At 49.4% G+C, this 72089-nt stretch overlaps 1 protein-coding gene and 2 non-coding genes across 3 annotated transcripts; all 3 read left to right on the top strand.

The window, feature by feature from the left end:
* Nucleotides 1-24045: 24045 nt before the first annotated feature.
* On the top strand, nucleotides 24046-27017 carry LOC100274517 (uncharacterized). Its single transcript, NM_001148874.1, has 3 exons — nucleotides 24046-24636; nucleotides 25903-26458; nucleotides 26607-27017. Exon 2 carries the CDS (start codon nucleotides 26007-26009, stop codon nucleotides 26433-26435), a length of 429 nt encoding a protein of 142 aa, NP_001142346.1. The 5' UTR covers nucleotides 24046-24636; nucleotides 25903-26006; the 3' UTR covers nucleotides 26436-26458; nucleotides 26607-27017.
* Nucleotides 27018-27124: 107 nt separating this feature from the next.
* Nucleotides 27125-27264, top strand: LOC111591243 (small nucleolar RNA snoR134). The gene has a single exon (XR_004857478.1). It is a non-coding gene; the product is annotated as a small nucleolar RNA snoR134 (small nucleolar RNA).
* A 51-nt stretch (nucleotides 27265-27315) lies between these two features.
* On the top strand, nucleotides 27316-27402 carry LOC111591241 (small nucleolar RNA U36a). Its single transcript, XR_004857476.1, has one exon. It is a non-coding gene; the product is annotated as a small nucleolar RNA U36a (small nucleolar RNA).
* The last annotated feature ends 44687 nt before the right edge of the window (nucleotides 27403-72089 follow it).

Consider the following 72089-nt stretch of genomic DNA (forward strand, 5'->3'; position numbering starts at 1 on the left):
CAGAGAACCCTCTTGTAACCACGCTCATATACTCACCAGGACGTAGGGTGTTACGCACTTCTAAGCGGCCCGAACCTGCAAATCTTGTCCATTGTCCCTCGTGCGAACGGCACGAACCATTTTGCTACAGTCGTCGACACCGTCCTACTCCTAAAAACACCTTGAGGGGCAACCCCGGGTGTGCGGTCGGACCCAAAACGCCGACAAAACCCGTTATCCGCGGGTTGATGGCACCCGCGGGTACACCCGTGGGCACAGTAATATAATAAATATTTATTAAACTGATAGCACATAATAATAAATATTTATTAAACTGATAAAAACATGTACCGATCTTAGCCAAAAGTTCTACGAGTTCCCTGGCGCCTGAAGTCTTCTTTTATATCATTTGATTGGCTTCGCTCGCTCAAAGCTTTCGGGGTGGCACTAAATTGAGATACATGTGCTCTACAGTCTACACAGACACACGCCCGGGTATGCGGGTGTCGGGGACCATAATTAGGGGTACCCCAAGACTCCTAATCTCAGCTGGTAACCCCCATCAGTACAAAGCTGCAAAGGCCTGATGGACGCAATTAAGGTCAAGGCTCAGTCCACTCGAGGGACACGATCTCGCCTCGCCCGAGCCCAGCCTCGGGCAAAGGCAGCCGACCCCGGAGGATTCACGTCTCGCCCGAGGGCCCCCTCAAGCGACGGACACACCTTCGGCTCGCCTGAGGCCCAGTCTTTGCGGAGAAGCAACCTTGGCCAGATCGCCACGCCAACCGACCGTATCGCAGGAGCATTTAATGCAAGGATCGACTGACACCTTATCCTGACGCGCGCTCCTCAGTCGATAGAGCCGAAGTGACCACAATCACTTCGCCGCTCCACTAACCGACCTGACAAGAAAACAGCACCGCCTGCGCCGCTCCGACTGCTGTGCCACTCGACAGAGTGAGGCTGACAGCACCTAAGTCCAGCCTCGGGCGCCATGGGAAGCTCCGCCTCGCCCGACCCAAGGCTCGGACTCAGCCTCGACCCCGGAAGACGGACTCCGCCTCGCCCGACCCAGGGCTCGGACTTAGCCTCGGCCTCGGAAGACGGTCTCCGCCTCGCTCGACCCCAGGGCTCGGACTCAGCTTCGACCCCCAAAGACGGACTCCACCTCACCCGACCCAGGGCTCGGACTCAGCCTCGGCCTCGGAAGATGATCTCCGCCTCGCCCGACCCCAGGTGTTGGAGCGAAGGCAAAGACGCCACCCTTCGCTCGAGGCCTTCGCTGCAGCCGCTGGTCCGCCGGAGGCAAAGCGGGCAGGGACACCCTTCGCAGGACTCGGCGCTTTGACGAAGGCCTGCGGCGACGACCTCACACGGCGCGGCCTCGTTCAGCCCCAAGGCCCACGTGTGATCCGGCCCATTGTAACGGGCCCCGCGTGGCCGCCTCTGTATTACGGGCCTGACTTGTAAAGGCAAACTTGTAATTACAGCTTGTAACCCTGCTTTATGGGAATATTCCGGGGATAAACTAGGCGTCTGAGGGCACATGCGTCCTTAACACAAGACGCTGGGCTCTCAGACACCTATAAATACCCCCGCACAGTGCCCGTGAGAGGCTAGATCAACAGAGCTATTGCCCCCGTGCACGTAACCCTGTTGTCGCCATTGTTCACCCCCGTTGGCCCACTTGCAGCAGAGAGCAAGTTCCAACATTTGGCGCCCACCGTTCGTGCTACGACAAAACCACCCGCGATGGCACCCAAGAGAGCTAACCCCAAGGCTGACGAGGCTGCGAAGGCAGCACTGCTGGCCGCAAGAAAGGGCAAGGCCCTCGCCCTCACCCAATCCACCCACCAAGAGCCCATTGAGGACAATGTTCCCCACACCGGCGAAGACGACACCTTCCGCACCTGCGGAACCGAAGGACAGTCGCAGCCGCCCCCAGGCTTCGCCCCACTGGAAGGCGCCGACCTCACCGAGGATGGTGAGGCCCTCGGCGTCTCAACAGAAGAACAGCTGCAGCTGCGCGCCCTGCGCCTCAGGAACCGCAATCTCCAGAGGCAGAAAGAGATACTGGAGGCCAAGCGCCAACGTGTTTCCGCATTAGCCAAAGTGCGGCAAATGATACGCGACGAGGAGCAGAAAGCCCAAGACCTCGAGCGCGAGATCGCGCTGATGCAGCGCGAAGGCCACCTCGGTTTGCAGCAAGAACCACCCCTCCAACAACGCGCTCAGCCGGAGGACATGCGCGAAGGCTACCTCGGCCGACAGCACGGCCAACCCCTGCAGCACCGGGCGCAGCCGGAGAACCCGCGTTTCCCCCAGCATGACTACGCCCCCCAGCACGGCGCGCCATTCCAAGGGATCAACTACCTCGACGAGCGAAGTCCCCTGGCGCCACACCTGCAAGTGACGCCTTGGCCAGCCAACTTTCGAGCGGGGGCATACCCCAAGTACAACGGCAGCACCGATCCGGCGCAATACATCATGAGTTACCAAGTCGCCGTTGCATCAGCCGGAGGGGACGACGCCACAATGGCAAAGTCTTTCATCATCGCCCTAGAGGGCCCAGCACTCACCTGGTTCACCAGATTGCCCCCGCTGTCCATTGATTCGTGGCGAAGTCTCAGGGACAAGTTCCTCCTCAACTTCCAAGGGTACCGTCCAGACACCGACGCTTTGGCCGAGCTCTCGCTTTGCAAACAGCTGGAAAAGGAGACTCTGCGGGAGTATTACCGCAAGTTCTTAACACTCAAGTCACAGCTGCCCTCTGTCGACGATCAGATCGCTATCCACTACGCCATCAATGGCCTTCGGGCCGGCGTCCTCTACAGCCATTGTATCAGGGATCCACCCAAGAGCTTGCAGGAGCTATATCAGCTCTTCGAAAAATATGCCAAATCCGAAGAGCTCCACCAGCGCAAGGTCGAGTCGCAACGGAAACCCAACAGTCAGACTCCGCAGTCCAGCCGCACGTGGACAAGGACTTCGCAGCCAGACTCCAGTCGAGACAGCCGCAGTCAGCAGCAAGTCCACAACATCGTCAACCAACAGCCTGCTGCTGACCCCCCTCGCCGCCAGGAATATCCCCCCCAAGGCCGCGGAAATGGAACGCGCGGCAGGGGTCGAGGGCGGGCGCAGCAGCCGCCGCGCCGGTTCTATTGCCTTTTCCACGGCGAAGACTGCGCCCACCAGACCAAAGACTGCCCCGAGACGAAGGCCACCAGAGATAGAATGGCGAGGGCGCAGCCGGCCGACAATCCCAGAATTGTCGCGCATAACTACCAGCCACCCCCTCCACCATACGTCCACGCCCCCGCTCCGCATCCACCGCACCACGCTTACCAACATCATCAGGAAGTACAAATCGTACCTCCTCCACCCCCACCACCACACCAGCAACACCAAAACATTCCCCATCCCCCAAAGCAAGAAGACTTCGCCGATCAACCTTATCGCGGAGTCATTCACATGATAACAGGGGGGTCAAGCACCGACTTCGACACCAAGCGGCAGAAGCGGGACCACTACCGCAGCATCAACCATGTCGCCGTCACTGGCCCAGTCGTGCAGACGAAGTGGTCCCACATACCGCTAACCTTCGACGCGCGAGACGTCGACCTGCGCAGCGCCCCCCACATCGACGCAATGGTCATCAACTGCAGCGTGGCAGGTTGGGACTTACACAAAGTCCTTGTCGACAACGGCAGTCAGGCGGACATCATCTTCCTCCACGCCTTCGACCGCATGGGTATAAGCCACAGCTTGCTGAAGCCTTCGGACAACCCGTTGTATGGTTTCGGCGGCAAGGGCACCTTTCCAGTTGGCAAGATAGAGTTGCCCCTCTCCTTCGGTGTAGCACCCAATGCCCGAAGTGAGCAAATAACCTTCGACATTGTCGACATGGTATATCCATACAACGCCATCATGGGCCGAGGCTCCATCAACAAATTCGAAGCCGCCATCCACGGGTTGTACCTATGTATGAAGATACCAGGCCCGCTGGGCGCCATCACAATCTACGGCAACCAGCAGACGGCGCGCAACATAGAGCGGGACTTCGTGCCCGGTCAGAGAAATGTACACTGTCTCACGACCCAGCGCGAAGTCCCTGCGCCGGCTAGCCCAACCGACAAGCAGCACGACAAGGCACAGTTGCAGTGCCAAGACGGGACCAAGACTGTCCCCCTCGATCAGGCCACGCCCAAGCAGACTGTAACTATCAGCGAAGACCTCACGTCACTTGAAGAAGAGAAACTTCTCTGCTGCCTGGCCAAGAATAAAGATGTCTTCGCCTGGTCTGCCCTCGATCTGGTCGGAGTCAGCCGAGCCATAATCGAACACAGCCTGGGGATTGACCCTTCGGTGCGACCCAAAAAGCAGAAGCTTCGCAAGATGTCAGATGAAAAGACAGAAGCCGCCAAGGCGGAGGTGCATCGCCTCCTGGAGGCTAAATTCATCGAGCCGGTGGCTTACCCCACGTGGCTCTCCAATGTTGTGATGGTGCAGAAGAAAAGCGGAAAATGGCGCATGTGCATAGACTTCACCAGTCTCAATAAGTCCTGCCCAAAGGACAATTTCCCGTTGCCACGGATCGACAAAATAGTCGATAGCGCGGCCGGATGCGAGGTCATGTCCCTCCTCGACTGCTTCTCCGGCTATCACCAGATATACATGAAGGAGGAAGACAAGGCCAGCACCAGCTTTATAACACCCTTCGGCACTTATTGCTTTGTCAGAATGCCGGAGGGTCTCAAGAATGCCGGGTCCACCTTCTCCAGACTCACCAAAACGGTGCTCGAAGGGCAGGTCGGCAGAAATGTATTCACATATGTGGACGACATCGTCGTCGCCAGCAAAAATAAGGAGGACCACCTCGCCGACCTGGCGGAAACATTCGCGAGCATGCGAGATGCACGACTCCGCCTAAACCCGGAAAAGTGCGTTTTCGGTGTCCGCCAGGGCAAGATATTGGGCTACCTGGTGTCCCGCCGAGGCATCGAGGCCAACCCAACCAAGATCCAGGCCATCGTCGATATGTCGCCTCCGCAGTCCGCCAGGGACGTCCAGCGCCTGACAGGCAGGATGGCCGCCCTCAATAGATTCATCTCCAGGTCCGCCGAGCGAAGTCTCCCCTTCCTCAAAACCCTCCGCGCGCGCGAAGGACTTCGCTTGGGGACCGGAGCAAGCAGCGGCCTTCGCCTCATTAAAACAGTACCTGGCGGAGCTGGCCATCCTCACAAGCCCAGACTCCTCGCTCCCCTTATTGCTCTATGTCGCGGCTTCGCCGCACGCGGTCAGCGCGGCACTAGTGCAGGAGCAGACAGTCGAAGGCGCAGTCAGACAGTGCCCTGTTTATTATGTCTCCGAAGTCCTGACACCATCCAAATGCAACATGACAGAGCTGGAGAAGATTGCTTACGCAGTTGTTATGTCCTCGCGCAAGCTGCGCCATTATTTTGAAGCATTCAAGGTCCGAGTCACCTCGGACAGGGGACTCGGCGAACTATTCAGGAACCCGGAGGCATCAGTGAGAATCGCCAAGTGGGCAGCCGAGCTCTCCGGCTACCACATCAGCTTCGAGCCCAGGACAGCCATCAAATCGCAAGTCCTGGCAGACTTCGTCGTCGACTGGACTGGGCCAGTAACACAGCCGGACCCATCCACAGAAAAGGTCTGGACTATCCATTGCGACGGTGCATGGTGTCATGCGGGGCCAGGCGTCGCTGCAGTCATCACCTCACCAGCCGGAGTCAAACACAGATATGCAGCACGCCTCAGCTTCGCTCTGGAATCCGACAAATGTACAAACAACATAGCAGAGTATGAAGCAGTCATCCTCGGCCTCCGCAAGCTAAGGGCCCTCGGAGTCACCACCTGTATCATCAAAACAGACTCCAAGATAGTCGCCGGTCAGGTCGAAAAAGACTATGCAGCAAAAGACCCCGCGCTCATGCAATACCTCGCGGCTATCCGAAGTCTCGAGAGGCAGTTCAAGGGATTCACCCTACAGCATGTGGACAGGGCCAAGAATGAGGAGGCCGATGCATTAGCCAAGGCCGCCGCCAGGGGCGAGCCCCTGCCCTCCGACGTATTCTTTCACACCATCGGCACGCCAGCCGTCCGGAGCCCCGAAGGGCTCCAAATAACAAATGATAGCGAGGGCCACCGTATAGTCCACCTAATCATGACCGAAGACTGGCGGGCCCCAATAACCCTGTTTCTACAGGGATACTATCACCCAACCGACGTCAGTGAGGCGAAGCGCCTCGAGCATCGGAGCCGGGACTTCGCGCTAATCGAGGGCCAATTATACAAGAAGGGGGTCAGTCAGCCAATGCTTAAATGCGTCACCGAAACCGAAGGCATCCAAATCTTGCGCGAGGTCCACAGTGGAACTTGCGGCTCGCACGCGGGGCCAAGGGCCCTGGCTGCTAAGGTGATCCGACAAGGGTTTTACTGGCCTGCAATGATCTGCGCCGCAAATCGAGTCGCAAGGTCCTGCGAAGCCTGCCAGAAGTTCTCTCCTCGGTCAGGCAACCCCTCGCAATACACAAAGCTGGTCGCCCATACATGGCCTCTTCAGCGCTGGGGCCTGGACATCGTCGGGCCCTTGCCCACCGCTCAGGGGAACCTCAAGTTCGCCTTCGTAGCCGTCGAATACTTCACCAAGTGGATTGAAGCGAGGGCTGTGTCCACAATCACATCAAAGACTGCCCAAAAATTCTTTTGGCAGAACATTGTTTGCCGCTTCGGAGTACCGTCCGAGCTAACAGTTGACAACGGCAAGCAGTTTGACAATCAAGATTTCAAGGATTTCTGTTTTTCCATTGGCACCAAGCTTGCCTTCGCTTCAGTCTATCATCCGCAGTCCAACGGAGTCGTGGAGCGTGCCAATGGGAAAATCTTCACAGCCATCAAGAAGATGCTCCTCGACGAGAAAAAGGGCAGATGGACCGACTTGCTACCGGAGGCAGTCTGGGCGCTGAACACAACCGAGTGCAGGGCGACCGGGTTCACTCCTTTCCGCCTTCTATACGGATCAGAGGCAATGACCCCGCAAGAAATAAAACACGGGTCTCCGCGCACAGCTCCGTCAGCCACCCCTGACGTGGATGAGCCAACCTCCAAAGATCTCATTGACGGAGACCGGGTCTTCGCCCTGCAGGCCTTAAACAAATACCAAGCCCAGACCAAAGCATGGCGCGACCGCGCAGTCATCCCAAAGGAGTTCAGCGCGGGGGACCTCGTACTCATCCGAACAGCTCGGACGGAGTCCAAGGGCAAGCTGGAGCCCAAGTGGGAGGGCCCCTTCATAGTCAAGACAAAAGCTTCCCCCAGCGCTTACAGGCTCGCAACGCCAGATGGCGAGGACCTGGAGCACTCCTGGAACATTGACAACCTTCGTAAATTTTTTGTTTAATTCCTAGGGCTGAGTTCGCCCTTGTAATTCACCGCAAACAATCTTGTACCGGCCCGCACTCTTTTCCTCCCGGGGGGTGAGGTTTTTAACGAGGCGGAGCCATGTAATATATGTGAGAAAAATCCCCCGCAAAAGCATGTGTCGAAAAAAGACCGCGACAACGGTCTTCGGCATTCGACCAATTCGAAGTCACCGCGAGGCTAAGCGCTAGCCACCCTCGCGTGCGACCAATCCGCGCAGAAGTCGCCTAAGGGTGCAGCCGGACTTAGCACAACAAGTGCGCAAAAATCAAAGTCTATCGCGAAGACTATCCGTGCAGAAGTCGCCTAAGGGTGCAGCCGGACTTAGAACAACAAGTGCGCAAAAATCAAAGTCTATCGCGAAGACTATCCGCGCAGAAGTCGCCTAAGGGTGCAGCCGGACTTAGCACAACAAGTGCGCAAAAATCAAAGTCTATCGCGAAGACTATCCGCGCAGAAGTCGCCTAAGGGTGCAGCCGGACTTAGCACAACAAGTGCGCAAAAATCAAAGTCTATCGCGAAGACTATCCGCGCAGAAGTCGCCTAAGGGTGCAGCCGGACTTAGCACAACAAGTGCGCAAAAATCAAAGTCTATCGCGAAGACTATCCGCACAGAAGTCGCCTAAGGGTGCAGCCGGACTTAGCACAACAAGTGCGCAAAAATCAAAGTCTATCGCGAAGACTATCCGCGCAGAAGTCGCCTAAGGGTGCAGCCGGACTTAGCACAACAAGTGCGCAAGAATCGAAGTCTATCGCGAAGACTAACCGCGCAGAAGTCGCCCAAGGGTGCAGCCGGACTTAGCTCCACAAGTGCGCAAAAATCAAAGTCTATCGCGAAGGCTTTTCGCGCAGAAGTCGCCTAAAAGGCGCAGCCGGAGCCTACCGCAAAAACCGCCCAAGGGCGCAGCCGACCCAGTATGGCAAAAGCAGAAGCAACAGCAAGACCAATTATAATCACACTGGCACAGCACAATCAATCACACCAGTCAAAGTACACAGCGCCCTCGCAGGCACAAGCACGCGAGGGCACACTACTCCATTTTACAAACCCTTGCACATACACAAGCGAGGGCACCACGCCCTACATCGGCTCAACCTTAGGAATAATCCCCATCTCTCTATAATTAAATAACATTATCCTAAGCTCCTCACCAGCAAAAAGGCTTCGCAGCTCCCCTTCCCCCACACCCGAGACGGCCGGCAAAGACAGCAGCTCCTGCCGACCAACCCTACTAACGCGAAGCCGAGCCCCTTCCTCCGCACTAATCCTACGCTTCGCAACCGCCCTTCGTCGTCGGTGCCCGGTGCTAGGACCGGGCACGCCTGGCGCGTCCGCAGCATGTAGCGCAGCCTCCGCCGCAGCCTCGTCCAGGGCCGCAAAATAGTCCAAGTCCTCCTCCGACGACTCCTCGGTCCATTCAGCCGAGCTCCCAGAGTCAGTAAAATCAAAAAACTCAGAAACAGACCCACCACATTCATTTCCACCTTCCGCGGTCGAAGCCGCCAAAAAACCAGTAGTAGCGGTTGCGTGCGCAGGCCCAAAATCTTGAACCTGCGCAGCAACCAAAATTCAGTACATCATCCAAAAATCCCTCAACCCTAAACACCACCTACGCCACCTGCGAAGGCCCTGCCGCTGCGGGAGCCTCCGCCGCCGCCTCCGCCGTTGTCTCCGCTGGATCTTCAGCGCCCGGCACAGCAGCTGCGGGGGCATCAGACGCGCCTTCGGCCACCCTTGGGAGTAGGCCTTCGCCGGCCGCAGCAGGTACAAGGGCGCCTGGTGCATCTTCCGCGGTCACCGGGGCGACTCCAGTGGCGGCCTCCGCAGGGGTGGTCTCCGGCTCAGGCGGCGCGCTGTTCAGCGCCCCAAAATCGTCCACCCGCTCGCCGCGCTCCGCCTAAGACAAAACGTACAAAAATTCAGCAAACACACGCACAAACCGCATCCAGCAAGCACCGAGTAAACGACAACGTTACCTGAGCCCTTGCAGCCTCGGCCCGCGCCCGGACCACCTCTCGACCGTATGAACCCCACATCCGGTCATAGAGGGCCCCGGCGGACTCCTTCACCACGGGGTCTTCGACCTCAAAGATATCTCGCCCAAAATCTTCATCCACCTGGTCGAGGGCCTCAAAGTGCCGGCAGCCTTCGCGAGAGAGCGCGTTCATCGCTGCCTCGCAGGTGACCAGGGAGGTGAACGACATCAACCCCGCCAAGACAGTGGGGAGCTCCTGCAGTTCCTCCTGCACCCACTCCAGACAGCGAAGTCCGGCCTCTCGCTCCGGCACCTCGAAGTCGCTCGTCCGCACACCCAGCTCGCGATATGAAGTCATGAGCTGCGTGCGCGTCCGTTCGGCCTTCGCTCGCGCCGCGGCCTCGGCCCCCTCCGCACGGCTCTCGAAGGCAGCAAGCCGCCGCTGCAGCTCCCCGGCGAGCTCCTTGGCGACATTGCCCTCCGCCCGCGCCAGCCTGGCCTCCGCCTGCGCAGACTGCTCCTTGGCGATGGCTTCGCTGGCCTCCCTTCTCTCCTCCATCAGCTGGCGCCGGAGGTCTGCCTTCTCCTTCTCAAGGGCGGCCACCTTCTCCGCCAGCTTGCGGCACTTGCTGTCGGAGGCCGACTTCTCACGGACAGCGTCCGCGTGTTGCGTCCGAAGTCTCTCGACCTCGGCAGACAACGTCGCCGTAAGGGCCCCCGACGCAGTACGGCTGGTGAAGTCAGCCACCTGCAGAACACACATAAGGCCCGTGTTAAAAAAAAAAAAAAGCTCGGCAGACCTGACTCAGCGCCTCCATTGCTCCTTTCAGCCGGCGGGTCGCCGCGTCCGCCTCGTCTCTGACCAACGCGAGGGCAGTCACCTCGCCTCCAGCGCCAAGGGTCTCTACCCCCGCCTTCGGCGCTGGCGCAGCCGTCGCGACCGCCGCGCCAGGCACAACTAGAGCGAGCGGGCCCTCGTCCAACCCTGCAACGCATCAACAGATTAAAAAAAAATGTGTATACATATAGACTCACCCCCAAGATAATCCTCCACATCAATCTCAGTGCCGAAGTCGGCAACGCGTTTGCCGGGCGGCGGTAGCGATCGGGCCGCCTTCGCAGCCTCCGCCACTCCGCTGGCGGACGGCACCACCTTCGACAGCTTGGGGCCTCCGGCGCCCACCGTCGCCTCCGGCGCCTTGCCAGGCGCGGAGGCACCCGCCTTCGCCGGCAATGGCGGCTTGCCTCCGCCGGAGGCCTCAGCCTTCGATGCTCCCCGCTGCCTTTTCGGCCGGGCTTCATGAACCCTCACGGTCGCCTGGCGTTTCCGCGCCGCCGCTTGGCGATCCTTGTCCATCACTGCCCACACAACATGACCGATATTTCGCCCATAAGGAAAAACTTTCCACCGACGAGCCATACGAGATGTAAAACAGTCCTCTTCATCCCAGGGGATAGGAATGTTTTTAGGCCAGCAACCCCCGGTAACCCTCAGCATCCGAGCCGAAGACTCCCGGAGCTCGGGCGAAGACATCCTCTCCCCCGGGGCCGCACACGTCCTCATTAACTCTCTAGCGAAACTATCAGACACCCCAAGCCCTCCCATCGCAGTACCTAATTTTCTCTTTTTCGAAGAGGTGGCGGCCGCCAGCGCAGGGTCGCCTCCGGCCTCCACCGCCGGTTTCTTCCCGCGGCGGTCTGCTTCGTCCTGACCAGGGTAGCCGTCGTACGGCAGTTGATTTAATTCAAAGACCCTGTTCAAGCGATCGTTTGACCCACGGATATCAAAACTGCGCTGGCCTTCCGTCTTCGGCACGTAGCGCCCCACGAGTCGCACCGCCAAGTCTTCTGCATCACGCACGAAGGCGGCCGGGTCACGGTTCCGCAAACTCAGTGCGAAGGCAGGACTTCGCACCTCCCTTCCTCCGTGAAAGGGCATCTGGCGAGGGCATACTTCGCCCAGCGCCCAGCCGTGCGCCAAGGGCCAGACCCCGTACGCCGCAAACTCTTCAACCAAATCACGCCCGCTGCTCTGACCGGCGGCGTACCGAAGGGCCCCTTCGTCTGTATCCTCTTCTGCCACTTCGAAAGGCGGATACGCAGAGTAATAGTGAGAACACATTTCGGACACGGGGAGCCCTTGATGGCCTTCGACAGTAGCCTCAGCAACATAAAACCAAAACTCATTCCAACTGCCCCACTTATTGCGGGCGCACGGGACCAACTCCACTACTGGCATCGTGGTCTTGCCGGTCTTCGGCGTGAAAGTGCACGACCCGAACTGCGCAACTCCGCCCTCAACCACCCTTTTCTGCCAATGCAAGCAATAATTCTTCGCGAAAACTTCAACCGACGGCTGCCCGCCGTACGAAGTCGTCGCCCAGACATACTTCGCCAGCGCCACTATGGCGTTCGGCGTAAGCTGATGTATTTGAACACTGAATCTGCGCAGGACTTCGCTGACAAACCGGTGCGCAGGCAGGCAGAGTCCGGCGGCGAAGAATGCCTCGAAAACAACCAACTCGCCCTCCGGCTCGGGGACTTCCTCCGTCCCCGGAGCACGAGCGACTCCGCCGCCAAAGTAGCCCAACCGCTGCATATCTTCAATACGGCCTGACGTCATCCGTGACACACCGAATTCAACAGAGTCGCCGGCGCGCAACTCTTCCACCATCGCGTTACTCAACGTCTCCTCAGACGAGGCGGCGGCCGGCGGCGTGGCGGTGGCGGAAGAAGAAGAGGATGGCATGGCTACGTACCGTCGGCGGCGGCGGGCGGTTTGCTTCACTCGAGCCAGAACGACGGCGAGCAAAGGGAGCAGCGGAGGAAAAGGAGCAGCAAGACGGCGGGCGGCTAGGGTTTTACGGAGCGCGGAAAGCAGAATTCAAACAGCGCCGCCCCCGCCCCCTTTTATAGGCAGGGCGCGGCTCCTCGGGAAACCCACAACCCGACAGGCCGCGACGCTTCGGGAAACCCGCAATCCAACAGTACGCCGTCCATCAACGGTCACATCAAAAACCCCCGCGGAACCACTTCGAGCGAGGGCAGCGTCTCCGCCATCTAGCGACGTCTTCGGCACCAGGTGACTTTGTCGAACTGGTCCCTCGGAGGGCAAATGTTGGAGCGAAGGCAAAGACGCCACCCTTCGCTCGAGGCCTTCGCTGCAGCCGCTGGTCCGCCGGAGGCAAAGCGGGCAGGGACACCCTTCGCAGGACTCGGCGCTTTGACGAAGGCCTGCGGCGACGACCTCACACGGCGCGGCCTCGTTCAGCCCCAAGGCCCACGTGTGATCCGGCCCATTGTAACGGGCCCCGCGTGGCCGCCTCTGTATTACGGGCCTGACTTGTAAAGGCAAACTTGTAATTACAGCTTGTAACCCTGCTTTATGGGAATATTCCGGGGATAAACTAGGCGTCTGAGGGCACATGCGTCCTTAACACAAGACGCTGGGCTCTCAGACACCTATAAATACCCCCGCACAGTGCCCGTGAGAGGCTAGATCAACAGAGCTATTGCCCCCGTGCACGTAACCCTGTTGTCGCCATTGTTCACCCCCGTTGGCCCACTTGCAGCAGAGAGCAAGTTCCAACACCAGGGCTCGGACTCAGCCTTGACATCGGAAGACGAACTCCGCCTCGCCTGACCCCAGGGCTCAGACTCGACCTCGACCTCGGAGGAGCCTTCGCCTCGCCCGACCTCGGACTCGGACCCGCCACGTCACAAGGAAGGCCATCATTAACCTACTCCTAGCTAGCTCAGGCTACGGGGAACAAGACCGGCGTCCCATCTGGCTCGCCTCGGTAAACAAGTAATGATGGCGCCCCGCGTGCTCCATGACGACGGCAGCTCTCAGCCCCTTACGGAAGCAAGGAGACGTCAGCAAGGATCTGACAGCCCCGACAGCTGTACTTCCACAAGGCTCAAGCGCTCCTCCGACGGCCACGACATCACATGAACAGGGTGCCAAAACCTCTCCGACTGCCACGACGGCATGTACTTAGGGCTCTAGCTCCTCTCTGCTAGACACGTTAGCACACTGCTACACCCCCCATTGTACACCTGGGCCCTCTCCTTACGCTTATAAAAGGAAGGCCCAGGGCTCTCGTACGAGAAGGTTGGCCGCACGGGAGAACGGGCTGCCGGACAGTCTCTCTCTCTCCCTCGCAGACGCTTGTAACCCTCTACTGCAAGCGCACCTGACCTGGGCACAGGACAACACGAAGGCCGCGAGATTCCCCTTTTGCATTGTCTCTTCCCCCCTTCGTGCTCCGTCTCGCGCCGACCCATCTGGGCTGGGACACGCGGCGACAATTTACTCGTCGGTCCAGGGACCCCCCGGGGTCGAAACACCGACAACGGGTTTGCGGGCACGGGTACAACATTTTCATACCCACGAGAAAAAACTCGTCGGGTTGAGGATCAAACCCGTACCCACGGGTACAAACTTAAAAGTCGCCTAGAGGGAGGGTGAATAGGCGGAATCTGAAATTTACAAACTTTAAGCACAACTACAAGCCGGGGTTAGCGTTAGAAATATAAACGAGTCCGGAAGAGAGGGCGAAAACAAATCAACCAAATAAATAGAGTGGATGACACAGTGATTTGTTTTGCCGAGGTTCGGTTCTTGCAAACATAATCCCCGTTGAGGTGGTCACAAAGACCGGGTCTCTTTCAACCCTTTCCCTCTCTCAAACGGTCACCTAGACCGAGTGAGCTTCTCTTCTCAATCAATCGGGACACTAAGTCCCCACAAGGACCACCACACAATTGATGTCTCTTGCCTTGATTACAATTGAGTGGGAACAAGAAAGAAAGAAGAAGAAAAGCGATCCAAGTGCAAGAACTCAAAAGAACACAAATATCACTCTCTCACTAGTCACTATTTGATTGGAATGATCTTTGGACTTGGGAGAGGATTTGATCTCTTGTTTGTGTCTTGGAGTGAAGTCTAGAGCTCTTGTATTGAATGGATGCCTTGAAGCGTTGGTGGTTGGGGGTATTTATAGCCCCAACCACCAAAGTGGCCGTTGGGAGGGGCTGCTATCGTATGGCGCACCGGACAGTCCGGTGCGCCACCGGACACTGTTCGGTGCGCCAGGCACGTCACCCAACCGTTAGGGTTCGACCGTTGGAGCTCTGACAAGTGGGGCCACCGGATAGTCCGGTGGTGCACCGGACAGCCACTGTTCACTGTCCGGTGTGCCTTCTGGCGCTGCTCTGACTTCTGCGCGCGCAGACGCGCACTGTTCACGTTCACTGTAGCCTTTTGCAGACGACCGTTGGCACAGATAGCCGTTGCTCCGCTGGCTCACCGGACAGTCCGGTGTAACACCGGACAGTCCGGTGAATTATAGCGGAGTGGCTTCCCCAAATTCCCGAAGCTGAGCAGTTCAGAGTCGTTCCTCATTGGTGCACTGGACACTGTCCGGTGCGCCAGACCAGGGCAACCTTCGGTTGTCTTTTGGTCTTTTTATTTGAACCATTTCTTGGACTTTATATTGGTTTATGTTGAACCTTTGGCACCTGTAGAACTCATAATCTAGAGCAAACTAGTTAGTCCAATAATTTGTGTTGGGCAATTCAACCACCAAAATTCATATAGGAAAATGTTTGACCCTATTTCCCTTTCAATCTCCCCCTTTTTGGTGATTGATGACAACACAAATCAAAGCAAATATAAAAGTGCAGAATTGAACTAGTTTTCATAAGGTAAGTGCAAAGGTTGCTTGGAATGAAACCAATATGATTACTTCTACTAGATATGCATGGATTGTTTTCTTCTTATTTAAAATTTTGGACCATGCTTGCACCACTAGTTTTGTTTTTGCAAATCCTTTGTAAAAATCTTTTGAACAATCTTTTGCAAATAGTCAAAGGTACATGAATAAGATTTAAAGAAGCATTTTCAAGATCTGAAATTTTCTCCCCCTGTTTCAAATGCTTTTCCTTTGACTTAACCATAACTCCCCCTCAATGAAATTCTCCTCTTAGTGTTCAAGAGGGTTTTATAAATTTTTAAAGATACTCCCCCTTTTTGAACACAATAAGATACCAATTTGAAAACTTTATTTTTTAGATTCGGTGGTGGTGCGGTGGTGCGGTTCTTTTGCTTTGGTCTAATACTTTCTCCCCCTTTGGCATGAATCGCCAAAAACGAATACTTGTGAGTGAAATACAAGACCTTTTACTTTCTCCCCAATGGCAAACAAATAGATATGAGTGAAGATTATACCAAAGTGGAGAACGATGCGGAATGCCGGCAAAGAGTAGATAATACCGATGGAGTTGAGTGGAAGCGTCGTTTTTGCCGAATACTCCATTTCTCTTTCAATTCTATGACTAAGCATGGGAATACACTTGAAAACACATTAGTCATAGACATAAAGAGATATGATCAAAGATATATAAATGGGCTATGTGTGCAAGGTATCAATCAAAATTCCGAGAATCAAGAATGTTTAGCTCATTCCTAAGTTTGGTAAAGGTTTTCTCATCTAAAGGCGTGGTAAAGATATCGGCCAATTGATCTTTGGTGTTAATATAGGCTATCTCGATATCCCCCCTTTGTTGGTGATCTCTCAAAAAGTGATACCGAATGGCTATGTGCTTAGTGCGGCTGTGTTCAACGGGATTATCCGCCATGCAGATTGCACTCTCATTATCACATAGGGGAGTGACTTTGCTAAATTTGTAGCCATAGTCCCTAAGGGTTTGCCTCATCCAAAGTAATTGCGCGCAACAATGGCCTGCGTCAATATACTTGGCTTCGGCGGTAGAAAGAGCTACTGAGTTTTGTTTCTTTGAAGCCCAAGACACCAGAGATCTCCCTAGAAATTGACAAGTCCCTGATGTGCTCTTCCTATCAATTTTGCACCCTGCCCAATCAGCATCTGAATATCCTAATAAATCAAAAGAGGATCCCTTGAGGTACCAAAGACCAAACTTAGGTGTATGAACCAAATATCTCAAGATTCTCTTCACGGCCTAAGGTGAACTTCCTTAGGATCGGCTTGGAATCTTGCACACATGCATACGGAAAGCATAATATCCGGTCGAGGTGCACATAAGTAGAGTAAAGAACCTATCATCGACCGGTATACCTTTTGATCTACGGATTTACCTCCCGTGTCGAGGTTGAGATGCCCATTGGTTCCCATGGGTGTCTTGATGGGCTTGGCATCCTTCATATATCCCAAACTTGGTGAGTATGTCTTGAATGTACTTCATTTGGCTGATGAAGGTGCCCTCTTGGAGTTGCTTCACTTGAAATCCTAGAAAATACTTCAACTCCCCCATCATAGACATCTCGAATTTTTGAATCATGATCCTACTAAACTCTTCACAAATGGATTTGTTAGTAGACCCAAATATGATATCATCAACGTAAATTTGGCATACAAACAAATCATTTTCAATTGTTTTAGTAAAGAGAGTAGGATCGGCTTTACCGACTTTGAAGCCATTAGTGATAAGAAAATCTCTTAGGCATTCATACCATGCTCTTGGGGCTTGCTTGAGCCCATAAAGCGCCTTAGAGAGTTTATAGACATGGTTAGGATACTCACTATCTTCAAAGCCTAGAGGTTGCTCAACATAGACCTCTTCCTTGATTGGTCCATTGAGGAAGGCACTCTTCACGTCCATTTGATAGAGCTTAAAGCCATGGTAAGTAGCATAGGCAAGTAATATACGAATTGACTCAAGCCTAGCTACGGGTGCATAGGTTTCACCAAAATCCAAACCTTCGACTTGTGAATATCCCTTGGCCACAAGTCGTGCCTTGTTCCTTGTCACCACACCATGCTCATCTTGCTTGTTGCGGAAGACCCACTTGGTTCATACAACATTTTGGTTAGGACGTGGAACTAAGTGCCATACCTCATTCCTCGTGAAGTTGTTGAGCTCCTCTTGCATCGCCAACACCCAATCCGAATCTTTAAGTGCGTCCTCTACCCTATGTGGCTCAATAGAGGAAACAAAAGAGTAATGTTCACAAAAAAGAGTGACTCGAGATCGAGTGGTTACCCCCTTATGAATATCGCCGAGGATGGTGTTCACAGGGTGATCTCTTTGAATCGCTTGGTGGACTCTTGGGTGTGGCGGCCTTGGATCTTGTTCATCTTCCTTGTCTTGATTATTGGCATCTCCCCCTTGATCAATGTCCTCCTCTTGAGGTGGCTCATCTCCTTGATCTTCATTTTCATCATCTTGAGCTTGATCCTCATCTTGGGTTGGTGGAGATGCTTGCATGGAGGAAGATGGTTGATCTTGTGCTTGTGGAGGCTTTTCGGATTCCTTAAGACACACATCCCCAATGGACATGTTCCTTAGCGCGATGCATGGAGCCTCTTCATCATCTAGCTCATCAAGATCAACTTGCTCTACTTGAGAGCCGTTAGTCTCATCAAACACAATGTCGCAAGAAACTTCAACTAGTCCAGTGGACTTGTTAAAGACTGTATATGCCCTTGTGTTTGAATCATAACCAAGTAAAAAGCCTTCTACAGCCTTAGGAGCAAATTTTGATTTTCTACCTCTTTTAACAAGAATAAAGCATTTGCTACCAAAGACTCTAAAATATGAAACATTGGGCTTTTTACTGGTGAGGAGTTCATAAGATGTCTTCTTGAGGATTCGGTGAAGATATAACCGGTTGATGGCGTAGCAAGCAGTGTTGACCGCCTCGGCCCAAAACCGATCCGAAGTCTTGTACTCATCAAGCATGGTCCTTGCCATGTCCAATAGAGTTCTATCCTTCCTCACCACTACACCATTTTGTTGTGGTGTGTAGGGAGAAGAGAACTCATGCTTGATGCCTTCCTCCTCAAGAAAGCTTTCAATTTGAGAGTTCTTGAACTCCGTTCCGTTGTCGCTTCTTATTTTCTTGATCATCAAGCCGAACTCATTTTGAGTCCGTCTCAAGAATCCTTTCAAAGTCTCTTGGGTTTGAGATTTTCCTGCAAAAAGAATACCCAAGTGAAGCGAGAATAATCATCCACAATAACTAGACAGTACTTACTCCCACCGATGCTTATGTAAGCTATCGGGCCGAATAGATCCATGTGGAGCAGCTCAAGCGGCCTATCAGTCGTCATGATGTTCTTATGTGGATGATGAACACCGACTTGCTTCCCTGCTTGACATGCGCTACAAATCCTGTCTTTCTCAAAATAAACATTTGTTAGTCCCAAAATGTGCTCTCCCTTTAGAAGCTTATGAAGATTCTTCATCCCAACGTGGGCTAGTCGGTGATGCCAGAGCCAACCCATGTTAGTCTTAGCAATTAAGCAAGTGTCGAGTTCAGCTCTATTGAAATCAACTAAGTATAGCTGACCCTTTAACACTCCCTTAAAAGCTATTGAATCATCACTTCTTCTAAAGACAGTAACACCTACATCCGTAAAAAGACAGTTGTAACCCATTTTACATAATTGTGAAACTGAAAGCAAGTTATAATCTAAAGAATCTACAAGAAAAACATTGGAAATAGAATGGTCAGGTGATATAGCAATTTTACCAAGTCCTTTGACCAAACCTTGATTTCCATCCCCGAATGTGATCGCTCTTTGGGGATCTTGGTTTTTCTCATAGGAGGAGAACATCCTTTTCTCCCCGGTCATGTGGTTTGTGCACCCACTATCGATGATCCAACTTGAGCCCTCGAATGCATAAACCTACAAAACAAATTTAGGTCTTGTTCTTAGGTACCCAAACGGTCTTGGGTCCTTTTACATTAGAAACAAGCACCTTGGGTACCCAAACACAAGTCTTTGACCTCTTGTGTTTGCCCCCAACATATTTGGCAACTACTTTGCCTGATTTGTTAGTAAGCACATAGGAAGCATCAAAAGTCTTAAATGAAATGTTGTGATCATTTGATGCAATAGGAGATTTCTTCTTAGGCATTTTAACATGGGTAGAACGCCTAGAGCTAGAAGCCTCATTCTTATAAATAAAAGCATGGTGAGAAATAGAATGAGTCTTCTTAGCATGAATTCTCCTAATCTTATCCTCAGGATAACCAGCAGGATATAAAATTTAGCCCTCGTTATCCTGAGGCATGGGAGCCTTGCCCTTAACAAAATTCGACAATCTTTTAGGAGGGGCATTAAGCGTGACATTGTCTCCCTGTTGGAAGCCAATGCCATCCTTAATGCCAGGGCGTCTTCCACTATAAAGCATACTACGAGCAAATTTAAATTTCTCATTTTTCAGTTCATGCTCGGCAATTTTAGCATCTAGTTTAGCTATATGATCATTTTGTTGTTTAATCATAGCAAGGTGATCATGAATAGCATCAACATTAACATCTCTACATCTAGTGCAAATAGAGACATGATCAACCGTAGATGTAGAGGGTTTGCAATGATTTAATTTAACAATCTTAGCATGTAAAATAGCATTCTCATCTCTAAGATTGGAAATAGAAACATTGCAAACATCTAATTCCTTAGCCCTAGCAATTGATTTATCATTCTCAAACTTAAGGCTAGCAAGAGATTCATTCAACATGTCAATCTTAGCAATTAAACTAGCATTATCATTTCTAAGATTAACAATTGAATCATCACAAACATTTGATTTCTCAACCTTAGCAATTAATTTGGCATTTTCATTTCTAAGGCTAGAAATAGTGTCATGGCAAGTGCTAAGCTCACTAGTTAATTTTTCATTTTTCTCTACCTCCTGAGCATAAGCATTTTTAGTCTTAACATGCTTTTTGTTTTCCTTAATAAGGAAGTCCTCTTGGCTATCCAAGAGTTCATCCTTCTCATGAATAGCACTAATCAATTCATTCAATTTCTCTTTTTATTGCATGTTAAGATTGGCAAAAAGAGTAAGCAAGTCATCCTCATCATCACTAGAATTATCCTCATCACTAGAAGTTGCATACTTAGGGGAGGATCTAGATTTTACCTTCTTCTTCTTGCCGTCTTTTGCCATGAGGCACTTGTGGCCGACGTTGGGGAAGAGAAGACCTTTGTTGATGGCGATGTTGGCGGCGTCCTTGTCGTCGGAGGAGTCAGTGGAGCTCTCGTCGGAGTCCCACTCCCGGCAAACATGGGCATCGCCGCCCTTCTTCTTGTAATAACTCTTCTTCTTCTCCTTCTTCTTCCCCCTCTTGTCGTTATCCCTGTCACTATCACTAGACAAAGGACATTTAGCGATAAAATGACCGGGCTTACCACATTTGTAGCAAACCTTCTTGGAGCGGGGCTTGTATTCCTTCCCCCTCCTTTGCTTGAGGATTTGGCGGAAGCTCTTTATGATGAGCGCCATTTCCTTGTTGTCGAGCTTGGAGGCGTCAATGAGAAGCCTACTTGATGCAGACTCTTCTTTCTTCTCCTCCACCGCCTTGAATGCGACGGGTTGTGCCTCGGGTGTGGAGGAGGCGCCTTGCTCGATGATTTTCTTGGAGCCTTTGATCATCAATTCAAAGCTCACAAATTTTCCTATCACTTCCTTGAGAGACATTAGTTTATATCTTGGATCACCACGAATTAATTGAACCTGAGTAGGGTTAAGAAAAATAAGTGATCTAAGAATAACCTTGACCATTTCATGGTCATCCCATTTGGTGCTCCCGAGGTTGCGCACTTGATTTACCAAGGTCTTTAGCCGGTTGTACATGGCTTGCGGGTCTTCTCCTTGGTTGAGCATAAAACGACCGAGCTCCCCCTCGATCGTTTCCCTCTTGGTGATCTTGGTCACCTCGTCTCCATCGTGCGCGGTCTTGAGCACGTCCCAAATTTTCTTGGCGCTCTTCAACCCTTGCACCTTATTATACTCCTCTCGACTTAGAGAGGCAAGGAGTATAGTAGTGGCTTGGGAGTTGAAGTGCCGAATTTGGGCAACCTCGTCCGAGTCATAATCTTTATCCCCCGGCGACGGTACCTGCACTCCAAACTCAACAACGTCCCAAATACTAGCGTGGAGTGAGGTTAGGTGATGCCTCATTTTATCACTCCACATGTTATAATCTTCACCCTAAAAAACGGGTGGTTTGACTAGTGGGACGGAAAGTAAGGGAGTACGTTTTGAAATGCGAGGATAGCGTAGGGGGATCTTACTAAACTTCTTGCGCTCATGGCGCTTAGAAGTGACGGACGGCGCGTCGGAGCCGGAGGTGGATGGCGATGAAGAATCGGTCTCATAGTAGACCACTTTCTTCATCTTCTTCTTCTTGTCGCCACTCCGCTGCGACTTGTTGTGGGAGGGTGATTCTCCCTTTCCTTTGGAGCCGGACTCCCTTGATGGAGCCTTCCCGTGGCTTGTAGCGGGCTTCTCGTCGGTCATGACCTCCTTCTTGGCGTGATCTCCCGACATCACTTCGAGCGGGTAAGCTCTAATGAAGTACCAGGCTCTGATACCAATTGAAAGTCGCCTAGAGGGGAGGTGAATAGGCGGAATCTGAAATTAACAAACTTTAAGCACAACTACAAGTCGGGGTTAGCGTTAGAAATATAAACGAGTCCAAAAGAGAGGGCGAAAACAAATCAACCAAAGAAATAGAGTGGATGACACGGTGATTTGTTTTACCGAGATTCGGTTCTTGCAAACCCAATCCCCGTTGAGGTGGTCACAAAGACCGGGTCTCTTTCAACCCTTTCCCTCTCTCAAACGGTCACCTAGACCGAGTGAGCTTCTCTTCTCAATCAATCGGGACACTAAGTCCCCACAAGGACCACAACACAATTGGTGTCTCTTGCCTTGATTACAATTGAGTGGGAACAAGAAAGAAAGAAGAAGAAAAGCGATCCAAGCGCAAGAACTCAAAAGAACACAAATATCACTCTCTCACTAGTCACTATTTGATTGGAATGATCTTTGGACTTGGGAGAGGATTTGATCTCTTGTTTGTGTCTTGGAGTGAAGTTTAGAACTCTTGTATTGAATGGATGCCTTGAAGTGTTGGTGGTTGGCGGTATTTATAGCCCCAACCACCAAAGTGACCGTTGGGAGGGGCTGCTATCGTATGGCGCACCGGACACTGTCCGGTGCGCCAGCCACGTCACCCAACCGTTAGGGTTCGACCGTTGGAGCTCTGACAAGTGGGGCCACCGTACAGTCCGGTGGTGCACCGGACAGTTACTGTTCACTGTCCGGTGCGCCTTCTGGCGCTGCTCCGACTTCTGCGCGCGCAGGCGCGCACTGTTCACGTTCACTGTAGCCTTTTGCAGACGACCGTTGGCGCAGATAGTCGTTGCTCCGCTGGCTCACCGGACAGTTCGGTGTAACACCGGATAGTCCGATGAATTATAGCGGAGTGGCTTCCCCAAATTCTCGAAGCTGAGCAGTTCAAAGCCGTTCCTCCCTGGTGCACCAGACACTGTCCGGTGGCACACCTGACAGTCCGGTGCGCGAGACCAGGGCAGCCTTCGGTTGTCTTTTGCTCTTTTTATTTGAACCCTTTCTTGGACTTTATATTGGTTTATGTTGAACCTTTGGCACCTGTAGAACTCATAATCTAGAGCAAACTAGTTAGTCCAATAATTTGTGTTGGGCAATTCAACCACCAAAATTCATATAGGAAAAGGTTTGACCCTATGTCCCTTTCAAAACTCACACCTAAACACGCACCCTATAAGGTTTTTACCCACGGGCACGCGGGTAAAATGTGCCCGTTGCCATCCCTACCCTCTACTAAACTTCAAAGAAGAGCCTATTTTATAGAAAAATATAACGAGAATTACATTGTAATAGAATACATGTATTCTGAATTACAAAAAAACTAGATAACGCTTGTGACACTTTATAACAAATTTATCCATAGTTTTTTTACGAAATTATATTGTAATAGAATACATAAATAAATATATGTATTAATTGTTATAGATACATCTCAGAAGAGCAGCGGTCAAGCTGCTAGTTGGGTTCAGCTTAGATGGTGTAATGCTTGGCTGCTCAGTAATATATATTATTTAGGTCTATTACTGAGCTAAAATTATTTAGCACCTCCCCTAAGAATTTTGGACCCTGTGCAATCGCACTTGCATAAAGCCCAACCCTGCGTAGTGTCTCAAGTTTCTAGCTTAACCTTCCAATTAGACTCTGTTTCAAACCCCTCAAACTAATAATTAGCAGTTAAAATTAGCTGATAGATTTAGAACAGGTCGGCTAATAGACCAACTAATTGTTAGTTATATCTAGCTATTAATTGTTAGCTCCTTCAACTTAGCTAACAACTTATTAGCTGACTAACAATTAGCTCTAGAGGTTTGGAATATGAACTTATTAGCATGTGTTTATAAGATATTTAACAAAGTACGAAGACTTTGGCATATTTAGGTTATTTTGACACTATTATTTTGGAACCAAGCTAACACTTTTCTTCCAAAATGGATGCATGCATGTTTATAATATCTCTACTATACTTAAAGCACCAGTTTCAATGGTTGTCCTGCGTCATCTATTTACAAAAAAGTCCCTACATTTCTTCCAAATTAACTCACGTAAAATGTTTAAAAGCGATGTAGGAGGTGGGTTATGTTAAAAAGAGGTGCAGAAGGTGGAGTTTGAACCCACACCTCTCTACTAACTATTAAGGGTACAATGTAGACTGCCCCCACCGATTCCCCTACCCCGCGGATCACGCGCACGCCCGTTCCCCTCCCTACGCGCGCGAATCACGCGCCCGCCGCACAGGCCCGCCGCCATCGCCGATTCCCCTACCCCGCGGATCACGCGCACGCCCCCACCCCCCCAACCGCAATTCCCCTCCCTACGTGCGCGGATCACGCGCCCGTCGCCTTGCCCCTACGAATCCTGCCGCAAAACCCACCTACCGGCGCCACTACAGCACACCCGCCGCCATGCCGCTCCCTACGCCCGCAACGATCGCCTCCCTACGCGCGGGTGACCGGCAGCACCTCGTCTCTCTCGATGTGCCAATGGCGCCGCCTCCATCCTACCCAGTCTCCACCTCTGTCACCGCGTTCGTCAAGGAGGAGGACGCCCCAACCCCTTTGGTGGCCTCCCCGATGGCGCCGCCTCTGTCCTACCCGACCTCGAGTTCATTGAGATCCAGAAGGAGCAGGCGCAAACTTCTCCATGCACGGGAGGTCAAGCGGAGTATGCGCGAACTTCTTTGTGTTGTCGCCCGAGGCTGACTCCAGCATCTCCTTCCTGGCCAGATCCATGGAGGCATCGCAAGCCCAGATCCCGCTGTCGTTAGGAGCTAATGGTTGGTGCTCGTGTGGCACGGCAACGCGACGACGGAGCAAATCGGAGAGCCTCGGTCCGCCCTCCAATATGAGTTCATCTCCTTCCTGCTACTCCATTGCCTCTTTTGGACTCAATTCACTAAAATCTCCTTCTGTAATTACTATTGGCCGGAGTGGTACATTATTTGTGAATTCCTGATAATAAAAATCTCAGACAGAAGTCACAAGCAAGAAACATAAAAGAGTCCCCCACGCATAAAAATATGGAAATGACATGGCATCGAGTCCATGCTCCACTAAGTTTCCATCGGTATATAAAAGCATGAGCATCCATGCTCAGTACACATTCACACCCATATCATGCATATATGGATTATGAGAAAGTACATCGTTTGGTATTGTTTGTATAGGGTGCTCTGTTAAGTTCATGTCAGTAAAAGCGTAGGAGTTGTCTCATTTTGAGCAGAACAATTAATTTGTTATTAGGCACGAGTCTTTGTTTAGGGTTATGTCTCATGAAGTTTGGTACAATTCTAAATGTTGTAAAACACAATAAATCATTTTCTAAATGAGATATGTTTTTATTGCCGATGCGACTGTGATGCATGTTGTTCATTGATTTGGTAATGGTTAGAGCTTGCAGTCAGTTCTAGGTAGGAGTTGGGAAGGCTCAATACACCAATTGTACCCCAAATTCATTTCTGATTTTAGTGCTATATATATGTGAGACCAAATGTTTTTTTTCTAATGGGTCCCATAGTTTGTGATAACCTATCTGTGCCACTTATACACAAGACATTGTACAACACTATTGGTCTAGAATTTTATTTCTCACATGATGTTGCATATTTTGCTTTGCAATATAGTCAGACAAATTGTGTTGTCTATGAGGATCCCTTTGCCCTGCACATTTCATCACTGTTTGGCACTTTGGAGTTCCATAGTTCATGTTTAGCAGTGGCAGGATCTAGGCATAAGCTTTTCTAAATATGTTTAAACGCTAGATCTGACACCGATGTTCACTAGCGAATTTAGTTCCTCCTTGTTAAAAAAGTGAAAGTATATTAAATACATCAGCTTTTGTATTGAATATTTCATTATAGTGTGCCACTATGCCATCTACAATAAGTCGTAGATCACTTTCACTTGCATGAGCATTCACTGCAGTCCTCAACTCATTTATTTGCTAATTTTGGTCCTCTAGCCATCTAGCATATTCTATGTCAAAAGTCAACGCTCCTGCAACAAGTTTAAGGCAATTGTCAAAGATAATTAATTCTGTATTCCACTTTTTTTGTTGATTACTGATGCTGCCATTTGCTGTTTGTATTTTTTTTCAGGTACAAGGTTTTCATAAATCCGAGCATTAGTGATGTCCTGTGCACAACAACAATAGAGGCTCTTTCAATGGGGAAATTCATGATCTGCGCAAGACATCCATGAAATGAGTTTTTCATGTCATTTTCCGAACTGTTTGACATACAAGACTTCAGAGGAGTTTGTTGCGAGAGTGAAAGAGGCAATGGATAGAGAACCCCAACAGCTAACCCCTGAGCAAAGATACAACCTTTCATGGGAGGCAGCGACTGAGAGATTCATGGAGTACTCAGACCTTGACAAGGTTCTGAACAATGAGGCTGCTCAGCCTAAACAAGGTAGGAAAAGAAAGAATAAAAGAACCTCACAGCCTAATTTGTTCGACATCATGGATGGCGGTCTAGCGTTGGCCCATCGATGCTTAACCGGCAATGAGGTTCTCAGGCTGGCAACCGAAGCCATTCCTGGTACCCGGGACTACGATAAGAGCAATGTGTGGATATGGGTCTCTTGCCTCCTCAAGTACAACACCCTGTATATGGCTGGTGATGACTGATGAGCACCCAAAGCTAATCGTAGGTATATATGTACATAATAATACACCATGTTGCTCTTATGTCGACTAATGTTTGGAGTATTGTAATTGTAGCACGCATGACGACCTTTGGCCATTGTTTTGTACTTGCTAATAAGGTTCTTTCTCCTTAAATTTGGAGTTTTATTGCAGAAATGTGTAGTACATGGACATCAAAAGTTCATGACTCCAGAAGACTGTCAGCACAATATTGTCTGCTTTTGCCATTGAATTAGAGAAACATAGTCTTAAAAATTTAAGAGCATCTCTGGCCGCAGAGGGCGCGCCTGTGCCAACGACGGAAGCAAAGAAGCTGGCGTCCTCCATCGCGAGGTCCAAGCAGGAGATCACAGAGGACTTCTCGTCGATTGGCAGGACATGGCCCCCGCGGCGGTCTAAGAAGAGACCAGGTGCAACGACAACTCAATGTAAGAATTGCTGGATTTTGTCTCCCCTCCAAATTCAGTGTTTCATGAGATTTTTTCCCTTTTCCTTTAATTTTCCTATATCACAAAGAAGAACCGAAAGGCGAGAGGATTTCATTTCACAGGTCGACTTGCTTCTACCATCTGGTTGTTTGTGGACAGTATTTTGGTGCTGATTTCGTTATCATGTGTTATGTTTGTTTTATTTTAACATCACTCCAGATTTGATGAATCATAGCTCGGCTTCTACACGATGCTAACCCCAGGCTCGTCGGGTTTTTTCAAGAAGGAAGCCCGAATTCCTATGCTAGATCCACCATGCCATTTAATGTTGCAGGTCATGACGAATCTTGTGATTGGTCTGTGTCAAAGCAATGGATACACATATGTTCGCATTGCATCATTTCTATGGTTTGTTGTCTCATTTGATCGATTGACGACAATGATTATACATTACCAGCGCTTTTGATGTATCCTATGAAAGAAAGGGAAAAATCAATGATTGAATTTCCTAATATGAGCAGGAGGTGAAGGATGAGGTCCCATGGGCCATGGTCCATCCACTCAGCGTTCTTCAGATGGAGGTCGCCTCTATGTGCAGGAAAGAAAGCGACGTCCTCTGCAGATAGAGTTCGATCTTATCCACGCCGGACGCCGCCCCACACCATCCCCCCCCCCCCCCCCCCCCCCCCCCCCCCAAAAAAAAAGATCCATCTCTTTGTGCATTCCGCTTCCACCTTGTTTTCACATAGAGGCGACCTCCAGATGTTGTTGAGACTTTGACCACAACAATTGAATAAACATGTGCTTATCATGAACTATTACATGTGGTACAATTTCCTTTTGTGCTTTTCTAATTACTAGCGGGAATGTTTAGCCTCTACAAAAACAATAGGAATGAGTTTCTGTACACCCGTGGCTATGTTTGAATTGTTAATAGTGAGACTGAGAGAGTGGTATGGTTAGGATGTTAGATTTGTGCTTCCAGTGACTGATTAGTATCTTTTTTTGGTAGCTGGTATGTGTTAGTTTTACCATAAGCTTAAAGTTTAGGTAGAATGAAGTGGATGTGTTGTGCCAAATTAAATGAATTTTCAAATGCTCCTACCCGGGCTCTGCTTTGTGTTTTTTGAACTCCTTTGTGATGTTGAACAATTGTGCTTATTAGTTGGTAATTTACTGATATTGCATTGTCAGTCCATTATATTGTTGTTTAATAGAATATTTGTGCGTGTTTATTGAATATTGAGTTATTGACAGATATGTTTTCCATACCAAAACAATGTTCTTAAACATGCATTTTAGGATGAGTTATTGGAAAATGTTCGGATTCCTTTGCAAGATCAAAGTTTCTATGCACTTAATCAGCTTGTGATTTCATCATCTTGGTAATTTTACAAAAAATAAAACTCTGGTATAATTGATCATGCACTTTGCAGTAGGTTGCAGTTTACTTTAGTTTTTTACACTCACATTCTCAGTTCTTTGGTCCTTAGGTCGACAAGTTTGTACGACAAAGGCGACCCGGAGTCACCGTCCCTCGAAAGCGCCCCACTTCTGGATGATGATAGGTTGCGCATTAGAGGTGTACATTTGGGTCGGGCCTAATGGGCGGGCACGAAGCACGAAAAAAAGCCCGGCCCAAACCCGACACGGCACGAAATTATTTCGGGCCGGGCCGGCCCGGCTCGTTGCATCGGGCCGTGCTTGGGCCGACCCCAAGGCCCACGGGCGGGCACGAGCCCGGCCCGTTTAAGCTGACCCGAATTGGCCCGTTTAGTAGCACGAAAAGGCCCGAAATTTAGCAGCGCCAGCCGGCAGCCGCCAGCGCACTGTGTCCACGGGCGGAATTTAGCAACCGCGCGACCCATTAACGTGAAACACTGAAACCGGAAACCCTACGTACGTCGTCCGGCTCTCCCACTCCCAGTCTCCCTACCCGGCTGCCGTTTTCCTCCTGTGGGCTGTGGCCGATCGCCCGAGCCTGATCTCGATCCCGATCCCGCCGCCGTCTCAGCCTCCAAGGCTCCAAGCGCTAACCGGAGCGATCGCCCGAGCCCGACCCCGACTGGCGAGTGGCGACTCACCGGAGTCGCGGCCTCCCCTGCGGTCACCGGAGTCGGAGAGCAGCCCTGCGCGAGCGCGACCGGTCAGGCGGTCACCGGAGTCGCGGCCTCCGCTGCGCGAGCGCGAGCGCCGAGGCGCCGACCGGAGCCGCGGCCTCTCCTGCGCCGCTGCGCGAGCGCGACCGCTGAGGCGCCTTTGCGCCCTGCGTCCCTGCGGCCGAGCGCGACCGCCGACCGGAGCCGCGGCTGGCTCTGCGCCCTGCCGCCCTGCGTCCCTGCAGAGCCGCGACCGCCTCTGCGGCCTGCGCCCTGCCCCCACGAGCTCCAGCACTCCGGCAAGGCGGCAACCGTGGCGCCACCTCCACGGCCACCCGGCCCACCGACCGCCGCGGGGACGGCTAGAGCAGACCCCCCTGCTCCTCCTCGACCTCCAGGACAGGGAGTTTCCCTTCCTCCCCGACCACCTTTGCGTCTGTGTGTCCCTGCTCTTGCTACCGACGGCCAACTTGAGTCGGCCACCATTTCTATGGATGGGAACTCGAATCGAATCGACAATAACAGCAGCCAATCATTTGCCGTTGCCGATCCTCTGACTTTGAGTTCCACTGGTCGCGAGATTGCTTTGGATGCAGATACAGGTACAGGTACAGCTGCGACGCCGTCGACAGCGACAGCGAGTACCGCAAGCACGGATACTATATGCCACAAGCGCGGTCGCAAGAGCACTTCCGATGTATGGAATGACTTCGAGCAATTGTTCAAGGACATAAATGGTAAGAAGGTTAGGTATGCCGCCAAATGCCTTTACTGCAAGTCTCAACTTACTGCTTCTTCAACTGCTGGTACTGGTCATTTGAAACGACATCATAGTACTTGTGCATCTAAAGCTCAACGTGCTGCTAAGACTCAATCTTTAATTCAGTTTAATGCCGATGGTTCTGTTCGTTCATGGGACTATAATCCTGATATTGCTCGTACTGAGTTGTGTCGATTGATATGTACTTTAGATCTTCCTCTAGGTATTGGTTCCACTGCTGCATTTGAACGTTACATAAAACATGCTCATAATCCTAGGTTTACTGCTGTTTGTAGACAAACAACCACTAGAGATTTTGTAAAGTTTTATAATCAAAGTTGTACTTCACCAATAGATGTATTGAAGTCTAGTGTTTCATGTGTTGCTCTTACTTCTGATATTTGGTCTGGAAATGCTAAGGAAGATTATATTAGTGTGGTTGCTCATTATGTTAATGCTGATTGGGTTTTGGAAAAGAGGGTAATTGGTATGAGATTGATTGATGTTTCACATAATGGGGCTAATATTGCAGATCGTGTTAAAACTGTTTTTGCTGATTTTGGATTGACTGATAAGGTATTTTCCATCACTTTGGACAATGCATCCGCTAATACAAATGCCATGAACATACTTAGTCCTCAATTTTCTGGATATGTTGGGTCTCTTTTCTTGCATCAAAGATGTGCATGCCATATTATTAACCTTATTGTTAAATCTGGACTCAAACGTTTAAAACCTTATGTTGAGGATTTTAGAACTGCTGTGTCTTTTTTGAATTCTTCCAATCAACGCATTGCTTCATATAAAAGTTATTGTATTGCAATGGGTGTTAGGCCTCGAAAGTTTGGTTTGGATATGGACGTGAGATGGAATTCGACTTATCTAATGTTGAAACACCTAATCCCATACAAGAGCATGTTCTCTGTTTTTATCCAAACACACTACCAGCAGCATATGACACAACCTTTGCTCACAGCGACACATTGGGAAGTTGGTGAGAAAATTCTTACCTTTCTTGAACTGTTTTATGATTGTACTGTTGCTCTATCTGGTGTTTACTATCCAACATCTCCTATGATGCTACACCATATCATTGAGATTGCTGAACATTTGAATAACTTTGAGAATGACATTATGTTAAGAGACACTGTAGTTCCAATGATGCTACACCATATCATTGAGATTGCTGAACATTTGAACATCTGAATTGACTAACATGTTTTCCAAGTATGAGATAAAGTTTGGTGCAGCAAAATTGCGGAGACCAACCCACACCACAAGTACTAGCAGGAAGAAAACAGCTTGGGGCAAAATTTATGCATCGCCTGAGGTAAGTGAGGTAAGTGATGCTGTTTCGAGTTCATCATTTGGCTCCCAAGTTTCTGAGTTGGCAATGTACTTAGATAGTGACCCAATCACTGTCTTTGATGATGGATTTGATATTCTAAGTTGGTGGCATGAGCATAAATCTAATTACCCTATCCTGTCTCTTTTGGCCAAGGATGTTTTAACTGTTCCTGTTTCAACTATCAGTTCCGAGTCTGTTTTTAGTCTTGCTGGCAGGTTGATTGAGGAGAGAAGACGGTCTCTAACAAGTGAAATGGTGGAGATTTTGACTTGCTTAAAGGATTGGCAGCTAGGAGAGAGTCGGGAGCAGCACAACATTGCAAACAACGACCTGGAAGAACACTACAAGAATATGTACTTGGATGAAGAACGCGAAGCTGGCGTTGGTCGTAGTTAGATGTTTCTTGTGATGTAATTTTACTTTTGTTCTGTACTTGGACAATGAACTTTGAACTTATGAACTATTGAACTGCATCTAGAGCTGGCTGCACTCTTTTTCCCTTCTGACCAAAGGGTTTTTTAATGAGGCAGCCATTGCACAGCTCTAATAATATTAAGTTTGTTTTGGTCAAAAATTGTTTGTCTTCTATTTTGTTGGTTTACTGATCATATTTGATTGTATGTTTCAATGTTTGAATGTTTCCAATTTTAAGCTTTAGTGTATTTCAGGCTCAATTATGTATTCTGGGCTCGATTTTGCATTTCGGGGCCCAAATGTGTATTTCGGGCCCAAAATGTGTATTTCGGGCCTTTTTTATTTCGGGCCGTTTTTTATTTCGGGCCGCCCGTTTAAAGCACGGCACGTTTAGTGAAATATGGGCCGGGCCGTGGGCCAAGGGGTCGGCCCGTGGGCCGGCACGGCACGGCCCGAATTTAATATTGGGCCGGGCCGGCCCGAAATTAAACGTGCTGGGCCTTTTCGGGCTTGGGCCGGGCCGGGCGGCCCGAATGTACACCTATATTGCGCATTGCCAGCGAGTTTAGAATTGTGCCACACGGTGATGGGGGCCATTATCTCGTTGTCGCCCTCTGTGACACAGTGAAATTGAAGGATTACATGTTTCACATCTTCTTTCTGATGAAATTGTCTTGTGTGTTGTTTAGACCTTTTAAAGGCGACATGCCGTGCATATCTTTGTTTGGGTGTTCAGAGCTTCATATGGTACTCTTCATGGTTTCTGTTACGAGTATCATGGATATCAGGTTTTTGTACTTACCTATATGGTCATATCTGAACCTATAAACTGTTGTTAGGATAGATACAAGGTGTGCATGATCTTCTTTCTGTTGATTCATACTTACATATGTAGACCATATTTTATCAACTTATAAAAAGTTAAAGCTTCACCGATGTTTATCAAAGAACTCTACTTTTTCTATGCATCAGTGAGAGCATATATACATATTGCACGCTACTTTGCTCTCCATCTGACTCTACAAAAATAAAATAACTTGAGTGCTATTGATTCCCTATTTACGGCTTATGGGTTTATCAGTTTTGTAGCAATTAAAATCTCAGAATGCGAGAGCACAAAGTTGGGGACCTCTTCAAAAGAACCAAATCCCTACTACTCTATAAGCACGATGTGTAGGCGTCCACACCGTGCACCATGTCCTGCCTCTCCCCTAACCACCTCCGTAACTCCGTAAGCACCCTGACAATGTCGCCCGTACTCACCGCCTAGGATGTCATATGGCCACTGCGATGCCCCCACCTACCCAGCGACCCATAGTTCCCTCGTCGCGTTACTCCCCCCAATCACCGTCGAGGGACCTATTCCACCTACGCGCGCGTGGCTACTTCTTCTACGGCGACGGGAAGCGCGGCAAGGAGCCGTCTGCCGTGGACTAGCTGCTTCGCCTTGCCGGCGTTGACTGGCTGTTGGGGGCCTTCGGCTTACGAAGGTCCTCAAAAACAGGATTTAACAGTATTTCTGAAGCATAATGTGTGAACAGGTTTCTTCGGACTCGAGTCAGAATCATGGTAGGAGAAGCCTAAAACAATACGAAGGTTGATACAACACCGAAGATGTGAGCGGGAAAGCTTCGGCGTGCTAGCAGAAAATGAAACCGACTTAAAGATGAAAAGGCTATTCAGACCTCGGTGGATTACCATAGAATTATTACCAAATGTAAAGGGCATGAATGTAATTTTGTATGGGCTGTGTCCCGTGTCTATAAATAGGTGAACAGTACCCCCGTACTGTTCACAGGGATTTGGCATTTGCTTTTGCATCACACCTGTATTTTCATCTCCTTCCAAGCTGAAAGGTACATTTGTAATTCGATGTCATTGTTGTTTTTTTGCAATAATAATAAGTTGATAATAATATATAATTATCTATGTTATCCTTCATATTTCTTGTGATTCATTCTTCATCATCGTATGCTGTGTTTATGAAGGTACGTCCTTCATAACCTTCGTCCGAAAATCATTATATCCTAAGGGAAATAATGCTTCGAAGGACGAAGGACTTCATTGATTAACATTTTCTGTGTTGCCTTGTTCTTAATTCATAGCATTTGAGAACAAGTCCCCAACATTGGCGCCCACCTCCGGTGAACTCACTTCCACTCTTTGAGTTTTTGAACACCTTCGGCGATCATAAACCTTCGCTATGGCGCCGAAGAAAGCTTCAGCAACTGGGACTGCAGCTCTCCAACCGCTAGACCACAATCAGGAGACTGTCTCCCTTCGGGAGGCCCGAAGCCAGAAAAGGAAGGCTATTAGCCTGACACCGCCAGAGGATGAGATAGACCAAGAAATCAGAGACATGGAGATGCTTCATCAACAGGTGCAGAGGAAGAAGGAAAAGATGGCCAGGCTAGCTGAACTACAAAGGCAGATAGACGAAGCCTCTGAAGAAGTTCGTCATCTTACTCAGGATGAGCAACGCCGAAGGCCTCAGCACCAAGACCTTCATCAGGAGGGTTTCCTCAATGAAGATGACTGGTATGACAATTTTCATCATGGGAATTTTGTTTTTGATGATGCTTCTCCTCTGTCCGCTGAGCTGCAGGCTACACCTTGGCCTCCGTCCTACAAGCCGCCTCAGCTTCCCATATTTGATGGCCACTCAGACCCGAAGCAGTTTTTGATGAGCTATGAAGCAACAGTATCTTTGTATGGTGGCAATGCTGCAGTCATGGCCAAATCTTTTGTTATGACTGTCAGGAGTGTTGCTCAAACCTGGTACTCCTCCCTTCGACCAGGAACGATCACTTCATGGCAAAAGCTGAAGGACTTATTGTTAACCAGATTCCAAGGGTTTCAGACGAAGCCGGTCACTGCTCAAGCTCTATTCCAGTGCACCCAGGATCACGAAGAGTACCTTCAGGCGTACGTCCGGAGGTTCTTGCGTTTGAGGGCACAGGCACCAACAGTGCCCAACGAAATTGTCATTGAGGCCATGATCAAGGGGCTTCGGCCAGGACCTTCAGCTCAGTACTTCGCTAGGAAGCCTCCTCAAACTTTGGAGAAGCTGCTCCAGAAGATGGACGAGTACATTCGGGCCGATAATGATTTTCGCCAAAGAAGGGAGGAGGCTTTCAGGTTTTCTGAAATGACCAGGGGCTTCGGAGGAAGATTCTATCCGAGGCACGTTAGGTCAATCCATAACTCTACTCAAAATGATGATAGGGGAAGCCAGCAGCAAAGGCCACAGTGCTCCTCACAGGCTTCGGGGCAACAGCAAGGCTCCTTCCGACCACCAGCTCCAAGAGGCAGAGGCGCCAGGGGCTTCGGCGGAAGATTTGGAGATCAACCAAGAAGAATTTTTTGCTTATTCTGTGGTGAGAACAAGGGCCATACCACAAGGATGTGCCATGTTACCATCCAGAAGCAAAAGGAAATAGCCGAAGCTGCAGCACAACAGGCTCAGCCGAAGCAGGTCATGCACACTGCTTCGTATCATTCGCCTTACATCCCAGAATATGTAGGCAACCACCCTGCAGTTTCTGTTGCTTCGGCGAGTCAACCTCAAGCTTCTTGGCAACAGCCTCCGCCTCCACCACCGCTGCAACAAGGACAACAGCCAGAAGGGAGCCAATATGGCCCACACCAAAGGGACTTCAGAGAACAGTCCGAAGCTCGCACAGTCAACAGCACTGTGCCAGAGTCGAAGCACATCTATTGACAAATATCCTACCTTGATAGCAGTCTTTTTTCATTCAGTTTTATTTTCCGTGTAATAAAGGACATTTTTCAAATTTCATGTAATAGTTTCGTTCTTTGCCACAAGGAAAATATATTTTCTTCACAGGCTTAAGTCGTTGAAGCTTAAAGATTTGTGATAACAAGGAGGACCTTCGAATTATCAAAAATTTCTTCGAAGCAACAAAAAGTCGTTCTAAGGAACGCAGAGTAAGTTTGCCGAAGTCACAAAAAGCCGTTCCAAAGGGAGCGCAGTGTAAGTTTTTTGCTCCAAAGTCGTTCCAAAGGGAATGCAGAGCTTACAGCGAAAAATCAACGCTGATACCGCCTAAGTAAAAGGCGAAGCGCGAAAAGTCAACGCGAATACCGCTGAAAGTAAAAGGCGAAGAAGCTCCTAAGGGAGGCTTACAGCGAAAAATAAACGCTGATTCCGCTGAAGTAAAAGGCGACGAGCTCCTAAGGGAGGCTTATAGCAAAAAGACAACGCTGATTCAAAAAGATTATGTGTTTTATCGCAGGAATGTGTGAGTATCTTCGGAATAAACATCACCTTACATAACATAACATCATCACATCATTTCGCATAGCATAAGCATCATACATCATGCTGCATATGGCACAAGAGGCGGACACAATATCGATCTTCAGAAGAATGTTTTGAAAAAGGGGAAAAATCATGCTAAGTCACAAGGAGATAAACTATTGATCTTCGGAAGTGTAGCTTCGGAAAATATCTTCACAAAGCTTGGATATTATTCATCAGAACACTACGGATATTGTTGTGACAAATAAAAATTCTTCTTCACGAAGCATGAAAAGAAGGGAAGGTGTTTTTTTTGTCAAAGACTCAAAAACGGTACGTGTGTAAAATTTCATGCATCGTAAAGAATTGAACAATAAAAACAGGTATATTACATTCAGGGTTACAAAATGTTACACATATTACATTTCAGAAGTTTTTACAATGGTACTTAATCCTCTCTCAAAACAACCTCTGCAGCTTCGTTCAGGAGCCGATTGACAACTTCATCCATGATAGCCTCAGCCATCTTTTTAATGTCGTCGTCTCCTTTCGGGTGAAGGTCCGGAGACGCTTTAGCAGGATCTGAAGGAGGACAGGATACGGCTACATTGCTATTACAAATTGCGAACGAAGTTTAAAATCGAAAATTACAACACAATAAAAACCATTAGTTAATACCTATTTGCCCTTCGGGCTCTGCGCTTTTTTCAGCAGCCTCAGCTACTTCTCTAGCATCGTGAATGCCTTTTTCGCTTTTTCGAATAATTTCTCGGGCCATTTCTCGGCCACCATTATCCCAGACATCGGTGAAAAATTTTCCACCAACCATGCTAGCTTCGGCCGAAGGATCTCTTGCATCTTCGAAGGACAAGGCAGCTTCGGATTGCGCTAAAATTTTTACATGCTCGCAGCCCTTTTTCTCCAAAATGGTGGCGATTCCCCTGGCACCCGAGAAAGCACATATGTCTCCGCGGCTATTTAAAATTTCCTCGAAGGCCTCAGCTTCGTGATCGATCCATTCGATGGGACCTTCGGGGTTGCCTCTTGCAAAGTTTTCTTCGCTTGAGAATGCGCCGACGCTGGCGAAGCTAGCTTTCAACTTCTTGACACACTCCATAGATTTGTTGTAGCATCTTTTCTTGGACGAATGAAGCTCTTCAACAGTTACCTCTAAATGATTTGCCCATTGGTCGCTAAGTTCTCGCTTCGTTTCTTCAAGAATGCGTTCCTCTTTGGCTCTGGCCAGTTGTCTTCGAAGATCTTCAATTTCACGCTTCTGAGCCTCAGTTTGACCTTTAAAAGTAGCCTCGTCTTCTTTTATTCTATTTATCAATGAATGTAATATTTTATCTTTTTCGAGACCTTCGTTCCTTAGTTCAATTACTTCGGAACGAAGGTTGCTCAGGGCAATAGCGCACCCTTCGTCTTCGGCATCTTTTTGGGCCCTGAGGGCATTGCTAAGTATAAGGCCCTGCAAGGAAGAATGTGTGTGCGTCAATAGATTTAAGCAAACGAAAAATTTTGGTCTCAAGAAAAAGTACAAAGATCTTATTTTTTGTACCTTTAAGCTATTGTATGCCAGGCTGTCGGCCAGATCATTTTTCGACAGCACCGAGAGCCCGTCTTCTAGTGTTGGGAATCCGAAGCTCTTGCTCATCTCCCGACAGACAGAAATCTCCTTGCTGTCAGGGAGACAATACAAAAAGTCCTCTTCTCCACTGCCGTTGAATATTAACGCCCCCTTTGGATACTTCAGTTTTTGGGCGTAGAGCTGGGCCTCTTACTTTTCTTTTTCCGATATTTTTTTCCCCGAAGCATGACGAACAATATAATCAAGGACTTTGGGGGATGCTTCAGGGGCAACAGCACTGATTTCTTCAGCAAGAATTGGCTCCGTTATTCTTTCTTCCTCGGTTTCCAAGGATTTTACTTTCGTGGGCTCTGAGGGCCCAGCTTCGGCTTCAGTTTCTTGCTCTAGAGCCTTAGTATCAGAAATTTCAGATTTCGCTTCGGAAGTTGCAACAGTCTTCTTCGGAGTTGTGCTTGAAGACTTAATTGTTTCCAGGACATCTAACACATTGACCATTCTCTTCCTTTTCGGAGTCACCGTTGGCCCCTTTTGGATTTTTGTTGTCTCAACATTTGCTGAAGGACTTAAAACTTCTGATATTTTTGATTCTTCAGTTGATCCTTTTGCTTCTTTCATTTTTTCTGACGATGGCGCTTCGGCCATCTCTTTGGTTTCTGATAACAAAATCTTTGGTTTTTCCAATTCTGTTTTTGTTGGCGCTTCGGCCATTTCTACGACTTCTGGCAGCAAGGTTGGCTTGATTGGCTTTTCAGCTTCGGTGGCCGAAGAGGTCTCTCCGGCGAACTCAGGCACCGAGGCTGGTTCAATATAGCGTGGCCGATGTGTGAGGACCTTCATCCTTTTCCTTTTCGGTGCTGGCTCACTAGAAGCAGTTGCAGCTTCTTCTTTCGCAGAGGTTGTGCTTTTTCTTTTCTGCCCTCGAATGGGATAATGATAATCAGGGTAGACAAACCCGATTGCGTCAAACACCCGGTTCAGCCTTTTCTTTTTTCGGCCTCCGAAGGCTGCTGACAATGCAGTATCTTCGGCCTTCGAGTAAGCCCCAAGCAGTTCATCACTTAAATTTTCAATGCTTTTTAGCCAGTCATCATCTGGCTCAACGAATTTATCTCCGAACTTGAAAGTATATTTCAGCCTGATAAGTCCACCTTCGTCAGCCTCCTTTATGGTTTCTTGCGGCATTTCACATTTCTCCGCGAGCGGCCATACTCTGAAGGCAATATGCTCTTGTACCAAATCTCTCGTTCCAATAAAAGAACAAATAACACCGAAGGCTCTCTGGCATTCTTCGGCAGCTTCATTCATTTCAACCTTCGGCCTCCGTAGGCCGAAGCTTTGCCAAATAGGGCGCATAATTATACCTTTAATATCTTCCCGTGCTGTCAGGTCATTCTTCACATAAAACCATTCTGTCATCCAGTCGCCGGGCCATCTCTTCCGAAAGGTTGGCACGGGACAGCTTGACCCAGACCGAGAAACGAAACTGTAGCAGCCAAAATTATTGTGATACTGTTCCTTACCCCAGGATTTTGTCTCATATGATAATTCGTGTATGTTGCAGAAGCTTTTCGCATCAGGTTCCAGACCTTGGCTTTTCACGGCCCACACGAAGATATTCAGCCTTATAATTGCTTCGGGGGTAAGTTGATGAAGATAGACTTCAAACATTTTCAACACTTCTACGACAAAGTTGCTCAGAGGAAATCGTAGTCCAGCTTTCAAAAAGCTTCGGAACACTACGACTTCATTTTCCTCGGGGGTCGGGCAAGTTTTCTCTCCTTCGTCGACCCTCACAATGGATAAATCCCGGAAGTATCTTCCCCTCATGTTGACAAGATGATTTTCTTTGATACCTGACTTGCCAAAAACTGAATGGCTTGGTCGCCAGGGGCGATCTTCGGAATCTTCACCACCACTATCCACATCATAACTGTCGCTGTCATCAGTATCTTCAGACAAACCTTCTAAAATCTCTTTGGTGATTTTTTCTGTATTGGTCTTCGACATTGCTATAAGAAACCCCAGATTCTTCTCTTCATCAAGACTCAGCTTCATCTCGGCAGCAGCCTTCTTATCTTCAGACATCTTCGGAAGCACTAAAAAACCGTTTTCAATGCCGAAGCTCCAAAACTTAAAAGCTAAGAAAATCTTGGTGCGCAAGAGCTAAAAATTGAGTAAGCGGGAGCAGATGGCAAGAGAGCGTGCCAAATGAGCTTGCAGTATGTTCTTATTTATACGCTCAGTGCGTTGAAAATTGAAAGACCCTGCCTGTCAGTGAATGTTGCTATTCTAGCAAGGGGAAGGTGTTTTTTCGGACCTTCGGCTTAAAAGCCTTCGTCCATGTCGCAATCTAAATTTATTATTTTAAAACAAATTAATATTGCGAGGGGCTACTGTTGGGGGCCTTCGGCTTACGAAGGTCCTCAAAAACAGGATTTAACAGTATTTCTGGAGCATAATGTGTGAACAGGTTTCTTCGGACTCGAGTCGGAATCACGGTAGGAGAAGCCTAAAACAATACGAAGGTTGATACAGCACCGAAGATGTGAGCGGGAAAGCTTCGGCGTGCTAGCAGAAAATGAAACCGACTTAAAGATGAAAAGGCTATTCAGACCTCGGTGGATTACCATAGAATTATTACCAAATGTAAAGGGCATGAATGTAATTTTGTATGGGCTGTGTCCCGTGTCTATAAATAGGTGAACAGTACCCCCGTACTGTTCACAGGGATTTGGCATTTACTTTTGCATCACACCTGTATTTTCATCTCCTTCCAAGCTGAAAGGTACATTTGTAATTCGATGTCATTGTTGTTTTTTCGCAATAATAATAAGTTGATAATAATATATAATTATCTATGTTATCCTTCATATTTCTTGTGATTCATTCTTCATCATCGTATGCTGTGTTTATGAAGGTACGTCCTTCATAACCTTCGTCCGAAAATCATTATATCCTAAGGGAAATAATGCTTCGAAGGACGAAGGACTTCATTGATTAACATTTTCTGTGTTGCCTTGTTCTTAATTCATAGCATTTGAGAACAAGTCCCCAACACTGGCTTTGGTCCCACGCGCACCTCGACCACTTGCTCGCCCGCGAAGAGAACCGCGTCGCCGCCGCATTCCGCCAAGTGCGCCTCGAGAAGGAACCCTCCGCACCCCCGTTGCATGCCGCGCCCGCAACATGGCGTCGTCCATCCGCACCCACCATCCGCACGCCACACCTCGTCGGGCTCCTCGTCTTCAAGGTCGCCCCAGTGCTGACCTCCATGTCTCCCCGATCAGCACCAACTACAACATCAAGATGTTGTCGTGCAGGGTACGTGGCTTGGCTGTCTGCCTCCCTGTCTCATGTCCACAACTCTAATCCCCGCGCTCGGCGCTTCGTCTTGCGATCCGAGCCGAACCTTCACTCACCTGAGCTCTTGATAATTTTCAGTTCGAGGGATCAGAGGCACTTGAGCAGCAGAATGGCTCTTCTCAGGTATGTTCTTCTACCATCAGTGCATCGATCTGTGTCTGTGATGTGTTCTTCTACATCTGTTCATCTGAGTCGTTTACTGAGTTTTGGCAGCATTCATGAGTAGCCATATAACGTGGAGTGCCATAAAAGATGATAACAAAAAGATAAAATGAAATTAGATTTTTTTAATTTCAACATATCTTATCATAACACGTTCACTCTGTAGCAATGCATAGGCATTTACCTAGTTGATGGAAGAAGAGTGGAGAGACATTGGGCGAAGCTGTCTAACCAGTAGAACATTAAGCTCAGGTGTTCATAATATTGAAATAAATTGTACATATGTATATATGTTTTTTTGTAAAATAAAAAAGAATCGTGTCGGGCCAGGCCAGCACTACGGGCCGAGGCTACGACCCAAGCACCGCACGACGCTCATGCTGGGTTGGCCCAGGCACTATTAAATGGGTCGTGCCTCGGGCCGGCTCACCAGACACGACCCATTAGGTCATCTATACCTTCACACGATAATGATGGTCCTCGCCTCAGTTGTCACCACCTTGTTCGTCATTCTACTTATTTTCTCTCTCCCCTCATGCGTCCACCTCCGTGCCACCCCATTCTTGGCAGAGGCGTAGGAGCATGCGCCTCCTTCCCATATTCGTCTGACACCAGCCCCGAAACCGACTCGCGCAGTGGCTATTGCATGTCCACGAGGACGTTTCACATCATACGCGCACCATCGTTTTCATCGTCGTCGGACGTCCCGTTCGTCTTCCCGACCTTCGCCCTGTTCTTCCTCCCCAACCTGCTGCCCCCGCCCACGGTCGCAGCCACGAGCCAACCGATGCTCGTCGACGCGGGTATGGGGCGAGTCAGTCATGCTCCTGGCTTTTCTCCATGCGCGCCGTCGAGGAGGACATGGTGGCGCCTGCCACGCTTAGGTTATCTTGGCGATGAGGAGTCCAAGTCTGAGATATTGGATAACCAAGGCTCGTAGCGTGGCAACTGTCGGCATATGCTACGAAGTTGGTGGTGTTGTTGTGTCACTTCGGCAGTCCAGGGCTGGGAAGACACTCGCGTTCTCTCACCCTTATCGGATTGACGCCTGGTGCAGGTGCCTCTCTGTTTGGAGCTGCTCCGACTGGGCTTCTTTCTCCGCTTGTGTGCTCTCTCCCTATATATCTAGCGGTATACTACCTATGTCGCCTCCAGATGCCTAGGTCTTCGTCGTGTCTTTCTCCGGCAACGAACAGGTATGTTCGCCTCTTCCCTTCCCTTCCCTTCCTGCATCATGCGCGCACCATCGTTTTCGTCATCGTCGGATGTCCCGTTCGTATTCCCGGCCTTCGCCCTGTTCTTCCTCCCCAACCTGCTGCCCCCGCCTACGGTCGCAGCCGCGAGCCAACCGACGCTCGTTGGCGCGGGTACGGGGGAGTCAGTCATGCTCCTAGCTTTTTTCTATGCGCGCCGTCGAGGAGGTCATGGTGGCGCCTGCCACGCTTAGGTTATCTTAGCGATGAGGAGTCCAGGTCTGAGATATTGGATAACCAAGGCTCGTAGCGTGGCAACTGTCGGCATATGCTACGAAGTTGGTGTTGTTGTTGTGTCGCTTTGGCGGTCCAGGGCTGGGAAGACACTCGCATTCTCTCACCCTTCTCGGATTGACGCCTGGTGCGGGTGCCTCTCGGTTTGGAGCTGCTCCGACTGGGCTTCTTTCTCCGCTTGCATGCTCTCTCCCTATATATCTAGCGGTATAATACATATGTCGTCTCCAGATGCCTAGGTCTTCGTCGTGTCTTTCTCTGGCAACGAACAGGTATGTTTGCCTCTTCCCTTCCCTTTCTGCTCTACGAAACATTGGAAGTGGGGAGATGAGGGATGGGGTCTCTGATTTGCTGCCTATGGTACCCGTGCGTTCATAAAAATGTTATGCGGAGAGCGAAGACAATCAATAAAAAATCTTGAGATCTTTTTGGTGGATAATTTACGTGGGTATTGTTGTGAGCCGTCGCAACGCACGGGTAACCGACTAGTTTAAATTAAAAGTTAGGTCAAATTTAAGCTCAACAAACTGTAAAAGATAAGCTCAAAATTTAAACTAATCGAAACCTGAAATTATTATTCATGGCTAGAATGTGGTGAGTTCTTAATAAAGGATATAAGCGCACACAAGCGATCCTTAATAACCTTCTGGAGATTAATAATGACAAGAGATTAATTAACTACTAATGAAGACAACGCGTTCAAGAGCCTAAATAGTTGGTCACTAAACATGCCAATACTATTTACAAAATCTCGATTAAACAGATAATGACGTGGCTTATACTGAAGTTGAATCTTACTCTTACCCATTATTAATGTTCAGCATTTTAGAGCCGATTCGTTGAAAAGGAGATCTCGAGAATTATGCAACTGACATTATTCATGGTATAGTTCGGCGGTAGTTATAGTTGCAAGAACGTGGAAGGAGATTGTTTTGATCACATAAGATCATTTTTGTGTGGTTAATCTTCAACCTAAACCTCTATTTAATATTAAGATCGATGTACACATGTACGCGGCTGTTCGCTTTGGATCAAAGCTTCGGACTGCTACAACTACAATTCATAAAGACAAAATACTATAAAAATAATAGAAAGCCGTTACGCATTAAAGCCATCAGTAAAAAATTACATAGTCCTAAAGAAATCGGTAAGTACCTTTTTGAGAGATGAATAATTTTATTTAGAGCATTTACAAAAGTTATCTCCGTTCTGACTACAGTTAGGTACGCAGTCAGTTTGGCATCATGTTGAATATCAAGGTAGATTTTCACTGGCAAAACATTTTCATCATTTCTATATTGTCTTTCATACATACAGACGGGAAAAAACATCTATAGTACTGCAGACGAAGAAAAACATCAGCAGTGCGAGAAATCGGCGGCACCAAATAGAATATGTGTAGTACATCTTTCATTACACAATGGTGAAATGAACTGTCGGGTACTCAGGAACGGGGTATCCAAGGCAAGGGTCATGAACCTCAACCAAGTCCATGCCGGATGAGAGGGAGGCCTACCACGAGGCAGCAGTCATGGCTTACCCAAGGTCAACACCGAACGGGAGACGTAGTCACGGCTCGACTAAGGTCAACCTCGGGCAGGAGACGTAGTCACGGCTCGTCCGAGGTCAACCCCGGGCAGGAGACGTAGTCACGGCTCGCACAAGGCTAGCCTGGACGAGCAGCGCATTTCCGACTCGCCTAAGAGCGTCTCGGGCGATGCTCCGAAAGGTGCCCAACTCCGTCGACCAACTCTGCGAGGCGGGCCGGCCGACCAACTCTCTAGCTCGTCCGAGGTCAACCTCGGACGAGCATCGCATTTTTGACTTGCCCGAAGGTGTCTTGGACGATGCTCTGGAAGGAGCCCAGCTCCACCAACCAACTCTGTGAGGCGGACTAGCCGATCAAGTCTCCGATGACCAACTCACTATCGAGCAACTTGACGAGGCAAAGATTTGAGTCCAGCGCTACTAATCCACGTCAGCTACGATGGATGCGTCACCATCAAGCCACGTCCGGACATACACACAACACGTTGAATGGGCACCGGAGTCACTACAGTGACCCGTACAACCGAAGGACGAGACAACGCGTCATACCGAGTGTACGTCTATGCATGCTGAGAGGTGACGAAAGGCTCATGACGACAGGAGAAGCCACTCCATGTACGACCACACCATGAGATTGATTCGTGGGACCTGCCACATGGCACTACAAAGACGTCAATGGTGGATTCGCTATAGGAGCTAGAGTAACAGACGACGCCATATTGGGAGTACGACTATACATGACCCAACAGAGCACCCACCACGATAACCCGGGAAGCAGATCTCTCTCTCTCTCTCTCTCTCTCTCTCTCCAGTAGATTACAAGTCCCACTGTAAGGTTCTACACTTGAGATATAAAAGGGTAGCCCCCTCCTCCTTCATGGGTGAAAGTCGCCTAGAGGGGGGTGGATAGGCGGAAACTGAAATTTACAACTTTAAACACACTAAAAGCCGGGATTAGCGTTAGAATAAAATCTGAGTCCGAGAGAGAGGGGAAAACAAATCAACCAAGAAAATAAAGCGGATGACACGATGATTTGTTTTGAGGTTCGGTCCCAAAGAACCTAGTCCCCATTGAGGTGGTCACAAAGACCAGGTCTCTTTCAACCCTTTCCCTCTCTCAAACGGTCACCTAGACCGAGTGATCTTTCTTCCTTGATTTCCCGGGTCACTTAGACCCCGCAAGGACCACCACACAATTGGCATCTCTTGCTTCGCTTACAAGGCTTAGAGAGTAAGAATGAGAGAAAGAAGAAAGCCAACCAAGCAACAAGAGCAACAAAGAAACACAAGACGATCTTCTCACAAGTCCTATAATACTAGAGTTGAATTGTGGACTTTGATTGGATCGGAGGCTTTGATTTGTGTCTTGGAGTGTAGTATATTGCTCTTGTATTGAATGCACTATTGTGAATCCTTGGATGGTTGGAGTGGGGGTGGTTGTGGGGTATTTATAGCCCCCAACCACCAATTCAACCGTTGGGGCAGGCTGCTGTCGATGGGCGCACCGGACAGTCCGGTGCGCCACCGGACAGTGTTCGGTGCGCCAGCCACGTCACCCAACCGTTAGGGTTCTAACGGTTTTGACCATTGGAGCTTTGTCTTTATGTGGCACCAGACAGTCCGGTGCCGCACCGGCCAGGCACTGTTCACTGTCCGGTGCGCCTTCTGGTGGCTGCTCTGACTCTGCGCGAACTGTCCGCGCACTGTAGCTTCTGCAGGCGACCGTTGGAGCCGACCATTGCGCTGCCTAGCCATTGCTCCGCTGGTGCACCGGATAGTCCGGTGGCACACCGGACAGTCCGGTGAATTATAGCGAAGCGCGGCCTCAAAAACCCAAAGGTGAAGAGTTTGAAGTCGATCGACCCTGGTGCACCGGACACTGTCCGGTGCACCAGACCAGGGTTCTCTTTGGTTTCTTTCGCTCCTTTATTTTGAACCCTAACTTTGATCTTTTTATTGGTTTGTGTTGAACCTTTATGCACCTGTGGAATATAATCTAGAGCAAACTAGTTAGTCCAATTATTTGTGTTGGGCATTCAACCACCAAAATTATATTTAGGAAAAGGTTAAACCCTATTTCCCTTTCAATGGGAGATGCACATAACCACACAAGCCACCTGCTGTAACACACTCTACTGTAATACTACGATCAGCACTACACTGGACTAGGGCTCTAGCCTGAACCAATATAACCCAGTGTCTCAGTTCTCTGTACGGATCTCTATGATCCACCATTCGAAGTGAGTCCGCGCTTGCATCCCACTGAACACAAATCTTATTGTCCCTGGTTTCCGAAACCTCGACATAAACATTTTCTAATAAATATTAATCAAGAACCTAGAGCTAGATAGCATCTTTTAAACAACTTTCTAAATCTTAAATTTAAGAAGTGAATAGAAAATTGCTGCTCCAATAGTTCTTCAAATAGACTTGCTAAATTTTTAGTTACTTGTTATCCAACCTCATTTGCTCTTCAGATTTGACAACTCGATACACTCCCCAAATATGGTTGACAATGATTTCTTCACACTTGGTGCTTATATTTTCCCTTTCTCGCGCAACGAAGTAGCTAGATCCCCACAGGTCACGCTCACGTCGTCGCTAGAAAGCAGGCCGTCAGAGAGACAGAGTCTTGATCTGACCCTTAACTAGCTAGCACACATACCGCCTAAAAAATAGGTCCACCAAAATTAGATTCAAAATTAAACTACTCCATAAATATTAAGAACTGTTGGAGACTAAACTGTTTTTTACTCCTAATAGCTATTTAGCAACTTGCTAACCATGAGTTTAGAGAGCTTTTTTGAGAACTTTTGGAGTTGGTCTTAGACATTGAACATTGGCGGTAGTCGACAAGGACAACAAAGCCTAGACGAGCAAGCGTTGAATTGAGGTGGGGTGGCAGATCCACGCTTCCATTCCGCCAAAGACCTTGTTCGGTTGCATGGGATTAGAGGGATAATCTCCTCCAATCCACCTCTAATCGAAAGTCCTAAAGAAATCTCCCTTTCATAATGTACAAATACTTGTATCCAACTCGTGAAGGAGATAGTAAATTCTTATATCTGAACAAGCGAAAGCGCCAATGCTGGCCACTGTTCACACCATCAGAATGGATCCTACAACTTTTTTAAGGGAAAAAGAAATTCTATAGTAAATTGCTCGAAAACTTCTCGTTGAGAAATGCTTCATATCTGATATATATCAAAGAAAACAAAAAACAATGACTAAAACATAAGTGTATCAAAGACTTATTCTTTGTTCGATCGTTTACAACCCGTTGGAGACTGAAATTCGTACTGAAATGACAACAAATAAAAGGGACACCTGCACGTATCATTCTACATGATCGAGACCTTCTGGCTCTGGTCACCCTCCTCCTCCACCTCCTTTTCAGGACCCTTCATCTTCGTCCGCTTTTACTTCATCTGACGATCCTCCGCGGGGTTCGTCATATGAGAAAGAGATGGTTCATTCCTTCTTTGCGGCATATCCTCCCTATCCTCCTCCATCGGGTCCCTATGATGGTAATGACCCTGGTGGCTATTGAGTCTTGTGCATCTCTCTGTTTTTACTTATTGCCAAAAAGGGGAAAACTGAGGAAGGAAGGGTTTGAAGTAGAGTAGAGTTGAGTAGTTTGATTGATTGGCCACTCAGCGGCTTGTATCTTTTATTTTGTAATATTTGTGCAGTGAACATCAGGTCTGTACTAAATATTTTAATTCTGTGTTGTGATGGTCATCTGGTCATTAACATCTTTCTAATATCATCTATTGCAATTGCTATACGATCATATGATATTTGCTACTGCTAGTTTCTTGTATGATGTATGATGAGATGAGTCAAAGTGTAGTCATATGCATCACATTTTCTTATACATAACACTCTTGCACCCCTCGGATAATTGTATATAGTATGAACTTGTTCACCTTCTCCAAATGTGTTGCAGGCTTGACATGTTAGGTCAACACGTTAATTCAAAACAATTGCACACATTTAGGGGGAGCCATATATGTACAATTATCCAAAAACAATTTTACTACTTCAAATATTTATCTTTTTAACCTTATATGTTTCAGCATCAATCACAAAAAAGGGGAGATTGAAAGTACAATCAACCCTAACTAAGGGTTTTGGTGATTTAATGACAAAACAAATAAGAGTACTAACAAGTTTACTCATAGTGTATACTCAGTATCTACAGAAATTAAAGGAGTTACAACTTTAGTTGAGAATTAGAAAGGTAAGTTTCAAGGACAAAACAAACACATCAGTGGTGCCTTGAAAAGATTCCATACGACGAACGTGTAAACTTTTATATATATCTTGAGTCGCAGGATCTATTTCTCCCTTAGTAGTTTTTGCACAGCTAACGATGTTTGCTATTGTTCAAGCCTCTAAATTCAAAAGCGATTTTGAAAACCAAAATTATTTGGACACTCTGTGTACGACTGTTGTTAGGATTGAGAAACAGAGAGTTTTCCTGTTGAAAAGCAGTTGAGCCTTTTCAGCTGAGTTAAACTTCTTCAGCTGAGTTGAGCTTTTTCAGCTGAGTTGAACTTTAACTTCAACTATGAAACTCTATGGTCAAAACCGGTCGAACTTGCCTCCGAGCCAGTTGAACCTGGGTTTTCTCTCCTAAACTTTCTGGTCAAAACTAGCTGAACTAGCCCCGGGGCAGTTCAACTGGTCTCTGGGTCATCTGCCCAGTCTGACCTGTGGCAAACTATCTATCAGCCTGACACCAGGCCTTTTTGACCAGTCTGACCAGCAGTCTGCCATTCAGACTAGTAGACTGACTGTCAATCTGCCCCTGGCGGTTGAACCGGCTCTAGGGGCGGTTCAACCGGCCTCCCAGAGAAAAGTCGAGCCCAACGGCTCTTTTTGAGGAGACTCTATAAATACCCTCTCATATCTCTCTCCTCATTTACCCTAGTCGCCCCCACACTTATTGCTCACCTAACTTGAGACAAAAGCACTCACACACACACACACATCCAATCTAGCTCTTAAATCAAATTGATTGAAGGTGCCCATTTGGGGTGAGGTTTATGCTTGTGCCCTCGGATCTAGTTTTACTCTCCCTGTCATTCTCATCTCTTGAGCTTGTTGCAAACACCTCTTGTGCGATATTATTGTTCTTGGAACCCTAGGGTTTCTAGACGAATTGAAGTTGCTTGGGAATCACCAAAGTTGTGGACGATCCCAAGAAGTTTGTATTCCCCGCTCTTGTGAGCAGATTTGAGAAAATAATCCCTTGACCTTGGTGGTCGGGTTGTGGAGGATTAGGGTTGGAAAAGACCCTGCCCTTTTGTGGGCTCCTCAACGGGGAGTAGGACACCTTTGTGGTGTGGTCGAACCTCGGGATAAAATCTTATATCTTGTGTTCTTGCTTGACCTGTATTTATGATTTTCTTTTGGAAAGATAGGCATATATATTTATTCGCCATGTGGACCTCGTGGTGAATTAACTCCCGTATTTCTCACCATCTGTAACACCCCTGGTGTTATTGACACTAAAACTTGAGCATAACATCATAAGCATGGGCATTTCATATGTTTGATACACCTAGAGTGCATTTACTAGGCAAAAATTTCAAACAAGTTGCATTGTTATGACTTTTTGCAAATAAAACCCTAGTATAGGGAACTCAACCCTAGTTTGGGTATAAAAGAGCAAACAAGATTTAAACAAAAGAAAACTTCAAAACTTATTAGAGATGACCATAAAATATCACCTTGAATATACTTATGGGATATCCAAACCCTAAAGGTATCAAGAACTGCAAAAAGAACCCTAGAAAGCCCTAAACCTAAACCCTAGGGGGCTAAGTGCAAAATTAGTGCACTTGTGGATTAAAGTGTAAAAACTGTACTTAAAGCATATTTGGTCATTTGGTTCACAAATATGTGGGTTTGCAACTTAAACCCTAGGTTTTGGGCCTAATTGCAAAAACACCACTTTTATAACCATATGGCTAAGTCTGATTTTCAGAAAATAGGTTCAACTTTGGGACCTTGTAGCTTTCAAACAAAAGGGATTTTGCCCTAGGTCACCACATCAATATTGTAGATCTATCAAAGGAGAATAACTTTGTTTAAGGGAGTAAGCATGGTTGTTATGAAGAATTTGAAGATAAATGAGCCCAAAGATGGGCTGTCAGACTAAAACAGTCTGAAAATTATATGATCAGTGGCATTGGATCAACTTTGGAGTCAAATTGTGACTAATCCAGTGGAGTTAAGACTTGGGTCACTGTGACAAGATTGGAGATCATATATTGGAGTACAACTTTGTCAAAGGAAGGTAGGTGTGCTACTGCCTAGAACAGGGAGTAAATGTGGCTCAAAAATGCATTGTCAGGCGACATCGAAAGGAAAATTCAGATTGAACAGCGCCCTGACGAAGAACGCAGGTACAGTGTACCCGTCGCCGGTGAACTCGCGCTAAGATCCGAGTTTCGCTTGGGAGATTCGTGCTCGGTGAAGAATGGATAAGACCGAGGATGGGTGAAAAGATCTAGGGCGGGATGAATTGCGATTGCTAGCTGGTCCGGCCGTCCTGTCCACTTGCCGCACGGTCGGCCAAGCTTATCATCACCGGAGCTCGCCGTTTCACTCAACCATGCCACGCCGCAATGCATTCTCCACGTCGTAAGGATCGTGGAGGATAGTTAGTTACCCCTCCTGCACCGTTTTCTCCTCGTGCGCCACGATGCACAGATCACTGTGAAATATCTAGGTCGCCGTGAGCTGATCCCCAATCCAAATTCGTGATAAGTTCGACCAAGGCCTTTAAATTGAAGGTGCCCCCGATTTCGTCTCTGTGTTACGCGCCCAACCCACTCTCAGCCAGCTCGTTTCATTCCCCGTAGCCTGCAGTTACTAGGTTTTCCCCAAACACGGTTGTCAATGCCGCTGAGTGTAGCTCCATCGTGGCCAGCGTGATTCCAGTGAAATCCTACTCCTTTACGTTTTGTTTTAGTACTCTTATGGTCTCTGGATTCTCACGGACCCGGGCGGTTGAACGTTATCGCTACCAGACTCCGTGAACACGGCGTTGTCATCCGGGAACGCCGCCGTGAACACCCCTCGCGTGGAAGAGCTCTCTAGTGCTTGCTCTGTTCAAATTCACGCGTGTATCGTACCTCGGGTGAGCCAGTGATGCTCTCCCTACTCTTATTCTAAACGCTACCACATTCGGCTGCTCGGAACAAACTCGCCGGAGTTCTGGTTCCGTTGGTGTCGTGAGCAAATAAACTCTAGGAGCGGGCTCGTCGAAATGGTCTCGGGAACATGTCCGGGGAGCCTCTTGGTTGGTGCCTGTGCGCTTGCTACTGTTGTTAGGGGTCACCGGCAGTGAGCGCGTGTGATTCGGCCAGGTGTTCGACCAAAGTCTGGTCGGGGATCGGTGTTTGAGAAGAACAGAAAAAGCGGAGGGCTTAAGTGAAAAGGTCAGCGACACAGGGAATAGTAGCTAGGATTCTTTATGGAATAGTTGAACCGTTGCGGGCGTTTTTGCAAAGTGGCGCAGGCGTAAGCGCGGGCGCGGGCGCGCGCGTTTTCCACCCGGGATTGGGCCGCCTGGGCTGGATTTGGCCCAAGACTGTTCATTCCCTTTTCTTTTTCTTTTTCTGTCAAAGCTAAAACAATTCTAGAAAATTGTAGAAAAATGGTAAAAATGCCAAACCAATTTTGCTAGATTCCTAATTTCCTATAGAAGTTAATAAAAATAGTTTCATGATTTTTAATCCAAATAGAAAATTATAGAGTATTTATAATAGGCTAAAATCTTGTTTCTGGATTTTTAGAAAAATCAATAATAATTCCAAAAATCTCCAAACTTTTTAGATGACCCTTATACCTTAGTTAGAAGCTTTGGGTAGAGTTTGGTATGATTTGGACCTTGTTTGATACTTAGAACCCAAAACCCTACCCCTCCTGCTCTTTGAACTTCACTGTTGACTCCGGAAACCCTAAGTTCTTGGAGTTCCATGAAGGAAAATTGTATTCAAGACTTTAGATAATAAACTCTTATTATCTTTGCACTCTCATGAGCATTACATGGGCATTCATTATTATGTATGATTATATTTAAAAAACGAGGAAGAAGTTGAAGTAGAAGGAGAGAAGACTTCACCACCACCACCTGAGGAATATCAGGCTGGCAGCTGTTTCTATTTTCACATCTGCGGGACTGTTGGGGCGAAGGCGAAGACACCACCCTTCGCTCGACGCCTTCGCCGTCCTCGCTGCACCAATGGAGACAAGACGACGGGCAGACTCACCCTTCGCCCCCCACGTCATCGAACGAAGACCTGTGACGAGGTCGTCTCATCTTGCGACCCCGTCCAACATGGAGGCCCACGTGTGATCCGGCCCATTGTAACAGGCTCTGCGTGGCCGCTGCGCATTACGGGCCTAATTTATAAAGGTCTCCCTGTAATTACGGTCTGTAACCCTGCTTTATGGGAATATTCCGGGGATAACCTGGGTGTCTGAGGGCACATGCGTCCTTAACACCGGACGCTGGGCACTCAGATACCTATAAATACCCCCCGCACAGTGCCCTTGAGAGGCTAGATTAACAGAGCTATTGCCATCTCGTGCAAAAACCCTGTTTGAGTTGCTACACTCCCCCGTTGGATCATCTTGCACCGAAAAGCAAGTCCCAACATTTGGCGCCCACCGTTCGTGCTACGAAAAAACCACCCGCGATGGCACCCAAGAAAGCTAGCTCGAAGGCTGACGAGGCTGCGAAGGCAGCACTGCTGGCCGCAAAAAAGGGCAAGGCCCTCGCCCTCACCCACACCACCCACCAAGAGGCCACTGAAGACGACGCTCTCCGCACCTGCGAAGACGACGCTCTCCGCACCCGCGGCTCTGAAGGACAGCCGCAACCTCCCCCCAGGCTTTGCTCCACCGGAAGGCGCGGACGTCGTAGAGGACGGCGAAGTCCTTGGTGTTTCAGCGGAAGAGCAGCTACAGCTGCGCGCCTTGCGTATCAAGAACCGCAATCTCCAGAGGCAAAAAGAGATACTTGAGGCCAAGCGCCAACGTGTGTCCGCACAAGCCAAGGTGCGGCAAATGATACGCGACGAAGAGCAGAAGGCCCAAGAGCTCGAGCAGGAGATCGCGCTAATGCAGCGCGAAGGCCACCTTGGCCTGCAACACGAGCCACCCCTGCAACAGCGCGCACAAGTCGAAGACCTGCATTTCCCCTAGCGCGACCACGCCATCCCACACGCCGCGGCATTCCAGGGCGTCAACTACCTCGACGAGCGGAGTCCCCTGGCGCCACACCTGCAAGTGACACCTTGGCCTGCCAACTTCCGGGCAGGGACCTATCCCAAGTACAACGGCAGCACTGACCCAGCACAGTACATCATGAGTTATCAGGTCACCATTGCATCTTCTGGAGGGGACGACGCCACGATGGCCAAGTCCTTCATCATCGCCCTCGAAGGCCCAACTCTCACTTGGTACTCCAGGTTGCCCCCGTTGTCCATCGACTCCTGGCGAAGCCTCCGGGACAAATTCCTGCTCAACTTCCAAGGGTACCGCCCAGACACCGACGCCTTGGCTGAACTTTCACTCTGTAAGCAGCTGGAAAAAGAGACTCTGCGGGAGTACTACCGCAAGTTTCTGACTCTCAAGTCACAGCTGCCTTCGGTCGATGACCAAATCGCTATCCACTACGCCATCAGTGGCCTTCGGGCCGGCGTCCTTTACAGTCACTGCATCAGGGATCCGCCCAAGAGCCTCCAGGAGTTGTATCAGCTATTTGAAAAATATGCCAGATCCGAAGAGCTCCACCAGCGCAAACTCGAGTCTCAGAGGAAACCCAAAGACACTCCACAGTCCAGCCGCACGTGGACGAGGCCTTCGCAGCCAGACTCTGGTCGGGACGGCCGCAATTAGCATCAAGTGCACAACATCGCCATCCAGCACCCCGCTGGCGAGGCCCCTCGCCGTCAGGAATATCCCCCTAGGGCCGCGGTAACGGAACTCGCGGTCGGGGCCGGGGACGTGCGCAGCAGCCGCGCCGATTTTACTGCCTGTTCCACGGCGAAGACTGCGCCCACCAAACCAGAGACTGCCCAGAGACGAAGGCCACCAGAGACAGGATGGCACGGGTACAACCAGCCGACAACCCTAGAGTTGTCGCGCACACATATCAGCAACCCACTCCGCCATACATCCACGCCCCCGCTCCGCATCCACCGCACCACGCATACCAACACCACCAGGAAGTACAAATCGTACCTCCCCCACCACCACCTCCACACCAGCAACAACAAAACATCCACCACCCCCATGCCCCAAAGCAAGAGGACTTCGCCGATCAGCCGTATCGCGGAGTCATTCATATGATCACTAGGGGGTCCAGCACCGACTTCGACATGAAGCGGCAGAAGCGGGACCACTACCGCAGCATCAACCACGTCGCCATCACCGGTCCGGTCGTACAGACGAAGTGGTCCCATGTGCCGCTAACCTTCGACGCCCGAGACGTCGATCTGCGCAGCGCCCCCCACATCGACGCCATGGTTATCAATTGCAGCGTGGCAAGCTGGGACCTGCACAAAGTCCTAGTCGACAATGGCAGCCAAGCAGACATCATTTTTCTCCATGCCTTCGACCGCATGGGCATAAGCCACAGCCTGCTCAAGCCTTCGGACAACCCACTGTATGGCTTCGGCGGCAAGGGCACATTTCCTGTCGGCAAAATAGAGTTGCCTCTCTCCTTCGGTGTAGCACCCAATGCCCGAAGTGAGCAAGTGACCTTCGATATCGTCGATATGGTGTATCCGTACAACGCCATTATGGGTCGGGGCTCCATCAATAAGTTTGAGGCAGCCATTCATGGACTTTACCTGTGCATGAAGATACCAGGTCCGCTAGGCACCATCACGGTCTACGGCAACCAACAGACTACGCGAAACATAGAGCGGGACTTCGTCCCTGGACAAAGAAATGTGCACTGCCTCACGGCCCAGCGCGAGGTCCCCGCGTCCGCCAGCCTGACTGACAAAGAACACGACAAAGCACAGCTACAGAGCAACGACGGGACCAAGACGGTTCCCCTCGACCAGGCCACGCCCAAGCAGACGGTCACCATCAGCGAAGACCTCACTTCGCACGACGAGGAGAAACTACTCCGCTGTTTGTCCAAGAACAAAGACGTCTTCGCCTGGTCCGCCCTCGACCTGGTCGGGGTCAGCCGATCCATCATTGAGCACAGCTTGGGAATCGACCCTTCGGCGAGACCGAAAAAACAGCGGCTCCGCAAAATGTCTGATGAGAAGACAGAAGCCGCCAAGGCCGAGGTACATCGCCTCCTGGAGGCCAAATTTATCGAGCCAGTGGCCTACCCCACGTGGCTCGCCAACGTTGTGATGGTGCAGAAAAAGAGCGGCAAATGGCGGATGTGTATCGACTTCACCAGTCTTAACAAGGCCTGCCCAAAGGACAACTTCCCGCTGCCTCGGATCGACAAAATAGTCGATAGCGCGGCCGGGTGCGAAGTCATGTCACTCCTCGACTGCTTCTCCGGTTACCATCAAATATACATGAAGGAGGAGGACAAGGCCAGCACCAGCTTCATAACACCCTTCGACACGTATTGCTTCATCAGAATGCCGGAGGGACTCAAGAACGCCGGGTCCACTTTCTCCCGGCTTACCAAAACGGTGCTGGAGGGGCAAATTGGCAGAAATATATTCACGTATGTGGACGATATCGTCATCGCCAGCAGAAGTAAGGAGGACCATCTTGCTGACCTCGCCGAAACGTTTGCAAACATGCGGGACGCACGACTTCGCCTAAACCCCGAAAAGTGCGTCTTCGGCGTTCGCCAGGGGAAAATATTGGGCTACCTGGTGTCACACCGCGGAATCGAGGCCAACCCAACCAAAATTCAGGCCATCATCAACATGACGCCCCCGCAGTCAGCCAGAGACGTCCAACGCCTGACAGGCAGATTGGCCGCCCTCAACAGATTCATCTCCAAATCCGCAGAGCGAAGTCTCCCCTTCCTCAAAACTCTCCGCGGCGCAAAAGACTTCGCTTGGGGACCAGAGCAGGCGGCGGCCTTCGCCTCATTGAAACAGTACCTATCAGAATTGGCAGTCCTTACAAGCCCCGACTCTTCGCTACCCCTGTTGCTTTATGTTGCGGCTTTGCCGCATGCGGTCAGCGCGGCACTGGTTCAGGAGCAGACAGTAGAGGGCGCGATCAGGCAACGTCCAGTTTATTACGTTTCCGAAGTGCTCACACCATCAAAATGCAATATGACGGAACTGGAAAAGATCGCCTATGCAGTTGTTATGTCTTCGCGCAAATTGCGCCACTATTTTGAAGCATTCAAGGTCCGAGTCACATCAGATAGGGGACTCGGCGAATTGTTCAGGAACCCGGAGGCATCGGTACGGATCGCCAAATGGGCGGCCGAACTCTCCGGCTACCACATCACATTCGAGCCCAGGACAACCATCAAGTCACAAGTTCTGGCAGACTTCGTTGTCGACTGGACTGGGCCAATAACACAGTCGGACCCGCCCGCAGAGAAGGTTTGGACAATCCATTGCGACAGCGCATGGTGCCATGCGGGGGCAGGCGCTGCTGCAGTCATTACCTCACCCACTCGGATCAAGCACAGATACGCAGCACGCCTCAGCTTCGCTCTGGAATCTGACAGATGCACACACAACATAGCAGAATACGAAGCTGTCATCCTCGGCCTCCGCAAACTAAGAGCCCTCGGTGTCACCACCTGCATTATCAGAACAGACTCCAAGGTAGTCGCCGGCCAAGTCGAGAAAGACTACGCAGCAAAGGACCCCGCACTTATGCAATACCTCGCGGCCATCCATAGTCTCGAGAGACAATTCAAGGGTTTCACCTTGCAGCATGTGGACCGGGCCAAGAATGAGGAGGCCGACGCATTGGCCAAGGCTGCCGCCAGAGGCGAGTCCCTGCCCTCCGACGTGTTCTACCATGTTATCGACACGCCAGCCGTCCGGAGCCCCGAAGGGCTTCAAATAACCAATGATAGCGAGGGCCACCGCATAGTCAACCTTATTATGACCGAAGACTGGCGGGCACCAATAACCCTATTTCTACAGGGGTACTACCACCCAACCGACATCAACGAGGCCAAGCGCCTCAAACATCGAAGCCGGGACTTCGCGCTGATTGAAGGCCAGCTTTACAAGAAGGGGGTCAGTCAACCAATGCTTAAATGTGTCACCGAGACCGAAGGCGTCCAAATCCTGCGCGAAGTCCACAGCGGTACCGGCGGCTCTCACGCAGGGCCAAGGGCCCTAGCCGCAAAGGTGATCCGTCAAGGTTTCTACTGGCCCGCAATGATCTGCGCTGCAAATCGGGTCACAAGGTCCTGCGAAGCCTGCCAGAAGTTTTCTCCTCGATTAGGTAGCCCTTCGCAATTCACGAAACTAATCGCCCACACATGGCCTCTCCAGCGCTGGGGCCTGGACATTGTCGGGCCCCTGCCCACGGCTCAGGGGAACCTCAAGTTCACCTTTGTTGCTGTCGAGTATTTCACCAAATGGATCGAGGCGAGGGCTGTATCCACAATAACATCAAAGACTGCACAGAAATTCTTCTGGCAAAACATTGTTTGCCGCTTCGGAGTACCGTCCGAACTCACAGTTGACAACGACAAGCAGTTTGACAGCCAAGACTTCAAGGATTTCTGCTTCTCCATTGGCACCAAGCTTGCCGCCTCAGTATACCACCCGCAGTCCAACGGAGTCGTGGAACGCGCAAATGGCAAAATTTTCACAGCTATCAAGAAGATGCTCCTCGACGAGAAAAAGGGCAAATGGGCCGATTTGTTACCTGAAGCGGTCTGGGCGCTAAACACGACTGAGTGCAGGGCGACTGGGTTCACCCCTTTCCGCCTTCTATATGGATCGGAGGCCATGACCCCGCAAGAAATAAAACATGGGTCCCCACGGACAGTCTCGTCAGCTGTCCCCGACGTGGACGAACCCACTTCGAAGGATCTCATCGATGGCGACCGCGTCTCCACCCTACAGGCTCTAAATAAGTACCAAGCCCAAACAAAAGCATGGCGTGACCATGCAGTCATCTCGAGGGAATTCAGCGAAGGAGACCTCGTACTCGTCCGAACAGCTCGGACAGAGTCCAGGGGCAAACTGGAGCCCAAGTGGGAGGGCCCTTTCATCGTCAAGACGAAGGCATCCCCCAGCGCATACAGGCTCGCAACGCCATCCGGCGAGGACTTGGAGCATTCCTGGAACATTGATAATCTGCGCAAATTTTTTGTTTGACTCATCAGGGCCAGCTCGCCCTTGTAATTCGCAAAAACAATCTTATTCTGGCCCGCACTCTTTTCCTCCCGTGGGGTGAGGTTTTTAATGAGGCGGAGTCATGTAATATACAAGTGAAAAATCCCCCGCAAAAATCTATGTCGAAAAAAGACCGCGTCGACGGTCTTCGACATTCGACCAATACAAAGTCACCGCGAGGGGCAGCGCCAGCTACCCTCCGCATGCGACAATCCACGCAAAAGTCGCCTAAGGGTGCAGCCGGACTAAGCACAACAAGTGCGAAAAATCGAAGTCTTCCTCAAAAAAGACTATCCGTGCAAAAGTCGCCTAAGGGTGCAGCCGGACTAAGCACAACAAGTGCGAAAAATCGAAGTCTTCCTCAAAAAGACTATCCGTGCAAAAGTCGCCTAAGGGTGCAGCCAGACTAAGCACAACAAGTGCGAAAAATCGAAGTCTTCCTCAAAAAGACTAGCCGCGCAAAAGTCGCCTAAGGGTGCAGCCGGACTAGCAAAACAAGTGCGAAAAATCGAAGTCCTCCTCAAAAAGACTATCCGTGCAAAAGTCGCCTAAGGGTGCAGCCGGATTAAGCACAACAGGTGCGAAAAATCGACTACAGGTGCGCCGGACCGACACAATAAACACACTAGACCAAGTGCGCAAGGCCTTTATGAGCATAGCCAAATGTGCGAAGGCACACATCCTCATCATACAAGCTATTACATATGTACAGCGAGGGCATCACACCTTACATCGGTTCAACCTTCGGAATGATTTCCATCTCCCTATAGTTAAATAGCATTATCCTCAGCTCCTCACCCTCAAAAAGACTTCGCAGCTCCCCCTCGCCTACACTCGCAACGGCCGGCAAGGACAATAATTCCTGATTGCCAGCCCTGCCCACACGAAGCTGACCGCCGTCCGCCTCACTCACTCTACGCTTCGCAACCGCCCTTCGCCGCCTACGCCCAGCACTCGGACCAGGCACAACTTCAGCACCCGCAGCACGCGGCGAAGCCTCTGCTGCAGCCACATCCAAGGCCGCAAAGTAATCCAAGTCCTCATCCGACGACTCTTCCGTCCACTCAACCGAACTCCTAGAGTCACCAAAATCAGAAAACTTAGAAGCAGACTCATCGAATTCATTCCCAGCATCCACGGTCGAAGCCGCCACAAAATTAGCAGTTGCGGTTGCGTGCGCAGGCCCAAAATCTTGAACCTGCGCAGCAACCAAGGTTCAGCAACATAGACAAAATTCTCTAACTACCCACACCCACTAAGCCACCTGCGAAGGCCCAGCCGCCGTGGGATCCTCCGCCGCCGGCTCCGTCGCCGTCTTCGGGGGATCCTCAGCCCTGGGCACAGCGGTTGGCGATGAGCCGCCGCCGGACGCAGCAGCCGCAGAGGCAGCGAGGGAGCCTTCGCTGGTTTCCGGGGGCGGTGCCGGGACGACCTCAGCCTCGGCTGCCACCGGGTTCGTCTCGGCTTCGGGCCGCGCACTGTTCAAAGATCTAAAGTCCTCCACGGTCTCGACACGCGCCGCCTAAAACACAGCACACCGATTCGTCAAGCCTACGTATAACCCACATCCAACAACACTAAACAAAAGACGAACATTACCTGGCCCCTCGCCCGGTCAGACCGCTCCCTAACCACCTCATGACCGTGAGGGCCCCACATCCGGTCAAAGAGGGCCCCCGCGGACTCCTTCACCATCGGGTCCTCGACCTTGTAGATCTCGTGCTCAAAATCTTCATTAGATCGGTCGAAGACCTCATAGTGGCGGCACCCTTCGCGGGACAGCGCGTTCATCGCCCCTTCGCAGGTGACGAGGGAGGCAAAAGACATAAAACCCTCCACAATGGTCGGGAGCGCCTGCAACTCCTCTTGCAGCCACTCGAGGCAGCGAAGGCCTGACTCTCGGTCGGGCACTTCGAAGTCAGCGGTCCGCGCGCCCAGCTCGTGGTATGAGTCCATAAGCTGTTTACGCGTCCGCTCAACTTCCGAGCGCGTAGACGCCTCGGCCCTCTCCATACGGGCCTGCAGAGCGTTGAACCGCTCCTCCCATTCCTCGGCGCTCTGCCTGGCGAGGCTACCCTCCACCCGTGCCAAATTGGCCTCCGCCTGCGCAGACTGCGCCTTGGTGAGGGCCTAATTCGCCTCCCTCCTCTCCTCCGCTAGCTGGCGCCGGAGATCAGTCCTTTCGCCCTCCAGCGCGCCCACCTTCTCCGCCAGTTTGCGGCACTTGCTATCGGCGGCCGACTTTTCCCGTACGGCGTCAGCATGCTGCACCCGAAGCCTCTCGACTTCGGCAGACACCACAGCCGTAAGGGCCCCCGACGCCACGCGGTCAGCGAAGTCAGCCGCCTACAAGACACACATAAGACCACAATCCCAGTGAAACCGGTAAAAACCGAAGTCTAGCTCAACTTACCTGACTTAGCCGCTGTGACGCCTCCTTCAGCCGGCGGGACACAGTGCCCGCCTCGTCCTTCACGGCAGTGAGCGCCGGAATCTCACCACCAGCGCTGAGAGCGCTACCCTTCGCCACAGGCACCACGACAGACACCGCGGTCGCCACCGAAGGCGGAACAACAACAAGTTGCCCCTCGCCCGATCCTGCAACGTATCAACAGTCAAAAAAAACTCGGGCTCACGGCTTACCAATGAGATAATCGTCCACACTAATATCGGTGGCAAAGTCGGCAACGCGCCTCGCCGGCGAAGGCAATTCTCGGGCCTTCGTGGATCCGGCCGAGGCGGACTTGGTTCCACCGGCTCCGGCTGCCTTCACGACCTCCGCCACCTTGCTGGACCCAGGGGCGGCCGACTTCGCCGCCAGCGTCGACTGGCTACCGCCGGGGGCGGCAGACTTCGCAGTCCCCCACACCCTCTTCGGCCTAGCCTCGGGCAGCCTGATGACTGCCCGACGCTTCTACGCAGCCTCCTGACGATCCTTGTCCATCACTGCCGACACAACAGCAGCAATATTCCGTCCATAAGGAAACACTCTCATATCACGAACCATGCGAGATGTAAAAAAGTCTTCGCTGGCCGCGCGGGGGATAGGAACGTTCTTAGGCCACAAACCCCCGGTAACCTTCAGCATCCGCGCCGAAGACTCCCAGAGCTCGGGCGAAGACATCCTTCCCCCGGGGGCCGCGCATGTCCCCATTAACTCCATAGCAAAACTATCGGAGACCCCAAGTCCTCCCTTCGTAGTACCTAGCTTCCTCTTCTTGGAGGATGGGGCGGCTGCCGGCGCGGAGTCGTCTTCAGTCTCCGCCGCCGGTTTTTTCCCGCGACGGTCGACAACGTCTTGCCCGGGATAACCGCCATACGGCAGACGGTTCAACTCGAAGACCCTATTCAAGCGATCGTTGGATCCGCGTATATCCCAACTACGCTGGGCCTCCGTCCTTGGCACATAGCGACCAACAATCCGCACCGCCCCATCCTCCACCTCACGCACGAATGCGGCGGGATCGCGGCCATGCAAATCCAATGCGAAGGCGGGACTCCGCACCTGCATCCCGCCACGGGAGGGCATCTTGCGAGGGCATACTTCGCCCAGCGCCCAGCCACGCGCCAAGGGCCACACCCCATACGCGACAAACTCCTCTACCAAATCGCGCCCGCTACTCATGCCGGCCGCGTACCGCAGGGCCCCTTCGTCTGCATCCTCCTCCGCCACTTCAAACTGCGGGTACGCTGAGTAATAATGCGAGCACATCTCGGCCACGGGGAGCCCCGGATGGTCTTCGACTGTGCCCTCGGCAACGTAGAACCAAAACTCCCACCAATTGCCCCATTTATTGCGGGCGCAAGGAACCAACTCAACGACTTCCATCAAAGTCTTGCCGGTCTTCGGCGTAAATGTACAGAACCCAAATTGAGCAATCTTATTTCCGATCATCCTCTTCTGCCAATGCAGACAATAATACTTCACGAAGACTTCGACCGATGGCTGCCCGCCGTACGAAGTCGTTGCCCAGACATATTTTGACAGGGCCACCACGGCATTCGACGTCAGCTGGTGGACCTGGACGTTGAATCTGCGCAGGACTTCTCCCACGAATCGATGCGCGGGCAGTCGAAGACCAGCGGCGAAGAAAGCCTCGAAGACAACCAACTCGCCTTCTGGCTCGGGGACCTCCTCCGCCCCCGGGACACGTGCCACTCCGCCGCCAAAATAACCAAGCTGCTGCATGTCTTGCATGCGGACCGAGGACATCCGCGACACCCCGAACTCCACTGTGTCGCCGACGCGCAACTCCTCTGCCGCCACATGGCTCAGTGTCTCCTCAGACGACGCGTCGGCCGGCGGTGTAGCGGCAGCAGAAGAGGAAGAGGACGACATCGCTACGTACCGTCGGCGGCGGCGGGCGGTCTGCTTCACACGGGCTAGATCTCCGACGAGAACGAGCAAGGAGGGCAGACGAGCAGCGAGCGGTTTGAGAAGGCGGTTAGGGTTTTCGCGGTGCGCGGAAAGTTAAAGTTCAAAACGCGCCGCCCCCCGTCCCCTTTTATACACAGGGCGCGGCGCTTCGGGAAACCCGCAATCCAACAGTACGGCGTCAATCAACGGTCATGTCAAAAACCCCCGTGGAACCACTTCGAGCGAGGGCAGCGTCTCCACCATCTAGCGACGTCTTCGGCACCAGATGACTTAGTCGAACTGGTCCCTCGAAGGGCAAATGTTGGGGCGAAGGCGAAGACGCCACCCTTCGCTCGACGCCTTCGCCGTCCTCGCTGCACCAATGGAGACAAGACGACGGGCAGACTCACCCTTCGCCCCCCACATCATCGGACGAAGACCTGTGACGAGGTCGTCTCATCTTGCGACCCCGTCCAACATGGAGGCCCACGTGTGATCCGGCCCATTGTAACAGGCCCTGCGTGGCCGCTGCGCATTACGGGCCTAATTTATAAAGGTCTCCCTATAATTACGGTCTGTAACCCCGCTTTATGGGAATATTACGGGGATAACCTGGGTGTCTGAGGGCACATGCGTCCTTAACACCGGACGCTGGGCACTCAGATACCTATAAATACCCCCGCACAGTGCCCTTGAGAGGCTAGATTAACAGAGCTATTGCCATCTCGTGCAAAAACCCTGTTTGCGTTGCTACACTCCCCCGTTGGATCATCTTGCACCGGAAAGCAAGTCCCAACAGGGACCGAGCCTGAATCACCTATAAACCAAGGCAAGCCCCGGTGCATTTGCCACCTCCTTGATTCTTTTAAACTCTTTCTCACTTGCTTGATGCATTAGGTGATAGGAGTTGATTACTAAAACAATTCCTGCATTTCCTTCCTTGAATTTGATTACCTTCCTTGGAATCCCTGTTTTACAAAAGGTCTTTCCTATGCTTAGTCTTGCTCTAGCAAAACAAAATGTTTTGTCTTCATAAAAAGATGATGTTGCAAAGTGGGAGGGATGTTTTTGAAAATAAAACTTGATGGTGGATCCATCATGGCCATGATGGGTTCAACATCGGAAAAGATGTACCTCTGCCAGGTACCAGACTTTGGGGTTTGAAATGATTAAGCTGAGACCGGGCGGGTGACTTGCACGAGGAGAGAGTCTCGGTGAAGTGTCTCCGTCTGAGTCAATTAAGGACCGTCTCGATGTAGGCTTGCTGACCGAGGACCCTTTAACTGGTCACATGCCTCGTCATGGGTAAGCTTCGCCTTGGGCAGACTAATACCAGAATAAGATACCACGCAATGGGAGTGGAGAGATGGCGAGAGTAGCATGTACCCTCCGTGGCACGAGGCTGGACGGTGGTGTATCTGTGCTCTCGGTTGGCGTGAACCTGATCTGGTCTTAAGAACCCCGGTGGCGAGTTGACATATGCAAGGGTTAAGTGCTACATATGTCGTGTGATTGGAGATCCTCAGCTGAGTATAATCGATTCGGATCGCCGTACCTTCGCGGTTATGAAGACTTGTTCACTGCCCTATACGTAGAACTCCAGTAGAGATAAAGGGTTGTTAAGAAATTGGCTAGTGCAGGTCAAGTGCTTGAACTAGGGTAGCAAGAACTCTAGATTTAGGTAATCTTACTTAACCTGACAAGTAATATTGGATTTTTAAGGATCCACTTTTAGTAAGCATTTCTGCAAATAGAGTCTTTGATTATTGTTAAGCCTTACCTTGACTCCCTTAAGGCCAACATCCCCTTGAGAGTCTTTTCCTTAGTCGGGTAAGACTTGCTGAGTAATCCCATACTCAGGGTTTTATTCCCTATTGTTTTTAGGTGAAGAAGCGACAAACTTTTGTTGCTTCTGTTCTAAGGTGGTACCAAAGGAAGAGCACTAGGAGTGAAGCTGCAGGAGGAAAGGATCCTCCATAAAACTTTTTGTTTGATACTTATCGGGAGGAGGTTTTGCCTCCCATGGTTTGTAATAATAATACTCTACACTCATATATTATGTTCTGGTCTGTAAATATTTAACTCTGTCTTACTTTTAAATAAAGGTAAGTTTATGTAACTGCTTCCGCATTTTCGTATCTCCGATGCTTGTAATGTATGCGTGATGGGTAAAACGCACTTGGGAAAAGTAAGAAAAGCAGATACCGAACTTGTCAAGTGATTTAGGGGCACCTGCAGGGTTGTCTGAGGTCCGTTGGACAAGGACAACTGTAGGTGGGCCTAATGACTTGGGAGGTTCCGTCACAGCTGGTATCGGAGCGAAGCCCATCTCTACAGATACTATGAGGCATCCTCAAAAAGAATTTTCTAAGACTTATCTAGAAAATTTCTTCCCTTCTTACCTAAGTATCTCTGAAGAGTTTATTTTAAGGGACCAGATAGGAAGAGTGCAATGTATAGAAGGTTGAATCAACTAAGGTTGATTCTATAATTACACATGCATCATGCTAAAAATTATGCTAATAAGATTTCCCCCTTAGAAAAATGTCGCCACGTACAAGAAAGACTGCATGCAAGTCAACCGGGCCGATTGGCGTACCCCGTCATCAGCTTGCCCTGAGACACGATGACAGCAGTAGCGGTAGTAACGATCCAATCGGGGATCTAGAAGCTCAAGTTAATCAGCTTCGATCAGAATTCCGACGCAGGAACGACATATGGGTCGCGGATGGCGAAAGAATCAATGAAGTGAGAAGAGACATCTGCCAACTGCAAGACCAGCTAGCGGATCGGGATCTAGCACTTGACTGGGCTGTGAACTCTCGTTCACTGGCTTGGGCAAAGGAAGCTAGAGCTCGAGCCCGAGTGGAAGAGCTTAGCTCAACCGTGGATAGCTTGCAGGTTTATTGCAACACACTACATGAAGAAGTTCATGTATTGTACTCGCAACTGCACCCGAACGTCCCTGCGGATCCTGTCAGAATGGAAGCCGGACCTTCTAGAGTAGCGGGAGAAGCACTTGGCGGTGAGCTAGACCTTTTCAGGCCCCCTCCCTCTATGAAGTTGGTCGACGAATGGTCTCCGATGCCTGACAGCGAGGCTACCTAGAGTGACAAAAAGTAGGAATAGTATAGTATGGAAGTAGTATTATTGTGTAATAGGTGGTGTAATCCTATTGTAAGTACGAGTCTGTAACATTACCTTTTTAAGTAATGTGAAATGGATGGTTTGTATGGCATATTATATTGCTCCAAATGTTCTTTGCCTCAGATGCCTTCCAGGACTCGCGCTCAGGATGGGGTTGGTACCTCCCGTGGGAGGGAAGCGACCCCAAATCCACCCCCACTACCTCCGACACTAGCCGAGGCCATCGCTGCCTTTGTAAACGATACAACAGACAATACCCGCTTCCTGCGGGAGATGGTAGGTCAACAACTACAACAACAAGGCGAGCGGGCATATCCGCAAGGCCCCCATGAAACATCTTATCTGGATTTCTCTGAGACGCGCCCTCCATTGTTCGTCAAAGCAGAAGATCATTTAGAGGCGGATGAATGGATCCGCGTCATTGAACAAAAATTCGGGCTTCTTCGGTGTTCAGAAACTCAAAAGCCTCTGTTTGCAGCATAACAACTGCGAGGCCCTGCCAGTACATGGTGGGGAAACTTTGTGGCCGTTTCAGCCAGCCGGTCATCAGATCACTTGGGATGAGTTTAAGTTGGTGTTCAGAGAGCATTATATACCTGAAGGAGTCCTCCATATGAAGCAGGAGGAGTTCATGAAGCTTAAGCAAGGCGGGGATACTATTACCTAGTATCTCAATAAATTCAATCACTTATCCCAATACGCAATCGATCAAGTCAACACAGACATAAAGAAGAAGAATTGTTTCATGAGAGGCTTGAATGATCGAATGCAAAGAAAGATGGCCACCTGCATCGACCTTACTTACGGAAGGGCTCTCAGCACAGCACTGGCAGTTGAGGCTAAATATGCAGGATCCGGAAAATCCAAGGGGAATGGAGGCAACAGGCCCAATCAGGGCCCCAAGAAAAGGCAAAGGTTGGTTATCCGACCTTTCAATCCGAATCGTTCTTCATCGTGCCCACCCTCCTTCCCATTCAAGCAACTAGTGTTTATCTGTCCAACCACTGCCCCCACCGCTACAAATCAGCCAGGTGCCCCTGGCACTCGTTTCCCTGCTCTTCCAAGCTCATCAACTGGCTGCTTCAACTGTGGAAAGTCCGGGCATTTCATTAAGGACTGTCCATACCCGAGGCAGAATCAATCGAATAATCAACAAAGCTCCAGAAGTTCCAAGGGAAATGCGGCAACCAATACCGCGGGCAAGAATACAAGGAAAACTGGACGAGTTTATTACACTCAAGTGGCCACCACACCGGAAGGTGAACCGGTGATGATGGGTACGTGCCTCGTGGCCAATTACCCTGCAATTATTCTTTTTGATTCTGGTGCTTCGCATACATTCATAAGCAAGAGATTTGTGGAGCAACATTGCATTCCATACCATGAATCAAGGGAAGGGTTTAAAATCCATTCGTCTGGGGGACAAATATTTACTAAAGAAGTGGCTTTCCAAGTGCCCGTAACATTGGATGGACGGGACTTTCCTACTAATATGATTGTTCTGAAAGGCCAAGACATAGATGTGATTCTGGGCATGAATTGGTTGGCCCAACATAAAGCTATTCTCAATACGGAATTGAGAACTATCAAATTGAGTTATGGCCAAGAAGAAGTTCTTTTGACCATTCGCATAGCCATTCCAACTAAACCATTTGGCAGAATATATGAAGCCATTATACCGGAGATCAAAGATATTCCAGTAGTATGTGAGTTCCCAGATGTCTTTCCAGAAGATTTGCCTGGATTGCCACCCGAAAGAGATGTAGAGTTTGTAATTGAGTTGAAGCCCGGTACGACCCCCATTTCTAGAAGATCGTACCGAATGCCTCCAAATGAGCTGGCAGAACTCAAGACCCAATTGCAAGATCTACTAGAGAAGGGATTCATCCGGCCAAGCTCATCACCATGGGGTTGTCCAGCCATCTTCGTCAAGAAGAAGGACCAAACACTTCGAATGTGTGTGGATTATAGACCCCTTAATGAGGTTACTATAAAAAATAAGTACCCTCTTCCATGGATTGACATTCTATTTGATCAACTGACTGGAGCAAGGGTATTCTCCAAGATCGACCTCAGATCGGGCTATCATCAGATCCGTATCTGGCCCGAAGATATACCAAAGACCGCATTCACTACGCGGTATGGGTTATTTGAATATTTGGTAATGTCTTTCGGACTGACGAATGCTCCTGCCCACTTCACTTATTTGATGAACTCAGTATTTATGCCTGAGTTGGACAAGTTTGTGGTGGTATTCATCGACGATATCTATCTTAACATACTCCAAGAATGAAGAGGAGCATGCTCAACACTTGCGGATTGTATTAACGCGCTTGAGAGAACATCAGTTATATGCCAAATTCAGTAAATGCGCGTTCTGGCTGGAAGAAATCCAATTTCTGGGACAAGTATTATCTGCCAAGGGGATTGCGGTGGATCCTAGCAAAGTCAAGGAAATTTTGGAGTGGAAACCCCCAACCACTGTACATCAAGTCCGAAGTTTCCTTGGACTGGCTGGCTATTACCACCGATTTATACCAGATTTTTCCAAGCTTGTGAAACCAATCACAAGTTTATTGAAGAATGATACTAAATTTAATTGGTCTTCAAAGTGTAATGAAGCCTTTGAACAATTGAAGGTATTATTAACCACTGCTCCAGTATTGGCTCAACCGGATATTGAAAAGCCCTTTGATGTGTATTGTGACGCATCAGGCAGTGGTCTTGGCTGTGTTTTAATGCAAGAAGGCCAAGTGATAGCTTATGCTTCAAGGCAGTTGCGCCGGCATGAGGAACATTATCCAACTCATGATCTGGAGCTAGCTGCAGTGGTTCATGCCCTGAAGATATGGCGTCATTATCTGCTGGGTAATATCTGTCACATTTATACAGACCATAAAAGCTTGAAGTATATCTTCACCCAGTCAGATTTGAACATGAGGCAAAGGCGATGGCTCGAGCTTATTAAGGATTATGAACTGGAGATTCATTATCACCCAGGCAAAGCTAATGTAGTGGCAGATGCCTTGAGTCGCAAGACTTTTTTGTCATTATTTTACAATGGAAACTTCTGACATTACGTTATGCCAAGAAATGGAGAATTTGAACCTGGGAATGATTCAGCATGGAACTTTAAATGAACTAGAGCTTGAGTCAATCCTTTACAAAGGATAATTGATGCACAAAAGGATAATGAGGGTATGAAGCACATCCATGAGAAGATAGAGGCCAGAAAAGCCAAGTGCTTTAGGAAAGACGATCAAGGGATTGTATGGTTCAACAACCGCATAGTTGTGCCAAAGAATGAAGAAATCCGCCAACAAATATTAGATGAAGCACATCTTAGTCACTATTCTATTCATCCCGGAAGCACTAAGATGTATCATGATTTAAAACAGCATTATTGGTGGACAAAGATGAAGATTGAAATCGCACGCTATGTGGCAAGATGTGACACTTGCAGACGTGTCAAAGCCGTACATATGAAGACTGCCGGTCCATTACAATCTTTACCTATCCCTACATGGAAATGGGAGGATATTAGTATGGACTTTATTGTGGGATTGCCTAGGACTACCAAGGGATATGATTCTATCTGGGTTATTGTTGATCGACTTACAAAGATTGCCCACTTCCTTCCTGTCAGGGTAAAGTATACAGTGGCCACATATGCAGAATTATACATTGCCCGTGTTCTCAGTTTGCATGGTGTTCCAAAGACGATAGTGTCGGATCGTGGACCGCAATTCGTGTCTAAATTTTGGGAAGAACATCACAAAGCACCGGATACTAAGTTGCTCCATAGTTCGGCCTATCATCCGCAAACCAATGGGCAGACTGAGAGGGTGAATCAAATACTTGAGGACATGCTATAGGCTTGTGCTTTGGAATTCCCACGGAAATGGGATGATTGCTTACCATTAGCGGAGTTCTCATATAATAATAGCTATCAAGAAAGCATTAAGATGGCACCCTTCGAAGCTTTGTATGGCCGACGGTGCCGCACTCCGTTAAACTGGTCTGAACCAGGCGAAAGGAGTTTCTTCAGGCCAGATATGGTAAAAGAGACCGAAGAAAAAGTTCAACGAATAATTCATAACCTGAAGAAAGCCCAAGCTCGTCAGAAAGGTTATGCAGACAAGCGACGACAACCCTTATACTTTTTGGTCGGGGATTATGTCTATTTGAAAGTGTCACCAATGAAGGGTATATCACGTTTCGGGGTTAAAGGGAAGCTTGCACCCCGAAACATTGGTCCTTTTCCAATTCTTGAAAGGTATGGACCAGTGGCATACCGACTTCAACTACCCGAAACCTTGTCTGCTGTACATAATGTGTTCCACGTGTCTCAACTGAAGAAGTGTCTTCGGGTACCCGATCGAACCATTGAAGTGACGGATGTTGCCCTAGAGCCAGACTTGACATATTCAGAACACCCTATTCAAGTCTTGGATCAAAAGGACAGAATTACCCGGGGAAGAACTCTCAAGTTTTACAAGATACAGTGGAACCAACATTCAGAAGATGAGGCTACATGGGAGACTCAAGACTTTTTAGAAAAGAATTTCCCAGGCTTTCTAGCCTCATGTAAATTGTGATATGTATATAATTGTTGTAATAAAGGAGTGAGCCTCAAACCACCCCTGCCTTGTACGAGACATAAGGAAATAAAAATGTGAAGCATTTTCTTTTCCACTACTTACCCTAGGACTTTTAATCTCGGGACGAGATTCTTTTATGGGGGAAAGGATGTAACACCCTTGGTGTTACTGTCACTAAAACTTGAGCATAACATCATAAGCATGGGCATTTCATATGTTTGATACACCTAGAGTGCATCTACTAGGCAAAAATTTTAAACAAGTTGCATTGTTATGACTTTTTGCAAATAAAACCCTAGTATAGGGAACTCAACCCTAGTTTGGGTATAAAAGAGCAAACAAGATTTAAACAAAAGAAAACTTCAAAACTTATTAGAGATGACCATAAAATATCACCTTGAATATACTTATGGGATATCCAAACCCTAGAGGTATCAAGAACTGCAAAAAGAACCTTAGAAAGCCCTAAACCTAAACCCTAGGGGGCTAAGTGCAAAATTAGTGCACTTGTGGATTAAAGTGTAAAAACTGTGAAGTTAAAGCATATTTGGTCATTTGGTTCACAAATATGTGGGTTTGCAACTTAAACCCTAGGTTTTGGGCCTAATTGCAAAAACACCACTTTTATAACCATATGGCTAAGTCTGATTTTCAGAAAATAGGTTCAACTTTGGGACCTTGTAGCTTTCAAACAAAAGGGATTTTGCCCTAGGTCACCACATCAATATTGTAGATCTATCAAAGGAGAATAACTTTGTTTAAGGGAGTAACCATGGTTGTTATGAAGAATTTGAAGATAAATGAGCCCAAAGATGGGCTGTCAGACTAAAACAGTCCGAAAAATATATGATCAGTGGCATTGGATAACCTTTGGAGTCAAATTGTGACTAATCCAGTGGAGTTAAGACTTGGGTCACTGTGACAAGATTGGAGATCATATATTGGAGCACAACTTCGTCAAAGGAAGGTAGGTGTGCTACTGCCTAGAACAGGGAGTAAATGTGGCTCAAAAATGCATTGTCAGGCGACTTCGAAAGGAAAATTCAGATTGAACAGCGCCCTGACGAAGAACGCAGGTACAGTGTACCCGTCGCCGGTGAACTCGCGCCAAGATCCAAGTTTTGCCTGGGAGATTCGTGCTCGGTGAAGAATGGATAACACTGGGGATGGGTGAAAAGATCTGGGGCGGGATGAATTGCGATTGCTAGCTGGTCCGGCCGTCCTATCCACTTGCCGCACGGTCGGCCGAGCTTACCATCACCGGAGCTCGCCGTTTCACTCAACCGTGCCACGCCGCAAAGCATTCTCCACGTCGTAAGGATCGTGGAGGATAGTCAGTTACCCCTCCTGCATCGTTTTCTCCTCGCGCGCCACGATGCATAGATCACTGTGAAATATCCAGGTCGCCGTGAGCTGATCCCCAATCCAAATTTGTGATAAGTTCGACCGAGGCCTTTAAATTGAAGGTGCCCCCAGTTTTGTCTTTGTGTTACGCGCCCAACCCACTCTCAGCCAGCTCGTTTCATTCCCCGTAGCCTGCAGTCACCAGGTTTTCCCCAAACACGGTTGTCAACGCCGCCGAGTGTAGCTCCGTCGTGGCCAGCGTGATTCCGGTGAAATCCTACTCCTTTGCGTTTTGTTTTAGTACTCTTATGGTCTCTGGATGCTCATGGACTCGGGCGGTTGAACGTTATCGCTACCAGACTCCGTGAACACGGCGTTGTCATCCGGGAA

This window comes from Zea mays, chromosome 3, assembly GCF_902167145.1.
Source record: "Zea mays cultivar B73 chromosome 3, Zm-B73-REFERENCE-NAM-5.0, whole genome shotgun sequence".
NCBI classification, from domain to species: domain Eukaryota; kingdom Viridiplantae; phylum Streptophyta; class Magnoliopsida; order Poales; family Poaceae; genus Zea; species Zea mays.

Coding starts and splice junctions, on each gene's coding strand:
- LOC100274517 (NM_001148874.1), top strand. CDS start 26,007: ATGAGTTTTTCATGTCATTTTCCGAACTGTTTGACATACAAGACTTCA.